The 72,089-nt window shown below is 33.7% G+C and overlaps 3 protein-coding genes and 1 long non-coding RNA gene across 5 annotated transcripts; 2 read left to right on the top strand and 2 right to left on the bottom strand.

Moving 5' to 3' along the window:
• The first annotated feature begins 12,233 nt into the window (after window positions 1-12,233).
• LOC101255331 (probable LRR receptor-like serine/threonine-protein kinase At5g48740) lies at window positions 12,234-17,019 on the top strand. The gene is made up of 16 exons (XM_004247035.5): window positions 12,234-12,527; window positions 12,833-13,370; window positions 13,463-13,914; window positions 14,004-14,121; window positions 14,223-14,291; window positions 14,373-14,441; window positions 14,532-14,600; window positions 14,698-14,769; window positions 14,859-14,927; window positions 15,020-15,255; window positions 15,338-15,543; window positions 15,624-15,750; window positions 15,843-15,911; window positions 16,164-16,353; window positions 16,439-16,571; window positions 16,666-17,019. The coding sequence occupies exons 1-16, from the start codon at window positions 12,449-12,451 to the stop codon at window positions 16,882-16,884; spliced, it is 2,715 nt and encodes a 904-aa protein (XP_004247083.1). The 5' UTR covers window positions 12,234-12,448; the 3' UTR covers window positions 16,885-17,019.
• Window positions 16,916-22,515, bottom strand: LOC101255624 (uncharacterized). Its single transcript, XM_004247036.5, has 10 exons — window positions 22,150-22,515; window positions 20,111-20,452; window positions 19,839-19,911; window positions 19,238-19,350; window positions 18,953-19,037; window positions 18,769-18,841; window positions 18,038-18,093; window positions 17,483-17,548; window positions 17,327-17,392; window positions 16,916-17,246 (listed from the first exon to the last, which is right to left on the bottom strand). The coding sequence occupies exons 1-10, from the start codon at window positions 22,293-22,295 to the stop codon at window positions 17,166-17,168; spliced, it is 1,101 nt and encodes a 366-aa protein (XP_004247084.1). The 5' UTR covers window positions 22,296-22,515; the 3' UTR covers window positions 16,916-17,165.
• A 14,007-nt stretch (window positions 22,516-36,522) lies between these two features.
• LOC112942195 (uncharacterized) lies at window positions 36,523-42,586 on the bottom strand. Its single transcript, XR_003248278.2, has 2 exons — window positions 40,802-42,586; window positions 36,523-36,767 (listed from the first exon to the last, which is right to left on the bottom strand). It is a non-coding gene; the product is annotated as an uncharacterized lncRNA (long non-coding RNA).
• A 5,515-nt stretch (window positions 42,587-48,101) lies between these two features.
• On the top strand, window positions 48,102-56,784 carry LOC101255028 (phosphatidylinositol/phosphatidylcholine transfer protein SFH9). 2 transcript variants are annotated; one of them, XM_019215769.3, is made up of 16 exons: window positions 48,102-48,554; window positions 48,656-48,737; window positions 48,858-49,155; window positions 51,018-51,117; window positions 52,704-52,970; window positions 53,055-53,132; window positions 53,221-53,322; window positions 53,405-53,454; window positions 53,557-53,656; window positions 53,748-53,840; window positions 53,928-54,020; window positions 54,839-54,926; window positions 55,639-56,018; window positions 56,108-56,182; window positions 56,262-56,407; window positions 56,536-56,784. In XM_019215769.3, exons 2-15 carry the CDS (start codon window positions 48,731-48,733, stop codon window positions 56,310-56,312), a joined length of 1,782 nt encoding a protein of 593 aa, XP_019071314.1. In that variant the 5' UTR covers window positions 48,102-48,554; window positions 48,656-48,730; the 3' UTR covers window positions 56,313-56,407; window positions 56,536-56,784. The 2 variants fall into 2 exon arrangements, with proteins under 2 accessions (XP_019071314.1, XP_019071313.1); XM_019215768.3 differs by having other exon boundaries at window positions 48,137-48,554; window positions 56,262-56,440.
• The last annotated feature ends 15,305 nt before the right edge of the window (window positions 56,785-72,089 follow it).

The following is a 72,089-nucleotide window of genomic DNA, read 5'->3' as shown; positions in this document are numbered from 1 at the left end:
AACCTCTGGGATATTTCAACTCGTTTTCCACCATTCTTGAATGTAGAAGTAAGTTTTTTACTCGTTGAATTTACTTTTCGATCGGATAACATTTTAGAATGCAGAAGGATTTCTTGAAGAATTTTATGGTGGAATTAACCCTAAATTGACTAGTTGGGGTCATGGGTTTGAACTAGGGTTCATAGTTTGTTAGTACCCCGGAAATTTGGTGGTTCTTTATTGATTCTCGTATATAAATTATTGTTTGTAGACCACGAACAAGCAGAATGAAGTTGATTGTGTGCTATATACTTGCTTTGCTTCATTATGATAATACGTATGCATGTTTCAATATTGATCATAGATGTTGAAATAAGATTAAAAAATATCGATACCATGAAATCATGACATAAGTGTGTGATCTTGGTGTGTTACTGTAATATGTCATTTGAATCAGCTGCCACATTCTGGCACACTACCTTGGATCATATTGCAACATTTTGGCATGCTAACTGGGATCGGTTTCCACATTTTGGCATAAAGTTGAATTGAATTACCATGTTTCGGCATGATAATAGTTTGACTTCAAGTTTCGTGAGAGGACCAACTATGTGATGAAGTATATGAATTGTGATGTTGATTCTTATGATAGTATTGAATATGTTAATATTTATGCATGTGTTACAATGTTGTAATTTCTTGTTTATGTTATGTTTCACTAGTGGGATAGTTGCGTAATCCTATCAGTATATGGTGGTTGTGTATTGATTTGCACTTGCTTTTATATTTGTTGAGTACAATGCATCTTCACGCAACTATTGAAAAACTTCACATAGGAGATCGGTGATTGCTTCGAGTTTCAAGGGTGAGCCACATCGTTCGAGCTGCCACGAAATTCTCAGCTTTAGTATATGTCCACCATTTTTCGACCTAGACCTTGTTTTAGTTAGTTAGATAGTTCACTAGAAATTCTTGTTAGATTTGGCTCTCATTTCTAGTTTTGGTATATTGACTTTCAGATTCTAGATTTATCTTCTACATTGTTAGTTAGTTATTAGATCTTTATTTAAGAAAGAAACCTTGTCTTTTGTTATTTAACTTGCTTCCGTAACTTAAGTGCCTTAGTTTTTTAGATCTTTTGCTTGGATTGGTTGCTAGTAACGGTTCTCCCATCGAGTTGTAGTGTGGGTGCCAATCACGATGGTCTGGGTCATGACAAACTTCCACCATTGGTTCCTCTAGGGATAAGACAAATCATTCAGATTTTTCAAATTTCCATCATTAGAAGTACTTGGTACATTTTTCTATCTACAAGAAAAAGAACTCACACAAGGTACATTGTGATCACCCAAATGTTTATCACCTGTAGTGAGGACTGTCACACCTTTCAATTGGTCCTTAATATATCGACAATCGTGTCCTTCATTTCATCTTATATGACTTAAATATTTATGTAATTCTATCTCATCTCACGGACAGTAAGAATGAGGTATGGTGCACAATCTAACAAAAATATAAATATTAAATAATATTCACTAATTTAAAAATATTCTTTGATGTGTACCACCTTAAAAAACGGATAATGAGCAGTTGAGTATCCAATGACTTCCCAACATACTTTTCTAGATACAGAAAAACCTCATATATTCAAACCTCAAATTTATATATAGAACAACAAAAAATATAGGCTATGAAGTACTACACAAATAAATAAGTGTATATCATCAATAGACAAAATAGTTGATAATAATTACCAGAAATACTCAGAAAAAATCATAAAGAGCATAACATGCATTCTTTTTTTGATTATGTATTTCTCCCTGCTTCCTCAAATTAATTCTATTCTTCAGATAGGTCAATGTTAAATCAAATGACTGTTTTTTTCATGGATGACTTTTGAATAAATCTGAATCATCTGTCATTTTGATATGATTTGAATCCACAATCTTAGACCGATCATGGACAAGAAATATCGAGTGAACGAACCAAACTAAAAAATACTTTAATTTTTGTCCTTATTTAATTTCTTACTACTTATTAATCTTATCAACTTTGCACCAGTGATGTTCTTGTTCCTTGTCACCTTGAAATGAAAATTCTCATCTATTTAAAAACATTGTTCAATTTTGATTCACGGGCTTATGCTGAGCAATTCAGCTTCATAATCAATGCAAATTTTTGTAAGCCAAAACATGCTGGGTTGTAATTCACACGAAACTACATTTCACGCAACTTTTTTTTTTTATCATTTTTGACACGTCACAACAACATATAATGGACAATTTTTTCATTGAACATAAAATAATTCGAAATGTGTTTCAAATGTCCAAAGAAGCATTCTTAAATTCATTACACATGTAAACTGTCATTCTTGATCATACAGAGATCTTACCTGGAAATGATCCTAATTTATCTAACCGCGTTGCTAGGCCATACAACTCACCTGAGATATCTCTTGCACAATTTGGCAAGGATAGAGGATCATCCTCTTCTCGACTAGTGTCTTTACTACTCTCCTCACTATCAGTGTCTCCTTCATTACTCTCAACATTATCACTAGCATCAACACTACTATCCTAGTAGTTGTCAATCTCCACCATTGTTTCAGAAACTGAATCAGGGTACGATTCTTCGACTAAATTTTTTTTTACAAATTTTTAAAACAATCTATCTTTCCTTTCTTACTTCTGAGAGCAACAGGAGCAGATTGTTTAGTGTTTCCAAAAATATATTTATCGACCCTAGTTATTAACATAACCAGAGTAAACCTTAAATAAAACATGCAAAATAAATAACAAACAGGAAGCAACAATGCGATTGACAAAAACGTCACTCAATAGGTGAAATAGATATTTTTTTTAAAAAAATAAACAATCAAATAGGGTTAAATATTTATATCTAAACAAAAAGGTCAGTAGCGATCACAAATTTTCATGGAATACGGTGAAGAAATTCATCCTAAACAAGAAAATGAAGAAAAACAGTCCGTAAAAAAGAGTCGTTAAATCATTACACTACTATAACCAAATAAACAATCAAATACGGCTAAAATTTATCAAAAAACACCACTACCGAAAATTCAACTTACCAAAGATGAAAGCTTTGAACTTAGAGAAGAAGATTGAAAAAATCAGATAACGATTTGAGAAGGGTTTAGGACGATGACAAGTGAGAAAATTTTGTGTAAGTTGATGGAAGAGAAGTGTATAAAAAAGAGTTGTGTATGATTACAGTGAAAGAGAAGTGTATGGGGAAGATGAAAATGAAAAGCGGCACATTGTACTTGAAAAAGAAGAAATGTCACCTCGATTTTCATAAATAAAGGATATCTTTTCAGAATATAATATTTTTAAAAATGTATTGGAACTATAATATATTTTTGTAATGTTATATCTTTCCTCCAAGTTTTAAAAACAATAAAGAAGCTCATGATCCCACATTTACAAATATACCTCAAGTTTTAAAAAAAGTCAAAGAGACACATGACCCCACAATTTTTCCTTTTTAAAAAGTTCAATCCTAAAAAATAAAACAAAATAAATTAATGGATATAGAGTGAATTAATTTTTGAAAGTATTTTCAATGCCAATTCTTCTCGAGTTACTTTGTGCCATTTTTTGAGGGATCTCAAAAACTGATAGTTTGTTGTCTTTCTTTTATTTGTTTTTAGTTCTTGAATAAGCAAGAATGTAATTTTTTTTTTAATAACATAAGGCAAATTTAGAAGAAACAGATTGATACCACTGGCAAGCATTGGAGTACAGATCTTTTTCAAAAATAATTTATTACCTTATTATCATTCATCGTTAATTGATCTTTTCTTCAGAGCGTTAGGCTTCAAACTTTTAAGGGCAACTTTCACATATAGCAAACAAAAAATTCATATTCGTATGCTATAGCAAACTTTGCATAATTGCGTTCCATAGCAAACATAAAACTGTATAATTTGCTATACATATACAATTGTATAATTCGCTGGCCTAAATTATATAATTCGCTAGCGTATTTCGCTGCAATTGTATACTTTGTTTTGCATACAGTTGAATCGAATTAAAATGTATGTATATTGCATAATTATAAGTGTATAGCAAGAAGATACATGTTTTTCTCGCTTTATACAAAAACAGAAACACAATATATACACTTCTGTTGTATAAAGCTAGAGAAAATTGTATTTCACTGCAATTGTATAATTCGCAATTGTATAATTCGTTGGCCTTTTTCTCTGCAATATTTGAAGTAAAATGTTTGTAAATTGTATAATTAAGTGTATAGAACGAAGATATACATTTTTGCATGTGTATATATAATTTTTCTCTCGCTTTATACAAAACAGAAACAGAATTATACACTTCTGTGTATAAAGTGAGAGAGGCGAGCGAGAATGCAGAGTGGCGAGCGAGATTTTTGGGAGAGAGACGCTGGCAAATTTTAGCTAATGTTTGCTATGGAGCACAATTAAATCAAACCCTAGCTATTCCATTTAATTTAGGTTATTAGTTTGCTATTATATACAATTTTTCCAACTTTTAAAGCATAATAATGAGGCGTAATGATCTGGTAGACCCTCGTACTTGTATCAGTTTGTATTTTGAACCCTTCTACTTACCCCTTTATCATTTGGACCCTTAATCTAAATAAAACACAATATTTCAAACCCCTTTCTCATCATTTGTGTGTTCATGTATTACACTCAAATTACACATGAAATTTCACGTCATTTTTAATGACACATCAGTATTATTATTATTTTTTAATGACACATCAGAAATGAAATATTTAAAACAAATATATATTTTAAAAAGGTGAAAAAAAATTTCTCTCTCTATGCTCATTTTCCATATTCTCACTTCATCTTCTTACTCCCCACTCTCTACCCTTCACCCCAGTAAGTAAAAATCACCATCTGTCCCTATTCATTTTCCTTTCTTTTCTTTTCTTATTGGTAAAACACATATTCTTTTGTATACCGCCGATAATATGAAAATTCGATCATGGATTTCATCTTCCTCTTCCATCAATACCGCCGCCGACCGCCCCGTTCCTCCGCCAAAAGGGGTATTTTCCAATGATGCAAGCAATTCTCTAAATCCCAGAAATGCCCATGTCACTTTCCTTGCGATGCATAACAATCTGTTATATGCAGCTTCCTCAAATAAAATCAACATTTTCGAACTCATAAATTTCACACTTATCGATACTTTCAACAACAAAGACCCATCTTCTGGTTCTGCAAAATCTGTTATTTTCCTCGACGGTAAAATCTTCGCTGCCCATCAGGATTGTAAAATTCGGGTGTGGAAACTATCACCCAATAAGCAGCATAAACTAATCGCAACTCTTTCTGGGTTAGCTATGAATAAGAATTTGATGTGCTCTGTTTTGTGAAATCGGTGTTTGAAAATTTAGGGAGGTTCAAAATTACGTATATTGAATCGACTAAAGCCCGTGATGATGCAATTAACGTTGTTGTAGTAGGGAAGGACGGAACAATTTTCACAGATTCGGCTGATTAATGGATCGGATTTAGGGGAAATCATATGCAGAGAAGAAAGGTAAAATTGGTTTAGTTGCGACGTTGGAGAAGCATAAATTGGTGGTGAATGTATTGGCGTTAAGCTCCGATAATTCTGTGTTATTTTCCAGTTTGAAGAAGTTTTTGATTATTTTTTGAAAAAGTTATGTGGGGAAGATGATAGATTCTTTTTTTTAATTTTTTTTTATTATATAATTTTAATAATTTAAAATTTAAAATTTAAAATTTTAAAAAATGATGCCCACTCACCTTAAATGCGTGTGGTCAAACTCTCTCGCCAAGTCAGCTATTTTAATGTCACATAAGCATGGTCAACGGTCAGAGGGGTTCAAGATATTGTGTTTTATTTAGTTTAGGGATCCGGATGACAAGGGGGTAAGTAGAAGGATTCAAAATACAAACTAATACAAGTACGAGGGTCCACCAGATCATTCCACCTAATAATGAATTAATGATAACTTAAATATGACTTGTTACAAATTAACCTTCTTTGATGTCCAATAAATAAATTTACATAACTCCTGTTGATAAGTGTTATGAAAATATATAGAGAAAACACATAATTACTCATTAAAGTAAGATTTATTTTTAAAAAAAAAGACACTTAAACTTTGTGAGTTTTTATATTACCTCCTTGTTCTTATTTATAATGGATTTATTATCCCATTATGTGCCTAGGTGAGCTAAGCCAATAAATAAATAAGTAAATATTTATTTTAACATTTATTTAAGATTAGAAATATTGTTTTCTTTTCTTTACTTGTATTTATTTAGTTAAACTTTTTTAAACATTCTCTTTCATCATCTTCTTCATTCAAATTCAAAAACTCAATTATCTTTTTTCTTTGATCTTTTTTAATTTACAAGAGTCATTTACTTCACTCATTTTTATCACTTTTTTTTCTTGTCTTCTTGCTTCTCGTTGTTCCTTTTTCTTCTTTTATCTCCATTTTCAAAAATAAAAATATATGAACTCCATTATTAGATCCAATAGAAAGTATTAAGAAACTTCATTTTTATTTCTATTTTTGTTATGAATATAGAACTCCATTACCTTGCTTTAGTGACTTGAGAGCTTAGTTGATTTGATTGTAGTTATTTACTTAAACTCTATTACCTTGTTTTAGTAACTTAAGAGTTGAATTGATTTGATCGTATTTATGTACTTATAATTTTTCATTAATGTTTAATGTTAAAAAAAATCTAGAGGGAGTTTTGTTGCATCACTATTGGAATATTGCTAGAAAGAAGATGGTAGATTTGAGGTGATTATTATTTTTAATTTAATAGTGATTTTAACAATTTTAATTTAGGGCCCGTTTGGCCATAAATTTTCCAAATAATATTTGGGAAAAATTTGGCAAATAATGTTTGTTCATACAATTTGTCATTATTTGGCAAATATTTTTGGCAAATATCCCAAATTTTCAAATACTAGTTTTTTCTAGTATTTGGGCCAAATATCATTATTTGAGATATTTTAAAAATTAAAATTTTATCCCAATCTTTTATCTTTTACAAAAACACCCTCTCTAGTATTTGCTTGCGTTGTATTACATCATTTTTTACGTGAACACCAAAATAGTGATGAAATATTTAGTGAATATTAAATAATGATATGATTGTTGATAATTGGCTTTAGGTAACAAAGTCATGTACTTTATCTACTTCACGATGTATGAAATAATTCTTGTTGCACTCACTCCAAATTACCACATTGCTTTAGTGTCATGGACATTATTTGCTATTGTTGTAACTAACATTCAATTGACTTGTAATACAAACTTTTAGTTAGTTTTGATAGTTTTTAAAACTTGTGTGTATAAATCATATTTTTCTAAAAAGGTGAAATATATTTCCCAAATTTTATGGCCAAACACATGGTGAAATTTCACTCAAATTTTCACTCAAATAATATTTGCCAAGAATATTTGGAAATCTATGGCCAAACGCTAGCTTAGATTGCAATGATTTGGTGTTTAGTGGCAGAAATAGTCATAACAGTGAAATATCACAGACACTATGTTGAAGGCAGCAATAGCTACTACATTAGAGGATTTATTGCAAAGAACAAAGGGTTTGAGTAATGAAGGCCGAAGAAGAAAGAGGAAAAATTTAAAATAAAGTGAAATAAATAAGAAAAAACACTGAAAATGAAACTAATTAAGAATTAAAAAAATTTAATATGTAGCAGATAACAATTGGTGCGTGATTGCACTTTTTTTTCTTGCAATTGAGGTTTGATGAAAAGTGAGATATTTATATTACTCTTAAATTGTTTAAAGTTTACTAGGACCCCGCAAAGCAGGTGTCTCTTTGAAAACATGTCTTACTTTAATGGAGTAATTATGTATTTTCTCAATTATAAAATAATAACAAAAAAGAGAAAAACTGGGCATCGCCAATCCTACGCTCTATTTTACTCTCCAAATATAGAGTTCTCTATTTTTTCAGATAATCAACTCCAACTCAATTCTCTATTTTACTCTCTAAAAAAGTCTTTTTCTATCTCCTCAAGATTATATTATTATTTCTTTCTCATTCTTATTTTCTTATTTCATAATATATCATTTATTTCTTTTTTTCCATTAATTACTTTGTATAATTCTCATGTCATACAAAATTCTATTTTTTCAATTTTTTTATTTAATAAAATTATATTTTAGTTTGAATTTTAAATACCATAAATTGCACGAAAATATTGTTTGATATATAAATTAATGAACAGATTCAAATAAAAGTGAAATACGATTACATCAACACATAATTTTCGAAATTATTTGTTGCTCCCATAAATGCTCTATTAGTGCATTATGGAGTTCAAAGTGAGCATTTTTATCCTTAATTTTATTATGTCTAGCTAAAAATTATTCGAACCAGAGATTTTCATCTATCACCATTTTTGTCGTTGGAGTAGGAGCCTATACGACATCTTGAATTAGTGCATTAAGGTCACGTTAGTCCTCAATTATCACGTTGTGTAGTATAATATATGTAGTCATTATATCATGTAGCACTTCCTTTCTCCGAAAATGTGACGGTCTTGCAATAATTGCAAAACTCTGAATGCGCATTCCATATCTTTTCGATATGATTCTTGTTTCATCGCAAATTAATTATTATGTTATGTATTATATTTTATCTTTTATTAAATTATTATGTTATGTATTGCATTGTTATCTTGTATTTACATTAAATTTTTAATCTTACCATTTTAACTTTGTGTATTCTTTATAATGAAAATTAATAATAAAATAAAATTTTATTTTTGATGAAAATTATACAAAATATATTAATTTGAAATTAAAGTAGTATATATTAAATAATATATTTTTTAAAATATTATATTACATTTTAAAAGAATTATGAATATTAGATATTTAATTAATGAAACTAAATGTAAAATAATATGATAATTGGAAAGTAATGAAAATAATAATAAAATATTAAAAAAGTAAAATAGAGAGTACTATTCAACTCTCTAAATTTGAAGAATAGAGAGTTATTTGGAGGTGAGTTGGAGTATCCATTCTTGATTTTACTCTCCAAATATAGAGAATGAAGAGTAAAATAGAGGTGAGTTGGAGATGACCTTATTATTTCTCTTGAGCATAATTTTACAATGAAAAGAATTCACTATTTATAGAAAAAAATTGACTTGATATAAAGTTAGAGTTCCTAAATTTCACGATATGTTTATAACACAAAAAACATTTAAATTCAATTTCCAAACAAAATTAAAGAAGTAGTATTCTCAAGACTTTTTATTTTTAGATAAGTACTAAAATGTAAATTGATAAAAATAATTATTTATTTTTTCTTTTTAAATAGTATTATTTGTAAAGTGAATATGTACGTATTCTTTCGGTAATTGAAACTAACTCACTTCTTGAAAAAATTGACCAAACAATAATTATTTTCGAACGCTAACAACAATGATTTGATTTTCAAATGATTTTTCCAAATATAAATTGTAAAAACTCCTAAGCACTTCATTGGAAAAAAAAAAGAAATAAAAACTTTTAGAAATAAGTTGTTTTTTTGTTTGATCACGTGAGACAAAATTATAATACGAATTCATATGAGTTTAAATTAAAGTTTTATTTGGACATATAATTTAATTTTTAAGTTAGGATTGTTACTCATAAATATAAACATTCCATAAAATTATGAAAGCTATTAAAATTTTCCGATATACACGATCTTACCAAGTAAATAAATGTATAAGTACAATAAAACAAAGCTATTTTTTTAAAAATAGAATATTTATTGATCAAACTTTAGTTCAATAAAAAAGAAAAATAACATGAATTATAGTGTATATTCGTTAATATAATTTCCTCACATAGTACAAACAATCTCCTCACATTGAAAGTGCATTTCTCAATATAAATGATTTAAAGCTTAATAAAAAGTAATAATATCAATTTAAAATTTTGTTTACCATGAAGAAAATGATTGATAACTATAAAACAGTGATTTTGTAAAATACAAAATACAAACTTATAGGTAAATTTTTGTATTTAAAGATGTAAAATCTATCCTGAAATTTTCAAATCAAGCTTTTTAGATTATTTGAGATTTCATCTCATGATTTCAGAGATGTTATAGCACATTCAAACGCTCAAATTTCATCTCATAATATCAAATCACGAAATAAAAGCATATGCCAAAAACATCTACATAAAGCTTCACCAAAAAGTCTCAAGCTTTAGTGGTGAGGAGAAACAACTTTATTGTGCTCTTTTTTCCCCCGCTGATTGTGCTGTAAATTAAATTAGCCGTTAAAATATTCAAGGTCGATGGATAATCTATGATTAGCTTTATATAGTTACCTTTATGTTTTTAAGTTCATTGAAATATATTGACTAATCTATGCTTATTAGTCCATGAGATTTTGATTTTCCTTGATGACGAAGACAACAAGATGGAGATTGATTTGAAAGCTAAGCTATTGAATATATAAATATAGAAAAAGCAAAAAGCCTAAAAACAATCATATAAGAGAATGCTGGAATTCTAAGCATGAAGTATCCTATGCATTATTGTTTGTGGTCATAAATAGGAAAAAAGTTGAAATAAAGTTGGGAGAAAAATGATTGAATAACAGTTCATTAATTCCCTAAATTGCAGCCAAGAATGTTGGGGGGAAAAAATAAGTTGATGCAGTTTTCGTATAGAATTCTCCAAAGAAATATTATTTTTGAAAAATCTAATACGTACCTATTGATACTTTTGAAATATCAAATCTAACATAGAAAAAAAAATATACTTGCAATACTGGTTAAAAAGTGATGTTATGGTAATTTTCAATAGTTAAAGGTAATATACTATACATACTACTTAATTATCTACGTCGAATATTTGCACCTAATTAAAATAATTAAGTTTTACAATCAATAAAGCTAAATCAAAATACACATCACTTGTCCATAGTTAAGTGCTAAAAAATGTATATCAAAAAATATGTATTTGACATTTATTTATTTGATGTAAATATTTGTCGCAAGTTTTTACTGTAAATGATATTTTTTAACTTGAAAATTAACATTAAAGGAAATTACAATTAAATAAAAGTTAATTTAAATCTTTATGATAGGTTAAGAGTATTTTTGACCAATGAGAATTTGGGGCAACGGTTATGATTGAGTATACTAAGAACAACAACTATCATGTATGGACTGCATGAAATTAGACACTATTTCACGTATTGTCTCTCATTTTTCTTTGTATAATAATAAAAGACGTGCTTATCAATGGAGACAACAGCTATCATCATTAATCATTGCTCTCTACTCTCTACTACTCATTTCCATGTGGTATCAACCACGACCTCTCCCTTTGCTTTGATATCATATTAAAATGTGTAATTATTTTATTTAAAAATTTACTCTACTAGAAAGAACTTACATTTTTTATTATGCAATTATATTCTCAACAATTCTGACCACTCTAGTAGTTGATCCTTGTAGAGTCACACCACCAACCGGTGCATGGACAATAACTTAAGTACGAATAATATAACGTGGTATCCAAATAAGGAAAAAATTGATTTTGATATCATATACATAGAGGCGGAGCTAGGTGGAGGTTTATGAGTTCGGATAAACTCATTAGTTTTTCCGCAGATTCTATATTTGTATTAAAAAATTAAATAACTATATGTATAGTAACATGTGAAAACTCACCAACATGGGTTCTGATACACTGGTGAGAGTGATTCACCCTTAACGAGAGTTCTCGTGTTAGAGCCCTGAGTATGAAGAAAATCTTGTTGGGAGAGCCACCCCCGCATGAGCCCTATAATGCTCGATCCGAATTTAGTCGAAGCTCCAACGTGGGCTCCGAACACCGGATGGCAAAAAAAAATGTGAACCCCAAAAAAAATTGGTTTTAGAACCCCAAACTCCTCACCTTGGTTCCACCTTTGCATATGGAAAATGTTCACATATGTTATTAAACTTTGAGAAAAAGAAGGTTTATGTTATTAATTAGTAGTTGGGGTACCATTATCTTTTAACTGTCAGATTTTGTGGTTTTGTAAAATCATTTTTCTACGTGGTCCCTTACTAGAGGTTCACACCACCAAAATTAAGAAAAATATGTCATCAAACTTTAAGAAAGATTGATCGATGTCATTCATTAATAATTGAGTTCAACTGTGATAACTCAAACACTAAAACTAGCTCTTGCAAAAAGGATTTCCAAAATTCATTCCGTCTTTCCTTAGTCAATATGAGACTCTAACTGTCCCTATGATCATTTTCCCGTTAACACATTTTCAAAGACTATCAAAATCACATCTTAACCTTTACTCAACTCTGTCAACAAAGCAACAGAAAAAGAAAGTAGAAAAGGACTTCTTGTCTTCTCTTTTTTCCCTACTCACTTCCTCTCTTCTTTTCCTCCCCTGCAACTTCTTCCTCTGCTTCAATGGAGCTGCATTGGTGGTACTATTCTTGGTTCCTTCTATCTTCTATCTTCATCAAAGTTGCTTTTTGTGATCCTGAAGGTACGCTTCAGAGGCAGATACAAGATTTAAACTTACGAATTCAACCTTTAAACATTCTTATATTGTACTTCTAAAATTATGACTACAAAATGTACTATTCCATTTTATCTCTTGATTTTACTTCTTCAAACTCTTTTTTTCTCCCTTATGTAAATTTGAAATTATATTTACATGTATGTCTGTGTTCAACACATGTGAACTCATAAACTTTAAATCATGAATCTGCCATTGTCAGTATGCATTACATTGAAAGAAAATAGAAGAGGTTTTAAGATGATAGGTTGCTTATGTTGTGAAATGTGCAGGATTCTTGAGCTTGTCTTGTGGTGGAAATACTACTTATGTTGATTCCTCCAACATTACATGGACACCAGATGGTGCCTATATCTCAGCTGGTAACATGACCACTGTTGATTTTATAGAGGGTTCCTCTTCGTCTACTCTCCCAATTAGGTTCTTTCCTGATTCGCCACGTAGAAAATGTTACAAGATTCCAGTGAAGAATGTGTCATCCCTTGTCCTTGTCAGGACACAGTTTGTATATAAGAATTATGATGGACATAATAAGCCACCTGCATTCTCTGTTTCTCTTGGGAGGGCTATCACAACAAATGTCAATCTTACGCATACTGATCCGTGGATCGAAGAGTTCATATGGCGAGTTGATAAAGACATTCTGTCTTTATGTTTTCACTCTCTTCAAGGTGGTGGATTTCCAGTCATTTCATCCCTTGAACTTAGGCCACTTCCTCAAGAAGCTTACAGCAATGCCTTGGGAGATTTTCCCGATAAGTTGCTGAGGAAATGTTATCGTATCAACTGTGGTTATAATTGGCCTTTGAGGTCTGAACTAACTCTCACTTGTCAATGATGTTATGTATGACTTATCGCTTGTTTAGTCCTTAGTTTCTGTTGTTTTTTGTGCTATGTAAAAGGTATCCGATTGATCAGTATGATAGAATTTGGGATGGTGATGAGGATTTCAGCCCATTTCATGTGTCTTCTGGTTTTGATATTCAAGCCAATTTCAATGTGTCGGTTCTGAAAGAGGGCCCTCCTGTAGCTGTTCTTCAAACCGGAAGAGTTTTGGCACGGTGGAATGATATGACATATAAATTTCCTATTGATCACCAAGGAGATTACCATATTGTTCTCTACTTTGCTGGGATTCTGCCTGTCTCCCCTTCATTCGATGTATTGATAAATGAGGATATCGTTCAATCAAACTACACAGTTAATCGATGGGAAGTCAGTAGTCTGTTCTTTACAATGAAAGGAATCGAGAGCTTGAACATCACATTGAAGACTGTCCACTACTATCCATATATCAATGCTCTTGAGGTTTATGAGATCCTAGACATTCCCTTAGAAACTTCTTCAACAACAGGTTCTAATACAGTTTTATTGATTTTTCGACCTTTAAACGAGTCTGTTAGAACCAGTCAGACCAACTTTTGACATTTTTTATGCTTGCAGTTTCAGCCCTACAGGTTATTCAGCAGTCAACTGGTCTAGATCTTGATTGGGAAGATGATCCATGCTCTCCTAAATCATGGGAACACATAGAATGTGAAGCAAATCTCGTAACTTCATTGTATGTCAGTTGACCCGAGAACAACGTTTTCCTTTTCTTTTCTTTCTCTTGGTCTTATTTTTGTTAAGAGCAGAACATAATAAAATTAAGACTTTATATAGGGAGTTTTTTGATGTAAACTTGAGGTCAATCAGCCCAACATTTGGTGACCTACTGGATCTCAAATCACTGTAAGATCAGTCTTAACAACTTACTTAAGAGCCACTGTTTGGCTATCTTGGCTTACTTATTTGAGGTTCCACTTGTTGCAGGGATTTGCATAATACTTCACTTGCTGGAGAGATACAAAACATCGGCAGCCTGCAACATCTTAAGAAGCTGTAATACTTGATCTCGAGGAATTACCATGTTAAGTTAAAGTACTTGAGAGAGCATCGTCTAAAATAAGTTGTGTTCTCTCACCTTTGCAGGAACTTGAGCTTTAATCAACTTACAGCTTTTGGTTCAGAGTTAGAGGACTTGATAAACCTTCAAATTTTGTAAGCCTCACTGTTTGCATTTAGATAGTGACTTCCTTCATTCTTCCTAGCTAGTCCTGTTCAACAAATTTTAAAATTAATGTGTTTACTGTTGAAGGGACTTGCATAACAATAGTTTTCAAGGAACAGTACCCGAAAGCGTTGGAGAACTGAAGGACCTCCACTTGCTGTGAGTGAGGAAAATATATCTGGCATTTTGAACTTCTTAAAGTACTTCAGCTGATGAATTGTTCTAATTTACCCCTCTGCAACATTCAGGAACCTAGAAAACAACAAGCTGCAAGGTCCCCTGCCACAATCTTTGAACAGAGAGAGCTTACAAGTCCTGTATGAAATCAGAAAGCCTTTTTTGTTTTTTGTTTTTTGTTTTTTGCTTCTCATGTCAGTTTCTCGGCTTATAGTTTTCCCCCTTTTTGCAGATCATCAGGAAATCTGTGTCTTTCCTTCACTATGTCTTTATGCAATGAATTCTCAAGAAATCCTACGATTGAGACACCACAAGTCACTGTCTTTGCACCCACAAAGCACAAGCGCCATAATAGATTCATAGTTATAGTTGGTGCAGTTGGAGGAGCTGTGTTTGTTCTATTCATTGTCTTCATATCAGTATTATTGTACATGAGGCGAAGAAAAAGTGGAGATACATATGCATCAAGTATGAAAAAAGTCAACTTTTCTTTAACATTTCAGGATATTGATCAATCTAGTTCTAAACATGCACATTTTTCTAATTATAGGAACTGCAGCAGAAATGAAAAACTGGAATGCTGCAAAAGTATTTTCATACAAAGAGATCAAAGCTGCTACAAACAACTTCAAAGAGGTTATTGGGCGTGGTAGTTTTGGATCTGTTTATCTTGGGAAGCTTCCTGATGGTAAACAAGTTGCTGTCGAAGTTCGATTCGATAAAACTCAATTAGGTGCTGATTCTTTTATCAATGAGGTTCGTCACTATACCCATGCTAGTTCAGTTCCAGTCTACAAAGAAAAAAGAGATTTAAGAGCTCTCTTTGTTATCTGTAGGTATCCCTTCTATCACAAATCAGTCATCCAAGTCTTGTTTCGTTAGAAGGATTCTGCCATGAATCAAAGCAACAAATTCTAGTTTATGAGTATTTACCTGGAGGATCACTGGCTGATAACCTTTATGGTACATCACACATGATTCACCCATATTCACACTTTAAATCCATCATCCTCTTCTTTCACATATTGTTTTCTAACTCTTAATAACTGCCTTAGGAGCAATGAGCAAGAAATTGACACTAAGCTGGGTGCGCAGACTGAAAATTGCAGTTGATGCTGCAAAAGGTATGTGTAAAGAGAGACATTATCATTACTCTAACTCATGTTCAATTGGAGTTCTACCATGGACAACAAATCTTCTGTCCAACATCGGTTGCCTATGTTTTTTTCGAGTTAATTCCTAGGTTATTCAACTTATGGAATATCCTACTAAAGTCATTTTTGTGGATTCTGTTTCCTCCCAGATACTTGAAAGTTTTATGATGTAGCATTAAGTTTAAGATAGTTTTCAATGTTTTGATTATATAACTTGTTAAGGTTTGGATTACTTGCACAATGGAAGTGAGCCAAGAATCATACACCGTGATGTGAAGAGCAGCAATATACTTCTGGATGCAGACATTAATGCTAAGGTATCTGATTTTGGCCTTTCTAAGCAAGTAACTCAATCAGATGCAACTCATGTTAGCACTGTTGTCAAAGGCACTGCTGGCTATCTTGACCCTGAGTAAGCTTCAAGTCACTCATCATCCAGTTTAATATTTGGTCCTTCCTATCCTTATTCTTAAACCTCTCTTACTACTTGTCCTCAGATACTATTCCACTCGACAGCTCACAGAAAAGAGTGACATATACAGTTTTGGAGTCGTTCTTCTTGAGCTTATTTGTGGCCGAGAACCACTTAGCCATTCAGGGTCTCCAGATTCCTTCAATTTAGTTCTATGGGTAAAAAACAAGTCTTATAATGTTTTACACAGCAAAGCACTTAATTGACTTCCAATAATCCTCATATGTTGTAAACTAATTGTGAAAATTTCAGGCAAAGCCGTACTTGCAGGCTGGTGCATTTGAGATAGTAGATGAGAGCATAAAAGGAACATTTGACACAGAAAGCATGAGAAGGGCGGCTTTAATCGCCTCAAGGTCAGTGGAGAGGGATGCATTGCGAAGGCCGAGTATTGCAGAAGTATTAGCTGAGCTCAAAGATGCATACAGCATTCAACTTTCCTATTTAGCATCTGAAGGACTAGCCAATTGATAAATTAGACCTTCACTACTGCAGATTACAATTTGCAAATATAAGCTTTCTCTATTTGAATTAAATGTTAATGTAACTCTATGACAACTTCTAAATTTGAGTCGGGAATATTTTAAATTATTGATATATATCACATATAAAGGTCTCCTTTCACCTTGGAAGATAGGGGAAGTCATGGATGATTGTTAACAAATAATAACAATGTCCATCCAGGCTTGCATCAGTGCCCACCTCTACATTCTTTACGACTTGTGAACCAATCATAAAAGTAATGAGTAGGCCTAACCAGAAAACTGGTGCCGTAGATATAGGAATAATGCTGTAGAAGCAGCCACTGCATAGGGGAATACAGTCCAGATTCCCTGCACATTGCATAGGAACCATAATTGGATTCTTTGGTAATAAATGCAAATTTGGACAGAGAAAAAGAATAATGTTGTACCACTACAGTAGCAACTGTTGCAACGGCAAATACTGGACGCTCTCTTAGTAAAAATCCAATTGTCAACTGCATTTTGGAGTAAATGAAAAGGAGATAATGCATGAAAACCAGGTAAACTTAAAACTGGTAATCTGTTTCAAACACAAGACTAGTAACCTGAATTGGAAGAGTTATCAAGCCACCACAACAGACACCAGCAAAGAAACAATCTGGTGATATATCCTGCAATATTTATGAGCAGAGAAATGATTGAAACAGTTATAAATATCTGTTTAGCACGGAAGAATGCATTGAGTTGCTAACAATTTCTACATGGGGTAATAGCTACAACATAACACCATCATAAGATTTATGCATATAGACTTAGGGAAATTGGTTGCATTGCATTCTCAGTGATTGAATTTGTAGTCTGAGTAGGCTCAGAAATAGCAAAAGGAAAGTTGTAACTGAGGGTCGCTGGGTCTGTCCATCTTCTGTTCATACAGGACTTTTACACTTAATATATCAATCATTTCTACGATGAAATGAAATCATCAAAACTTCTAAGCATTGTATCATCCCTACATATCTGACACCTTTTGTTCTCTAGGTAATAGTATCATGCCTCAAAGCTTGTAGTACCCAAAAAAGGGAACAAGAAAGTAGCAGAAGATGGTTTAGCTGATCTAACCCTCAGCATGTTAAGAAGGAAAACAGAAAAAAATCACGCACCAGAGTCCCTGCAAGGAAAGCAGTGGGATTTCTTACTCCAAGAGAAAACCGTTCCACTGCATCAGCATAGGAAAAACCACCAGTAAGCAATTATCAAGGTCCAGGAACAAGAAGATCATATTAGTTAGAACAAGTATTTTCCAGAAATATGATAGCTCAACAAGAAACATCAGTTGTTTTAGAATGTGAAGAGAAGTTCAGAGCTTTAGGCATACGGACATAAGGATTAAGACCAGAAGTCCAGAATTATGCAAACACTTGTGATAGCGGATAAATTTTGAGGTAGATCACTAATTTCAGTCTGATATTTCCAGGAAATAGAGAATCTTAACAAATAATTAAATCGTACTCCTCGTGTACCAACATACATATGTGATCATACTGATACTACATTATGATCATAGTAATAAGTGTACACGTATCCAATGGGTTAAAAACCATGAGGTTTCAGGTTCAAATCCCAAAGAAACCAAACACACTAGGTGATTGCACCCCATCTGTCCAGGCCCTGGTGGACAGAGTTACCCAGTACTTGTGCTGGTGGGTGGTGGGAGGTAGCAGATACCCGTGGAATTTAGTCAAGGTTCGTGCAAGCTACCTCAAACACCACAGTTATGTAAAAAAGAAAGAAAAGTGTGAGCATATCAGTGGAAGCAAGGGTTCACAATGATTAAAAGTTCCCACAATGCAAGAGACATTGGATTAAATTCAGCATCTTTGTTGCAACTCACCAAAACCAATGAGATTCCCATGTTTTTGTACAGCGTTTGTAATATCTTTTGCCTTCTGATTTCCGATCCCTAACTACAACCAAATTGACTCTGAATTTCCAAAATCAAGTTCATATACTTTTTAACTAAGGCAAGGAGGCTGAATATTTTAACACGAATAATATGCTTGGTAGCCAAAACAAACCTTTGAGCAAATATCATCGGATGCACCAGATTGCTTAAAAAGCATCCCAAGGTAAAAAGGTATCATATCACTGATGCAAACTCCCCTGAATATTCAGGATCCACAACAATATTAGCATTGTGGAAATCACTGTTTCTACATAATCAATTTTTACTGGCACTGAAGGTGCATAAAATCTTTTAATACAATAGAAGAAAAAGAAGGTTGTGTGTACTGCAGAATCATGAAAGGTTGGTCTGCACATGCATTCATCGAAATTACTCAGAGGACACAGTTTTAACTAACCAGTACACCCAGAGAATAGTGGATGTTATATATGGAGAATTCCTGGAAAAGGAGTTCACTAGTGATTGCCACGTCCCATCTAGAACAAGCATCCGTGCTATAGAGATTCCAACCTACACCATTCGTCAATGAATTTGACTATAATAGTGAACATCATGAAGAAGGATAACAAGCCATTCTAGTGCCTATTCAAATGAATATAATAGTGAACATCATGAATAAGGATAACAAGCCAACTTAGCGCCTATTAAAATCACTATAATAGTGAACATAATGAAGAAGGATAACAAGCCAACTTAGTGCCTATTCATAGACACTAAATAACAGCATAGTTCTAGCTTTTAACTGTTTTTTAGGCAGGGTTCTAGCTTTTTAACTTAATAAACTTTTGAAGCTTCTTTACAACTCTTTTCTCCAGTTGGCCTCTCACTTTTTCCTCACGTCACTAAAGAGAAACTCTGAAGTCTCTAATTTTAAAAGCAATGTCAAATCAAAAGAAAAATAATCGCAGAAAAACTATACTATTTGTAACGTGGCCATGAATCAGAAGACTTGTCAGCAGGGAAGTTCATGAACAGAAGTACCAGCATAGGAGACGGACCCATATATTCAAAGCCTCCTCACTGATAAAAAGTCCAAAACCAGCTGCCATCAGAAGCCAAAAGTAGATCCATCTGAAGAATGAGTAGTACAAGGGCTTAATATCACATCCGCGTATGCTAATAGATAAGAGATCCAGGATATCAATTATATTGAGCATCTATCATAGTAGTCGAATAAAGTATAATAAACATAAGGTTGATCTTGTTTTCTTCTTATATCATGGTGAAAATCCTGATGAATGAAAAGTCGCAAGGATAATTAGTTGCTTACCCTGGAGCATATTCTGGCAGCATGACTCTATAGCCAAAAGCTTTGAAAGAAAAACCAGGAGCAGGTGTAGAAATTGTGGAAGATGATGATCCATCAACCAGAAATTGAATTCCAAAATTTGATCCTTGATTAGGCTGCTTAAGGCCTATAGATAGAAATGTAATAGTAGCAGCTATACCTAATGCAATTGCCAGTTTTGCCAAAAATGAACTTCCTGTGCGAACAGTTTTATCTTCCAGACTACCAGTTAATTCATCAGAAGCCTTGTGCACTATCTCCTCAGCATCCTCCGAATGTCCGGCATCATAATTTTTAGCACTCACAAGCTGAAATTTTTTGATCCTACACTTTGAATAGAGAATTTGCCATCACTTATACAAGGCCCCTTACAGTGTATAGATAAGCTCGGTACACTGAATGTGTTCATTAGCTGTTTAAGGAGAGACCTCTTGAATTTCTAGGTGATACATAAATAAGAATATAATCAAATTACAAATAGCATTAGATAAAACATCTCCATGTACATTCAATTCACAAAATGTACAGGCATTTATGATGTTGTATACACTAGCACTAAGTTGGAAGCGAACATAAAAGGGGCTTACGATTCTACTCTAAGAGTTTAAAGAGTATATATCAACTGCCCCTAGGACGTCAGTCAAGTGGTAAGTGCAGCATGTAACGTGTAGGTTAGGCGCACATCACAGGTTTGACCTGCCGCATACAAAAGTCTGATGATTAAGTGGAAAAGGATAAAGGGAGGACTCTTTAGTTATCTAACGAATTTCAAACCGTGTTCCCCTCAAGGATCTCTCGGTTATTAAAAGAAGTAATATAGATCTGCCTTCTTTCATCAGATCTGCCACTGCTTTTTAGCACAGGTTTATTTTACATAGTCATAGATGTTTTCAACATCTTTATGTTGGTGAACAAAGACGTGGGGACATTTCTATGATTTTACATAGCCTCGAGGTAGTGGTAAGGTCTGCGTATATTCTACCCTCCCCAGACCTCACTTGTGAGATTTCACTGAGTATGTTGTCATTGTTGCTGGTTCCATGCTACTAAATTAGTGATGTCCAATATGACAAAAAAAAAAAAATTGCACCGCATATTACAAATATAGATTTTAGAGATATCCAAGCAACCACCTACCCTACCTTACCTTCCCTCCCTTTGGAGTGATGACCAAAAAAATCAAATAACAGTTCATCAAATCCAAATTTGTAGGGTTCCATCCAGAATTTCCGAACTAACAGTAACATAGCCAGTATAGTCCCACAAGTGTATTTGAGGAGGATTGGTTGTACGAAGACCTTATCCCTATCTTTCTAGAGTAGAGAGGTTGTTTCTGAGACCCTTGACTCAGGAAAATTGTTTTTCAGAACACGTTCCAAAGAAATGGAAATAAAAAACACTACTTCCTTTTCCCAATTTATGCAAGACCTTTTTGACTTATAGTACTTTCTACCTAGTTTTCAATATATAAATTAATTCAAAAAATTTGAAGATCCCTGGCCCGAATTCAGGCTCAAAATTAAATTATTTGACTCTCGATATCTTGAATCGTGACACATAAATTGAGAAAAAGAGAGTATGATGAAAATATGGGATATAGTACAAGTAATGCCTAGACTGTAACCGAAATCTCAGACACACACCTTAACTAAACTAAGGTCTTATTACCCCTTGAACTCGTTCTTTTTTTGTAATTTTATACACAAAAAAAAGGGGTTCAAGATAATAAAACATTACTTTAGTTACGTAGTATTTCTTAAATTTCTATTGCAGATTAGGGGATAGTTGTCCCTCAAAATATTGAATAGAGAAAAGTACTCATAGTAAAGATAAACGATAACCAAATTAATGAAACAACAAGTAAACTTCAAAAGACTGAATGAATCCATTTGTATCTATTCCGCTCTGTTAAGGCATTTAGTATTCAATATCATCATATTTAAACCATACTTACACATACAGCAACCATTCTCCTTTATAGGAAGTTAGAAATTGAGTATATTTTAAACTTACAGCAATACCTAGAGTATGAGGAGTAATTGTACTGCCGGAGTTTCCAGTGTCTCCGAGTAAAACGGGCGAGGTGATTAAATTGTGGTAGAGCTGCAGATTGAGATGAAGATAATGAAAGAGAAAGCAATATCTGATTATTACATAAAGTCACCATTATCTCTTCTCTTGTGTAGCGGGTTGTGATTGTGGTGGTAGTTGTTTGTTTACCGGGCGGGAATAAGGAGTATATGCTCTTCGGGATGAGAAAATCTTCAAGTCCTGAAAAATTGACACGTGTTAGATCTGATTAGATGTTTGTGGACCCAATGAATTGATAGTCTCATATGCGTTTGAGATACTCCAAATCACCAATCTCCACTCTTCTGGGAAAAACCAATTTAGATGGTCCACAGCATACTAAGGTCTAGACTTTGACTAGATAGTTTAAAATCGAATCGAAATTGATAAGTTGAATTAATAAAAAATTTATTGATTTATAGTAATTGGATTATTAATTTAGCAATTTTGATAACGGTTTTGATTTTTTTATTATTTGATTATCGATTTTTAATGATTTGAAGTTTTTTCTTAATAGGTTAACTGATAACCCGAAAGTAAATTAAATAATTATATTTATATTATTTTGTATAATAAGTCATCGACTTAGAGTTTAATTCCCTACTTATTTTTTGTTGTCTCAGAGACTTGGTTATTTAACAATGTAAAAGTGTTCTCTTTTGAGCAAGATGTAACTTGTGATCTCAAGTGCATGGTTTATTTGGTTTATCACCTTGTTTCTAAGTGATTTTCAATATTTTTTTTGTGTCAAATCTTAACGATTAAATCGATAACGATCAAAAACCACCAATAACGAATAAGCCAATATGTTAAAGGTTCTATAACGATTTAGCATCTCTACAAACCGATAACCAATAAGTCCACCCAATAAACTTCAAAATCGAACCGAACCGACCGATACATAGGACTACTTGCCAAGGTCTAAAAAGTAGGCAAAATAGTCGGATGAATCATTATATTTGTATGTGTTTATATTTTGAATTCTTCTATTTATTATTTTGTCAACAAAATTTATAAACTTGTTAATACACTATATTTTAAACTCTTTTCTGATAAGATGTTTGTGTGTAATCCAACCTCTTATACATGTCAGAAATTTTTAAAAAAAATATTTAACTTTTGTAAATATGAGAATTTTTTTAAATAATCATGTTCTTCAATCTTCATACATGTTTACAATTTGAGCATCAATTCATGTCAAATCAATGAAATTCTTTATTATTTGACTTGAATTTTCAACTTCTAGCTAGTTCACTAACACAAATCCAACGAGCCACAATCAGAATTTTAAAATTTAAAAAATTAATAAAACTCATTTATTGTTCTTCAAGCTTGAAAATTTCAACTTTTTCAATATTCATCATTACTCTTTAGATTAATGCATATCATACCTTCTCTTTGAATCAAACTAACACAAACAACCATATCAACTTTTGAAATAAAAAAGAACAAGAAATTGAAAAAAATGAGTTTGAAAAAAGAAATTAATGGCAGAATTTTTATTTGTTGCAAAGAGGAGAGTGGATTGAAGAAGAAAAAGAAAGTGTATGACGGGTTATTTTGAAGAAAAGAAAAGAATAGACATGGTGGGTGATCTTGTTGAAGAAGAAAAGAAAAAAACTTAGGTTTCGGGATGGGAAGAGTGGTGTAGAAGAAGAGAAATTGGAGTGGAGTAAATGAAGAAATAAGTTTCTTTTTGTGTAAAAAAATTTATTTTTAAATAAAATATAATGTATTTACGTGCTTCAAAGCGAGTATAGTCACACATTTTTCCAATTCAACAATATTTATGTCACATAGATCCATGGTCAGAGGGTTTCAAAAATCATGTTTTAATAAGTTTAATAATCTAGTTGATAAAGTATAGAGTAAAAAAGTTCAGAATATAAATTCATACAAGTAGAAGAGTGAGTTTATGATATACCATTTCTTCAAAATTTTATGTTGGTATTACTTTTTAATAAAAAATATGTGGATCCTACTTTTTTATTTGCATTGTTATTTCTTTCTCCTACCTTACTTACTTTTTGAATGATATGTGGAGTTTTACTCTCTCATACTTTGTTTCTCATACTTCTTTTTCTCAATTTCTTCTCTTTTAATTTTTTTTTCCTTTCTAATTCTTTGTTGATTTAGATTAGTGTTTTTCAATCATGAATTTAATTTACTCAATTTTTCTTATATTATGTATATCTTTCCTCATTAGATAATTGGCTTGTAGATTTATTTACTTTTAAGAAAAAAACATCAATAATATGTAAAGGAAAAATCTGGGTGAAAATTATAAAGTGAATACTGAAATTTTAGCCTACGAGATGAACATCTAGATAGTCAATTAACTAAGCTATGAAAATTTCTCATTTAATACATATATATACGGCGGCGGCGGCGGATTGATTAGTTTTTTCACTTATCCAACTAACCGAATCAATAAATTAAGTTTTTCGATTTTCTCAATCTTTTAAAAAGTTAGATTACGTTTTACACTAAAATTAATTTCATTTTTACAAAATATGATATAAACGAAAAACTTTCATACAATTATATCTAATTCAATTTATAAAATAGAAAAGGGTCTAAAATACCCTCGAAGTATTGAAAATGATACAAAATTACCCTTCATCCACCTATTGGCTCCAAAATGTCCTTCTCATCCACTTATTGGCTCCAAAATACCCTTGTCATCCACCTATGGGTTCAAAATTGACCACTTATTTAATTGTTTTAAAATTAAACTGTTTAAATATTTTTCAGAATACTTGGAGCTCAATTATTGGTTATAATTTAATTAATTAATATAATTTATAAATCAACCCACTACCCAATCATTAGTAACTAAACACCACCTAATTAATAAACCAATTATAATATCAGAATCGCCATAAACAATACTAAAACAAGACAAAATTATAGAATCCTGAAAATGACATCCAAAATCATTTGAGTCAGAATCAAAGGCCCAATTAAATTTAGGTTGAGCCGCTTATTTAGGAGGAAACTTTCAATAGGATTCTCTTTCAAGCTTTAATTAAAAATTTATGATCACTTTCAATAGAATTCTCTTTCAAGTTTTAATTACAAATTTATGATTAAAGGTAAAGAAATATTACATCCGAATTAATTCATGCACTTTTTTAAATATAATTATATAAATATTTATGATTTATTTTAAAATCTTTAATATATTATTTTGAAGAAAAAACATATCTATGAAGTAACATCACACAATTGAGAGAAAAGAATAAGGAAGATGAACATAGTTAGAGTTTTAAGTTTATCGGTAATTTTTATTTAGACACTTGAAGTCTTGAATGTATGATAATTACTTCAATAGATATTTTCGCTTCAAAATTTTAAGTACACTCATTGCCAGTAGCTTTCCTGTTGTTGCATTAGCAATGTGACAGGTTTAATAATTTGGAGGGGTTTAATTAGTCACAGGTGGGTAGTGGATTGATTAATAAATTATACTAATTAGTTAAATTATAATAAATAGTTGAATGTCACATATTTTTTTAAAAAAATAAATAGTTTAAATTTAAAACCGTTAAATAAGTGGTCAATTTTGAACTCAAAGGTGGATGACAATGGTATTTTGGAGCCAATAGGTGGGTGGGAAGGATATTTTGGAGCCAATAAGCGAATGGGGGGTAATTTTATACCATTTCCAATACTTCGAGCGCATTTTAGGCCCTTTTTGTTTATTAACAAAGGAAAAAAATAATTTGTATATAGAAATATTTATCATATAATGTATTTTTTTCTTCTTTTTTTGCGCATTATCGTTCATATTTTTGTATAAATATAATTGTTTACCAACAAGGGTTCTGGTGGAGTGGTAAATATTCCTTCATCCTTAACCAAGAGGTCTCACGTTTGAGCCTCTGTAGGTATGGAGTCACCTTTGTTCGTGAGAGCTTTATCCCTCCCCTCCTCCAATGTGAGACTTTCCAACACGAATTCAAATTTAGTCAGGCTCTAATGTGGATATCAAACACTGTCTACGCGCATGCGTGTGTTGAATAAAATAATTGTACAAAATAGTGTAGGTATTTACACCATATGTCATAAAAAATCAAATACACTTTATTATAATATTATAATATGATTCAAATCAAAGAAAAAAATGGAGAAAACAAAAAAAATTAAAAATATTATTTTGTGTGGTTTATTAATATACAAATTGATAAAATAGTTCAATTTAATAAGTGAAAAAAATGATCAATCAGACTTGAATACTTATACCAAATGAGGATATTAATAATATAGTTGATTGTTTATCTAAATTTTATTTAGTCCGTCAGTAAAAATTTTATTCTCATTTTCTTCTATATTATCAATATAATTTGAAAAATAAAAATAATATACCTGCTAATTATCAAATGAAAAGATAAATATATTAATAAAGTTCATCTAAAAATTTAGAGTAAAGAAGAATTTTTATTTTTTATAAAGGGAAAAAATGGAGAATAGAACAATTGTGGAGTAAAATGTAAGGGAAAGAGAATACCTATGTAAAATAAGAATAACAGGCCTGACACAACTTTTTATTCATAAAAATTAAGTAAAGATAAGAAAGAGAAATAATAATGAAATAAAAAGTAGGATCCACACATTTTTTATTAAAAAGTAATCCTTCATCCACTATGTTTGTGCCTCTACCACCATATAAGATTCAATCAAAGGAAATGCAACTTTTGAGTTAGATTTTAAATTTGAAAAAAAAAAACTAACAATCTTTTTTAATCGCTTGTTTTTGGATATGCGTGTTCCGTGAGAATTTTCATAGATTTGTTGGAAGAGTTAAAATTCTATGAAAATATGTAATGAGTAATAAAATGCAATAATTACTAATCCAGTAAATCTTTAAAATATGGCAAAAAGAACCAAATAAAGAGCGTATATTAATGTTTAAAATCAACTTCTTTTAAGCAATCACTTGTAAGTTTTGCATTTTGGTTAGTGGTCAGGAAACATTCAATAAAGCCACAAATGACGTATCAATCAGAAGTTCATAGGAAATTAAATTTAACAAGTCTTACAGATAGAAAACACAAAAAAATATTATGTACTAATCCTTCTTAAGACTTTAATCATACATTATAGATATAAATAGAAATACAGAAATAGTACATAATTTTTGAGTTTTTGCCGCCTCCTTTTATCATAGCCAATCAAAATTTAAGATCCTTCTTTGTCGAGTCAAACTAAAAAATGAATCAATAAAACAAAAATTATATAAATGGTTCACTACTTTAACTTTAGACTAAAAAGGATACCAAAGGATCTCATGAAACAAAGAAGTCAATTTATATAAATAAAATTGAGGAAAACTAAAAATTATCTTAAAATTTTAAATTAAATATTTAGAGGTTGTGAATATGAAAAGTGGTAATAATAAATAAATGAAAGGGTATAAGTTTCATAAAACAAAACTAAAAAAATAACAAATATATAATATATGACGTACAAAAAAATTGAAAAAATATTCAAATGTGTTAATTAAGCTTAAGAAATATTTCACGAAGAAAATAAAAATATTTATGCAATAACCATCACAAATGTATATATAACTACCATTAGGTATGCAATAATTGAGAAATGTGCAATCAAGAAATGTGGTTTTGGTTATTAAAATTTTGTAGGTTGTAGTTATTAGAAAATGTTCTATTAATGAAGCTAAGAAATTAGGGGGCTGTAGTTATTAGAATTTGGGGGTTGTAGTTATTTCTTTAGTGTTAATGCAATCAAGAAATGAGGGGTATTTAGGACTTGTGTATATTCCAGCACGCATAGTTAATCTAAATTTGTAATCTATTTAATGCATTAAGATGAATATATATTACTTCATGAAATCGTTAATGTCTTTCTAATTCATCGTCCTTTACGATGATGTGGAAGTTATGAAATTGAAAAGGTATGAATTATGGAGTTAATCTTTTAAATAAATTAGAACTAAAACCCTACCACCGCCGACAACCTATTTTGTCGTTCCGATAGCTGCCACGACCAGTGGTCAACCTCGTCCTGGAGCAGGTCTCCTTGTAGTCCATAAAGACCTTCTTATGCACGTTCAGTGAGGCAGCCTCAGAGTGTCATTAAACCTATTCCTTTGAAATCATTAAACTACCTACTTGGTGAACCACAAGTAATATGGAAGCACAAAGAAGTAAATCAGATGATTATCAATGAGAACCTAGAGTATGTGGTGATTGATAAGTTTTCTTATGGCTGGCCCGATATCTTGAATCACAGAGAACTTACAAAAGAATGTGAACTAACGGGAGAATGCAGTATAAGCCTATTGAGCAATAGACATGTACTAATAAGAGCTAATTTATTGAAGGACTATGCGCACCTTCTATTGAAGCCAACCTTTTACATAACATAGAGAAGTTGGTCTTACCGAATCAGAATCTTAAAGTGGAACCCAATGTTTAATTCGAAAGAGGAAACATCGACAACGATTACATGAATTTCTTTTCCATCTTTACATTTTTCAGGGAATGAGCTAGGCAACAAGGAATCATACGTGACCAAGCTGTGCAAGAGTTAAATTGGAGGTTGATCTTTTGAAGAATTCCCAAAGCGAATTAAAATTGAAATGATGAGAAAAAATGAGGTGGTGATGAAAAAATGAAACAGAATCATGTATGACTATGTCTCAAAGTATTGTCAACGTGTATGATCAAATGACACAATAAGGAACAATTTTATGTGGTACACTAAAAAGTATATCCAAAGGAGAAAACTTGTCAGGAGAATGATATAAGGAGGGAAATAATAATAACATTAATGAAGGAAACATGGTTAAGGGGAGTAAAGGAATAGAAAGGTGACAGACAAAAGCATAAAAAAGAAGAATTTGTGGAACAAAGAAATAAAAATGATGGGTTATCAAGAAATATACAACAAGAAAAGGTCTAGAACAAAGTAGGAATCTGGAAACAAATTCAATATGCTAATACAAGGTAGTCAAGAGCTAAATGAGGTGTTAGAGAAAGGAAATGAGGCAGAAAAAAAGATCAATGAGGTGAACAAAGAAGATACCCTTGGGGTGCAAATGGGTGAACACAAGGAAAAGAAACACAAAGCATAGTTGAGTAACAAAAAAGCCGACACAATTGAAGTGAGTAGCAATACAAAAGGAGATAACCATTCTACGGATAGACGAGGCACTCGGAAGGAAAGAAAGAAGAAAGAATTGGATTTGGGGAGAAAGTATGGAAGAGATGTCAACAAATAATAACAAATGGAAGGCTAGTCAAGCTAGTGAAGAGGAACATAGTGAAAATGCTAATAGAAACTTATTTTGAATGATTAAAGGGGCACCAGGCGAGAAGATTTAAACAACATTGATGAGTCGGATCTAGTTGCAAGGCAGGTCCAGATTTACTAGAAGGGAGGAAATTCTGTGATTTCAAAAGGAGACAGAGGAAGATGAGGACATGGAGTTTAACATCAGGCAGATTAATAAAGCAAGATATTTTTCACCAAGACATATCAATAATATTTAAAATGGTACAAAAAAAGGCAGGCAAATAATACTTTGTCAAGGTGCTGAGAGAGGGCGATCAGTTCTTCTATTAAACATTAGATCTATTAATACTCAAAAATCTTTTGAGAGATTAGTGGATCTAAATAGAAGACATCATTACTCATTCATAATTTTGATGGAACTATCTCAAAATCCATTAAAGTTAGAACAATACAAAAGGAAGCTTTGGTTTTGAAAATGCGGGGATTGGAGAAAGGAGAGAGAAGTAACATTATTGTGGACACTATGCAGTAGGTATGTTACGACCTGAGAGTATACCCTAGAAAAATGGTATTCTCAAATTGTGGCACGGCGTACAAGCCCTTTGACATCATTCATTGCATATATATATGAAAAGCAATGCGGAATTAAAACTTTTCACAACAATCAAATAATACTTCAAAAATCTATTTTATAGAAAATCATAGGAAAAGGCTAAGTCTCTTGTAGCCATCTTAGACATACGAATATCTTGGGTCACGGCCCATACATCAACATAATAGAAATAACAAATTCTAATACAATGTCTTTAACAAGAAAATCTAAACATAGTTATGTCCTCGAATCAATTAAGGACATACCACAACTTGCTTGCATGAATGCTAAAATCCATGCTTCACTTCAAACGCCTCCTCTCAATTGCCACTTACACCTTTAGAGATAAGATAAAATATATGAAATTATTACATTAGAATGCACTAAGTATGGTGTAATGCAATAAAATCATGCTAAAAGGACATTTGACATATAATATGTTTTCACGCTTTTTTTTGGAGTAAACCTCATAACATAAGTATAAGAAACCACTTCAAGTCAACATATACACATATAAGTCACATTCCCAAGTAATCCAAATTATAGCATTAACATCACTTCAAAATATATAAGCATGAGACCCCACTACCAAAGGTTATCCTAAGACTCACTTGAGTGAGATATGAAGCGGCCGCCCATACAACCCCTTCACACAAACCTAAGTGATCCTTAAAGACTACATAAGGCAAGATTATTCCCATTTCATCAATTAAACTCCATACCTAGATTTACTCTAAGAGCCACCTAAGTAAGACATGAAGAGACCATCCATACACCCTCTTCAAGCTTAACTAAGCGATCCTTAAAGCTACTCTAGATAAGTACATTTTCATTCACATGCATTTAAATTAAGTCATTATGTTCATTAATCCATTTAAAAGAAGTTCAACAATTAAGGACTTTCATATAATGGTCTTGGAGAAGACCTAGGGAACCTACATACTAACATCTTCAAAGTCAACTCGTGCAATGTCTATATAGCATCACATTCCACTACCTAAACTTTGTACAACTTATCCAATACTAGAATGTATCCCACATGATGAGTATATGCATTAACCTAAATAGACCATACTAGCTAGGCATGGAGTCCGGAGTTTTACCTACTCCGATGGAGGGTGTTCTACTTGCCAAGGGTAAAACTAGGATACATCTCATATAGGCACATGGTTAAGGAATATCAAGGGTTTCTACACTCTAGTCTCATCTTAAGTAGAGTCATTCCCTAAGCATACTCAGTCGGTGCTACCCTTTGTTCTCATAGAGTAGTTCAATCACAAGGACATATGAAGAGTTATCATATAGTAGTCATAACCAAATCGTAATACACCTTAACAAAGATGGGTCCATTAGGACTGACACACAATGGTTATTAGGATAGCTTCATGACTTTCTTAAGGATGGTTTCATGACGTTCCAACCAACCTACCCCTAAGTCCATCATTCACACAAGAAAGATATCACTACAATTTTCAACTTCAAGGATATCATAACCTTCTATCTAGTTTGAAGGTTCCACATTAATGACATTCTTAACCATATTCAAGGTCATATTTCAATCATACATACACATACATGACAAATGTGTTTTAACCTACTAAGTCAAGAGTCATATTCATATTCTTCAAGTATCAAGTAGACGGACTTAGGTCTACCACAACAAGGCACACATATCATTATCTCAGCACATACAATATCATTCAAGTAGCACATAGGGAAAACCAAGTATACTACAAGTCACCCTACACACTTCTATAGAAACATTAACATAACTCATCATAGGGCTCATATAGTCAACTAGGAAGAATCACACTTCAACATAAAGTATACACATACAAGGCATCATTTTAGCTTATCATGATCGCTCATAATCATTTAGAAGAAGACATGCTTTGACTTACCATATACAGATAAACCATATAAGCTTTCACAATGATCATCTATACAAGTTATATAACATGATAACATCAAAACTTATAAAGTAATGCTGATTAGACCACATTTTCACAATTATAGCACATAAGCACCGCCAACATAAATGGATCATACCAATCAACACAAATCAATACCTATACTACACAATATAGAAGAGATTAGATCATTTTATCACAATTCCATCAAAAACATGTCCAATCCTTAGCCAATCCAACCAATTTAATCCATAAAGGCTCGTACCAATAGTCATACACACCAATCCAATCCAATAATCAAACCATACAATGATCCAACATGATACAATATGGAAATCATCAAATAAAGACACCCTATATATAATTCAAACTTGAATATTACATAATTCAATAGCCTAAAGTAATCTACACAATAAATCAATACAATAGAGCTATGATCAAACCACTCATATCATAGCCAAAATTAAAATTTCATGATTTGCATGGGTTCATAGGAATTTTGATATAAAATCATTCAATTAAGATCAATTATAACATAAATCATTGATTCAAATCGTTTTACGCAAGAACCCATGGCTAGATATCAAAATAGAAAGATTCATCTTTTGAGAAGTCATAGAAAAGTCTTTGAAGTTTGTCTCCTTGAAGAAAAAGAGTTCAAGTATGAAACACCATACCTTGATTGATGATTAGCCACGAAATTGATGAAAATTTGATGGAGAAATCAAGCTCTAAGCTCTCACCTTGCTTCAAGCTCCAATGGAGTTCAAGAGAATTCTATTTGGGGTCTTAGGGTTTTTATTTGAAGAATGAACTTAACTTGAGGTTATAGACATATAAAACCACTTAAAATACCCAAAAAGCCCTTAAGTAACCACCCATTTTTTAGAACACTGGGTGAAATTCCCAAAACACCCTTGTCGTGGCCGAGACATCTATAGAAAACTTGCATGTGCCAATCGATGGCAGCACCTACGGAGCATCGACCTACCTACGGACCATCCTGCAGGTCCGTGGTTTGGTTCAGAGACTCCTCAAAGAGGGTTAATATCCCACACTAAGAATGGGGCTACGCCTATAGTCGACGGGGTTTCGATGGACCTACTGTCAGTCGATTGGCTTCGTTGGTTTAGACTGCTTTTTGGCAGTTTTGAATCACAAGATGGGTCCTCCTCAAGGACCCCTAGGGTGGTCCTTAGGGAGTTGTGACCATATGTTTCCAACCCAATTACACTCATATAAACGTAGGAACCTCTCACATCAATTTGAACCAAAACGAACACGTAAAACATGCAAAGACACACGTTTAACATACAAGTACTCTCAAGGCAAAACTTTCAAATGTCTTGGACATTTGACCTCCAAACGCTTCCAAACTTTAAACATTGCCTATAAATACTATAATTAAACATTTTAGGACTTTATAACCTCATGAAACACATGTTTGTCTCTAGATTCACCTAGTTGATTTTTAGAGGTGTTATGAGGTAACCATAAATTTCAAAATCAAGAACAAGTCTTTCCTCATTTCGATTGTTTATGCGAGATGTAATGTGATAGAAAGATTAGAATTATAGGAAAAATTAGCAGGATTTGATGAGAGTGATATTTTCCTTGAATTCTTGGGGTGATTTCAATGTGATTTTAAATTAAGAGGAGAAACTATGAGGAATCACTATCACTTAAAATGAGGCTATGGATTTGCATCTTTTATTAGCAATAGTTCCCTAGTAGAAGTACGGTGTATAGGAAAGAAATATACATTATGTAATAGGAGAATTGAAGAAAAATGTATATTTAAAATGTTGGAAAGAATACTGGTGAATTAAGAATTTATGGATTTGTTTCTTTCATTAGAGGTACTTAATCTGATTATACTCGTGCACATTTACACATAATTTGCAACTTGATAGAAGATTCTTTTTTTGGACCATTAAGATTCTTGAATATTTGGAGTAAACCCAAAAACATAAAGAAGATGGTGACTGAGAATTGGTAGGTAGATTTTGCTGAAAATTCCATTTATAAAGTTTCAAGCAAAAATGAAGAAGGTTAAACAAGCATTGACAGTCTAGAGCAAGGAGGTATTTGGCAATGTTTTTCAACAAATTGTCACTATAAAGGACATCATCAGAATAAAGTAGACCTAATTAGAGATACAACCCGCAACAAGATATAGGGCATAGTTGAGCAAAGTGGGAGTGGAACTCAAGAAATACCTGAGAATAGAGGAAGAATTTTGGAGGCAAAAGGCAGAAATGAAATGGGTTTTAAAAAGGGCAAAACCCCCAAAATTTTCCACTCTTATGTGAAAGGAATACAAAATACGTTTCACTTTAGGAAAGTTATAACGGAGTAGGGGAGTATTTTACAACTGAATTCTCAAAGAGGACAAGGAGCAACGGATTCATTTTCTAGATCAATTTCAAGAGGATAGTGTGCTAATTAACTATGACATGCTATATCATATTCCACGATGTATCATAGATGAGGAGAATGATTATATGACTAGGCTACAAGAAAAGGAGGAAGTAGAGACTTTAATTTTTGTATTTAATGGGAATAGTGTGTGGGGGACGGATGAATTCACAAGATATTTTTTCAACGTTGTTGGGATATTAGAGGTGGAGATATTACTAAAATGGCCAAAGACTTTTTTTGGGTTAGGAGCTTACCAAATACATCACCCATACGAATTTGATGTTGATATTCAAAACAGAACTAGTCAAGAGGTTTTCCAATCTAAGGCCTATAAGTCTTAGTAATTTTATGAATAAGATCATTTTTAGGGTGATTTATGTGAGGATGAGTATGGTTTTACACAAGATTATATCCATTACTCAGTCTGGTTTTGTGAAGGGCATGAGTATCACTCAAAATGTCCTATTGGCACATGAAATAATCAAAGACATTCATATGAGGAGTAAAAATGTTAATATAGTGGCATAACTAGATACGGACAAGGCATACGATATAGTGTCGTGGGTTTTCCTAACTAAAGTGCTCAAGAGATTTGGGATATCTTAGGTGATCATTGATATGATATGGAGAATTGTATCAAACAATTAATATTCAGTTTTTATAAATGAAAAATACATTATTTTTTCATTTATCTAGGGGTTTGAAACAAGGAAACCCTTTATCTCCAACTCTATTTATTATTATTACGCAAGTCCTAGCTGGGTGTCTAAACAATTTACATAGAGATGCAGAATTTAAGGATATGGATTACCGAAATGGAGCTCGGAGATAAATCACCTATCATATGCAAATATACTATTTTATTTTGTTTAAGCGATAGACGTTCAGTCATCAAGATGATGATAGTGTTGAAAGGCTATGAAAATGTCTCCTAAAAAATGATCAATAAATGAAAGAATTATTTTTATCTACATGATAAGACTCCTTTCGTTATGACGATTAGGATGAGAATATAACGGGAATAAGATAAGGAAATTCCCTCTCATTTATTTGGAAAGTTAAGTCTTTAATGGGAGGGAAAATTCCAATTATTTTGAGGAACTGATTAGGAAAATTGCTAAGAAGATATTTTCTTGGCATAAAAAATATTTTTCATTTAAGGGGGGGGGGGGACGAGTTCTCGTGAGTAGCGTTCTCCAGTCTATGCTGATATACATGTTATTGATTCTAAATACACCCAAGAAAGTAACAGAGCAAATTCATCAACTTATTTCAAAATTCTTTTGGGGAACCGTGGAAGGAGTGGTTGTGGCACGGGGACATGCGCTTCCCAAAGAATCTTTTATGATGGATGATCTCTTTACATTGGAGAAAATCATATGTTTCTTTATTAGTAAACTCTAGCCCGTTATTTGTTCTAATAAACTTGACTCTAGTTTGAAATTGAGTTTCTATTAGACATATAAAGTCTTTAATGGTATGGAGAGCATTTCTTTCATACTTAAATATTTAAGTCCATGTTAATCTGTTGAAGTGATCAAACATGGTTAGGAAGTATTTTTCTTATTTTCATGTGTTGGTGTGTGAATATGGGCCTCATTGATCAATATGAAACAGATTCAAATGTTTTGGTGAGCAGTGGTGTTGATTTAGTTGGAAATGACATCCTTATTTGTTTAGGGCAGACAGAGTGCGAGTGAAGGGTTAATTGGGGCAAGGAAAATGGTAATGTAAGGATTTCTTTCATTTTACCAAAAGATATGTGGCCTAACATTATATGTCGATTCACACTTTCATTAGATGTGTAGGACACATGTTAATAAGAAAAACATACACTATTAACAGGATTTTGAAAACTATAACGAATTTTTTTTATTACTTTCATGAATCAATCTTACAAAAGGAATACAAGATGAGTGAGTTTGCTTATTTGATACAAAAGGTAAGGTAGAAACCTAAGATATTAGAACATGAGATTCAGAATGTCACGACCCGTACCTATACCCTAGAAGTTAGGGCATTTCTTAGGTCGTAGACCGGAGTACTTGACCTCTCGGAGGTCTTGTACAAGCCCTTCCGTATCATTCATCGCATATATAAGTATGAAAAGAAGTGCGAAATTAAAACTTTTCAAACGAATATCTTAAAACATATTTTCATATTATTATCATAGAAATGCGAAGTCTCAACATATGTCATTCTTAGACTCAAGAATACTTGGGACACGACCCATACAATACGAATATAGAAATACTTAGTCTATTACAACACTTTAAAATAAAAGACATATATGCCCTCGAGTCAATTGAGGACATACTTCAACTTTGCTTGAACAACACTAGAATCCAAGCTGTCCTTCATGATCCTTTTCATCTTCCACCTACACCTTTAGATATAACAAAATGTATAGAATTAGTACAAACACTTGTACTAAGTATGGCTTAATGCATAAAATCATGAAAATGAACATTTATTAGAAACATGCTTTTTTTGATTAAAACATCATATCATAAGCATAAGAATAACATTTAACACCTTAGAAACACATAAGAAATTATTCCCATATTTAGGAAAACCTTACAGTAAGATCATGTCACATTAAAGTGACTATTTTTCATGTTATAGTGAACTCCTTCACCGTTACAGTGAAGCCTATCAACTTCACATAGAACACTTTCTAGCATGTAATCTTCTCACCAAAAGTTATACTAAGAATCACTTAAGTATGATAAAGAGAGACCACCCATACACCCTTTCTAGGCACACCTAAATGATCCTTAAGACCACCCATAATGAGATACACATACACCCTTTCTAGGCACACCTAAATGATCCTTAAGACTACCCATAATGAGATACACACTTACAATACACCAAACACATAAACATGATATCCTCCTACCAAAGGTGATTCTAAGTTTCACTTGAGTGAGTTGTGAAGCGACCGTCGATACAATTCCTTCATACACACTTAAGGTATCCTTTGGACTACCTAAGATAGAATCATTCTCACTTAATACAAAGGTTATCAAAAGACTTACTTAAGTAAATCAAGAAGATAACATCCATGATTGACCTCTTCAAGATTACCTAAATAATCCTTAAGACTACCAAAGGCTTAGATCATGTCTACTTAATCAACCAACCTCCCTAACTAGAGTCATTCTTAAAATTTATCTAGGTAAGATGCGAAGTGACCATTCCTATGCTCCCTTCACACCTTAACTGGAAAACCTTTAACTACTCTAGATAAGTGCTTATTCATTTAACATGTTTTTCTAACTTAAATCATTACATTCATTAGTTCATTTAGGAGACCTCCATGACATAAAGGGCATTCAAGTAATGGTCTTGGAGAAGACCTATGGACTCTCACTAACATCTTTAAAGCCTATTGTGCAATGTCTAGATAGCATCTCATACCACCACCTAAACTTCATAGAACTTCTCCAACACTAGTTAGTATCCCATATGATGAGAATAAGCAATAACCGACATAGATCATGGTATCAAAGCATGGAATCCGGAGTTGTAACCTACTCCGATGGAGGGTGTTCTACTTGACAATGGTAGAACTTGGACACATCCCATGTAGGCACATGGTTTGGGAATATGAAGGGTTCACTTTGCACTCTAGCCTCATCCTTTAACTAGAGATACTTCCTTTACCATACTCACTCGGTGATAGCCTTTGTTCTCATAGAGTAATTGACATTGAAGGTTCATACAAACGGTTTCATATCTATAACCTAATCACATTCACCCTACCAAAAAGGTCCCCTAGGGCTGCCTTACAATAGCGACAAAAGATAGCTCATTATGACTTTCCTAAGAATCATATGATGATGCCATTCCATCTAACCAAACTTTTCATTACAAGAAGGATACCATTACCACTTTCGACTTCAAGGTTCATTACCTTACCACTAGGTTCAAGTTTCCACATAAATGACCCTCTTAGCATCATTCAAGGTCTCATGTCATTCATACATAAAGACTAAGAGGCTTTATCATTCTAAGTCAAGACATCTCATATTAACATTCATATATGTATCAAGTAAGGGACTCAAGTCTACCAAAACAAGACACAACATTACTTCACTTTAGCACATATTGCATATCATTCTAGAAGCACATAGGAATAACCATTATCATCTATAAGTCATCCTATACACTAATATAACATCATCAATATAACCATCATAGACTCATATAGTCAATTAGGAAGAATCATGCATCAATTCTAAGACTACACACATAATGACATAGTCATAGTCTAACATGATCACCTAACAACATCAGTAGAAGAACACATACTTTCACTTCAATAATATGTAGATATATATGATCATACTTCACATAATCACTACACAAATCATCATAATACTTCAAGTAAGTTGCCGACAAGGCCATGATCATCATAATACATAATGTAACGCCGACAAGGCCACATCAATTGCAAGTAAAACACATACCACCGCCACCATAAGTGGACCATACCAATCACAATATAATTTAAGTCTAATTAACATAAAATAAAGATAATTAGGGCAACGCCTAATCATCCAATTCAATATCATAAGGCCCTTACCCATGACCATGAACATCAATTCAATACATAATCTATAATACTCAATGAATCTAAGTCAATTCAATATAGATTTAACAATATAATACCAATTAGACATCAATTGAATACAATTCTTACATTATTCAATAGCCCATAGAAAACTACACTAGAATTCATAAGCATTAAGTCAATATCACTTAACCCATAAAGTAGTCAAAAACTAGGGTTCATCAATTACATGGGTTCATAGGTTAATTATGTTAAAATCATCTAATTAAAAATGATTCAATCAATATTAAATGATTTAAAACCCTTAATGCAAGAACCCATGGATAGATTTCAATTTAGAAAACTCATATTTTAAGAAGTCTTTAAAAATCACTTTGAAGATTGACTCCCTGAAGAAAAGAGTTCGAAGGATCAAAAATCATACCTTAATAATGTTAATCCACCAATTTTATGAAGAATAACCACTCAAATCTCCAATCCAAGTACTTCCTTGAGTTTTGGCTTCAATGGAGTTCTAGAGAATTTTTTAGGACTTTGGGTTTTGATTTTGAAGAATGAATTCTCCTAAGTGTTTAAGGCTTATAAACATGTTTAAAATACCTAAAGTACCCCTAAGTAAACTCCCAAATTATTATTTGAATGTGGGGTGAAATTACCATTTCACCCCTTTCACTTAACAGTAACTGCGCAGGAAACAACACCATCGACGACTACCCTGTTGACGGACCGTTTGTCAATCAACGGACCGTCCTGGCTGGTCGTTGTTTCATCAGAGCCTGTCCATTGGGATATCAGGCTCCGACGCCTAAGTACTGACCAAAGACTCCCATTGACTGGCCAACGAGCCGTCTACTGCCTCCATCGTTTGTGACAGTTTTGGGCAGTCTTGGATCTTGAGAAAGGTCCTTTCTCAAGGACCCTTGGATGGTCCTTGGGGACTTTTACTTGGACGTTTCCAATCCAAATATTCTCGTATATGAGTTTAAGACATTCCATATAAATTTCATCCAAAACGAATGCATAGAACTCGACAAAAGATTCTAAGACACACGAGGTCATTTCAAAGCAAACCTTTAAAACGTCATGGACGTTCTTGAACGTTTGACCTCCAAACTTCATGAAACTCAACACGCTGCCTATAAACACTATTATAACTCATGTAAAAACCTCATAAGCTCATTAAACGCACATATAGGAACATAATCACACATGAGGCACATAGGTGACTTAGTCGTCGAACGTCTTAGTCATCCCCTAAAACTCTAGACACTACCTCAATACCACATTATAAACCATTTTAGGACCTTAGACCCTCATGACAAACATTTTAGGATCTAGCTTCACCTAAGTTATTTTTGAAGTATTACAAAAACTAGGCAAAATGTTGCAATTAAGACACTTTGAAGAAGTAAAGTACAAGTTATATCTTGCTCTACCAATCTTCGGAGGGCGCTTCAATGAAGGGCTCTGCATAAGACATGAAGAACTATTGAAACTGATAACGCATTTATGTTGTGAAGTTAGACAAATAGACAAAAATTAAGTTGAACTTGAAACTAGGTATAATCTAACACTTCATGCAAAGTTAATGTTGGATTTACGTAAGCATCACTAATTTTTGTCACCTTAACTCTATTCCATTTGGTAAAGTAACAAAAATGAGTAAGGTAGGGGTTTAATTTTAGTGAGTAACGCTCTATTGTAAGTCATGTGATTTGTGACTCTGAAATCTATTATTTATGCATTCAACTAACAAATTAACACAGTCACATAACAAAATACTTGTCTTAATAACGTAGGACTGGAAAGCTAAGATATCTACAAGGTTCCAAATTGCATACCATTGAAGAGCTTGTCTACAGGTTCATCTGGCCATCACTAGCGCGTACCTTACGAACATGAATGCTTCCTAAAAGAGTGAGCAACTTGTTGTACTAATCGTGTGTGAGACTGTTATAAAACCGTGATCTGATCATGGAAAATGAGCACTCTCACAATTCTCAGGTAGCAAGCCTCTGTGTTTCCAAGTATAGTTGATGGTGACCTTGAGTTCCTTTTTTGGTGAATTTAAAATCCTTACGGAAGCCATATAGTCTATAACATTTGTCTTTAGTGACCTAACTTCTTACATTAGTTACAAAACACGTGTTCTTTTCCATGATTTGATGGATATGTCCTAAAAGAACATTCAAATTGCCTGAGTGGATGGGTGATCCTGTGGATTATCTAGAAGAACAATTGTTGGTGAAATATGGCTTGGAAGCAGCTATGGAAAATAGTTTGTCCTAAAATTGAAATTATTGTTACTATTGGATACATTAGAGTGGATGAAATTTGTGCTACATCTTGTTGTCACACTCGGTGAGGTTGAATCTAAGTGAATATGACTGTGATGTCTGACCTCGTGATGTTTTTCTTCCTGGACTAAGATGGAGAATGCCTGAAGCATAGTAGTTAGGAGATGCATCATCAAAATGCTCCCTCGGATAACTATGTAGACTTCATTCAAGTCTATTAGTAATTGAATAAGTCACCCATCATGCTCTGCCTTGTGAAATTTAGTTTTCCCACCACAAGTGAACAAACAAGTATATTGTGTGTTTGTATCCAAGATGTTCAGTTCTTCCAATAGCCTTTTGATGTTAGTGTGTAGTAACATGTGGCATCAAGGTTTTCTTGAGTGAGATTATTCATATCCTATGTAAAGTTGGTATAACTTCGCACCATTGGTCTGGTTGTACCTATCTGTCAATTCGGCCCATAACTCCTTAGCATTGTTCACATATTGTAAGCTATCAACTAAATCTTTTGAAAGCAAGTTTAACAGCCAAGAAGTTATCATGTCATCCCATTATTCCTATTGGTCAAATCTAAGTGAAGTAAGAGTTGGCTTTGGGATCTTATCATTGATAAATCCAGTCTTGTTCTTTACAAAAAGTGCTCGATGTATGCCTCACCTCCATGATCGGTACCCAGTTCCATTGAAAATGACTAGAGTGATTGAAGAACCAACCTTTTTTGATGGATTTATGTACATACCATTGTTGGAATCCTGATATTCAAGAATTGGTTGATCTTTGGTTGGTGCCATGGATAATAAGCAAGCAATCAAGGTGAGCATGAATGCATTAAGAGAGCAAGCAAAAATGAGATCGCAAAATCACGAATAGAAGTTGCGTGAGGATAAGAAGTGAAATTGTGAATTTGGAAATTAAATTAGTGTGGGCTAAGGATTCTTAGCTATGATACAATGTTGAATTGATGACTCTATTTGAAATCAATTATCTAAGAACTCCATGAAAGGAGCTCTGAGCTCACAATCGAATTTGAAAAAAAATCATGAAGCAGGATTGAATTTTTGAAACTGAAAAACTGATTATCATTAAGCTGAACATCTTTATTTATGCCCATGTAACTAACTAATAGAATAAAATGCAATTAACTGACTGACTAACCCATGACTGAACAACTTAACATTAAGTTGCACTGATTTACATCATAATCTCAACACATATAAAATTCAGACAAAAAGTCACCTTTTAGGAAGTAACCAAAATAGGGTTAGTGTATTTTTCTTTTCCATTTAATCAAAAAAGTTAAAGAACAGACGTCAATCTCCTAACATTAAATTTTAATATAATTTTTCCCACTTTATAGAATGGAATAATGCAAGTTTTTTCTTATACTTTTTTCAGACTCTCATGAAGCAGTTGTCAAATAAAGAAGCATAATATTCTTTTGAAACAAATTTTTTTAAAAATATATTATATAAATTGAAGATAAAAATAATTCTAATAACCAAACAAAAAGAAATAAGCAAATGATAAAAGTACGAAGTCTTTGGTAACGTTGCCTCTTGGTTAATGTATCTACAGTCCCTGTTTTTATTTATTATATTATACATGAAAAGACATAAAATTAGTTTATAAAACCTGAATGTTGGTTTGACCATATTAAGTGCCAGAATTAGGGGAAGAAAATCTGGCATGCCCGACAAATAAACAATCCTTCTAAAATAACTTTCTTTTAAAATTCAATAGGCTACTACGTTCCGTTGCAATAACAAGTAGAGACGGAACTTATATTAAGTAGCATATTTTTATTAAGAAACTTAAACATGTATAGTCGTAAGTTTAAGATTCAGTTATTAACACTTGAAATTAATATTATAAAATTTAAAATTCTTACGTCGTTTTTTAATAATAAGCCTAGCAATTTTTGGATTATCGTTGCACCGCTCTTTTGTCCCATGTACTTAGAAATTTGACTTTAGGATCATCAAGTGGCTGGTGACTCTACAACAAATGGAAGCATCTTTGGACTTTGAATCTATTTGGCTTTTAAGAACTAAAATAATTAATTGATTGCCTTTCAATTATTCTAAATGTTTTGATGATGATTGCTCATAATTCATACATTTATCCTCTAACCTTAAACTAATGATGCTAATTATTGACACTAGTCTTTTCAAAACGTTATCGGAACAAGTCTTAAGGCAAAACGTACTAAAAATGCTTTGGATATAGATTGAAGATATAAATTCATAAGACATAATTCTTAAAATTTGAGACGTAATCCTCAAGCGTAAAGACACGAGGCTAATAGAGAAAGTTGAGTGTAACAACCTTCAAGACTATACAAACTAAGTTTAAGATTCAACTGTCTATGCATTTTTATGCTAAACTTCAACAAGATAAAACAATAAGGTTGAAATATCTTGACGTAAGCCAAAGCAATTGAGTCAAAAGGGCAATATTGAATAAAAATGCCCTAAGATAGTAGTTTGGTTACCCTTCAAGGTGGCCCAGTGATTTGGGCTTGAGACTTCTATGTTAGAGGTCTCATGTTCGAAATTTTTGTCAACGAAAGCAAATGATTTGACTTCTTGTTATTTAAAAAAGGATGGTAGTTTGGTTCAAAATGTTTGTCATATAAACAGTTTCAAAAATATTTGTATTATTAAAAGTTTAGTCTAAAATTGTGTTTATTATGACTTAATGGGTCAAAATGTATTTTCCTAATAAATCTATTAGTCCGTGTTTTTTCTTTTTAAACATATTTTTTCCTAGTAAAAATGTTACTATTAAAGAACTTGTTCTTGTTTCTTTCAATTCAAAATTATTTTAGCTTAATAAATAAGGAGAAAATAATCCTTTCATTTTCTCAATCTAATTTTATCAATTAAGAATAAAAAAAATTTACTTTATCATTTAAATTGATAAAATAGATCATATACATAAGATTATAATAACTCATCATTAATTTTATTTAGATAAATTAAAATTTTCTTTAATTTTTAAAAAACTATCATTTGGAAAAGAACGTGTTTGAAAAGGAATATATATTTATATGAAAAAAAGAATTATTTTGAAGAATTACATAAAAATATGGATATTTTAAAACTAAATATTAACGATAAAATATATTTTAGATCAAACTATTAATTTTAAATATTGTTATTTAATTTAATATAATTTAAAAATATTTTTAACTCTTTTATATTTTAAATATCTGAATGATAATATTATGAATAAAATACTAGAGTATGTACTATATAAATATCCAATATTTAGTTGATGTGAATGCATGCAGGAAAAGCAAAATATACTTATTGATTAAGGACCGTTTGATAAAAAAATATTAATTAAAATAGTTCCTGAATTAAATTTAGTCCAATTATAAATGTTTTTGAGTAGCTGGAGGGGACCAAATCCAGGATATTCGAGTACCATTTCACATTGCACGAGTCAAGAAAAAGCAAAAATTATAATTACAATCATATGATTTATATTTCATTGTTTTTTCAAATATAAAGGAGTATATAAACTATCATTCTTCAAGTTGAACAACACTATTAAGATACGTAAATTTTTTTATATGTATTTGCAAGTGTAATATTTAAATCATAAATATTTTTTATAAGATTTTTAAGCGAATTTGTAAAAATCATGACTTGCGTTATTAATTGTCAGAAATTTTCACAAAGTAGATAAACTTTCTTTGTCCACAATATAGATATCTTTTAAAGACAAAAAATGTTTTAGTATTTTACGAAACTTATCTGTCACCTAATGCGGAAAAAAATATTTTTCTACACCCTAAATAATATATTTATTCATAAGGATTAGGGTTAAGAATGAGAAAAAGCTAATGAACAAACAAACTGATTATTACTTTTTATGGACGTGATTCAATATGAGAAGGTCAATTGATTTCAACAATGTAGAATATTGAGTTATGAAACTTATTTTTTTTTTTGAGAAAAACAAATCATTGCACGAACTATTTCTCAAATAAATGTCACATACATATAGAAGATTTGCTTGTATGCAAACTGTGAATTTAATTTCAACTCTATACGTATGCTAAATGATTAAAATAAAATTATAAACGTCATGACCTACCATAGAAAAAAGAGCCAATTGCCTTTCATTTAGAGATATAAATTGAATAATATTAAAGAATCCAACCCACATACCATAATTAGAGTGACACCTACCCCATGTGCACAAAAGTATAATCCATCAATTTTTTTAATTTCAATATATGATTATATAAGTTTCTAGAAAAGAAAAGGCTTCGATAAGATAACAAGTACTAATTTTCAATCATTTGTTTAATTTTAATATTTAATACTCCTAACTCCTATATATTAGTAGTATATAATATAATTAACAGATGTTATAATGCAATAATGTTATCTTGCATCACAAAGTTTATTACATGTATGATTCCACTCACTAAACTAACAATTAAAATTAAGGTCAAGAGAGTACTAATTATTATTTATTAAAGAAAGAGCCAGCCTAACTTTAATATATGTTTTATAAAAAAGTTACAAGACTGAAAATGACATGTTTTTGTCTAAAAACAGTGTATTTCTCTATATTAGAACATGATTTTTTTTTCAACTTTCACCAACATTAACCAAAATAGGTTCTTCCAATAAATTGTCCAAACACTAAAATATTTCCTAAGAATGTTTAACCTTTTTTTTTTGCTTTCTAAAACACCTTTTTCTTTTCATTTATGTGAGGGTTTAAAAAAGAATTTGAAAGTGTGATTCTAAACCTACCATGAAATTGATGTGGCTATATAAAAATCATGTAATTAAGAATAAAATACAAGATTTAAAATTAATAATTCTTTATTATACATATGAAGGTATCATTTATTTTTAATTATAAAAGAGATTGTGAAGGGAAATAATACTACATACATGAGAGAAAAGAATTAAATCCAGAAACCTAACAAATGCAAGTGGAATTTACAAAAAACAAAGCATAATTTAGGTATGAGACTGGCCCCTACGCCATATATATGCTTGAATCTAGCATGGGATCATACTTTATTTATTATTTTTTTATTTTAAAAAAGTAATTGGGGTAGGGGTAGGGGATTTTGGGAGAATCAAATCTGTTATTGACGAGGTGAAAATTCAGATAGTTAGCTGGTTGAGTTAATTGTTAAGGATAACATTATTTTTGGATGAATAAAAGTTTTTTTGGGGTGATTTAAAGAAATTCTATTAGTTTAGAAGTCAATTACTTGGATTCACATTAACATGTAATATTATGAATTTTATCAGATTTTGAACTCTGAATAGATATGCATTTGCTCGTCTAGATACATATATCTTTGAGTCATGGATTAAAATTAAGTGTAATATGTTTTAGATATATTGTATCCAAGTGGATTCACATGTATTTGACTTTCTCGCACGTCACTCTTTGTGTATCCAATATTCCAATTACATGTTTTTGTAATTCACATGTAATCAAGATATATGTTCTATGTTGCTTGCCTCTCTCCCTATTTTAATAGATCTTGTCAAAATATGTGTATTAAAATAAATTTAATTTGAAATTTGATGTGAAATAATTAATGAGATAATATAGAATTATTTTAACTATAAAGTGAAATAATAATAATAAATATAATTGAAATGATATTTTATTTTTATTTTGAAAAAGTTCGTCTTCTTAACGGAACGGCACAAACGGAAATATGCCCAAAAAAAAAAAGTCAGCCTCTGGGAGTGGGACCCCTTTGCTTGCCAACGATGTATTACCTAAAGCCGTACTACTACGTTACGCACTGCAACTTTTTTTTCCCTAAAAAATAGAAATTCAAATAATTAGTAAGAAAAAAATGCTCTATTATACCATTTTTGTGACATTATATCTATTTTGAAGTCAAATATTATTTTTTGTTTATATATTTTAAATATATTTGACTATAATTTTATATGCAGTAATACTTCTTATTAAATTTCAACAGTAAGTTTTTTTATTTGGGAAAGGCTAAGAAATATATTTTAGAATCTAGACAAAAATTGATTTATTTGATTCTGGTATTTTGAATTCTTTTGTATATAATGAAGTAAATATAGTAAATCATATTTATGATAGTTATATAATTATACTACTTTAGGGAAGAAAATTATTTCTAGTACTATTGAGACAGAATAAATTACTATAATCCTATTAAAACATAAAAACATTTGGACAGAAAAAGAACAGTCAAATCTAACCTACTAAAAAGGTGACATCGTGAGTATTGAATAACAAAATGAGCGAAGAAATTTCTCCAAAAAAGTATGTCTCTTGCTCTTCCATCTTCACTTTTATTTTGATACTTTTTTTAATCACATACTTTAAATTTAAATATTAGTTAAATAAAATTACGCTATTATGACCTCGATCAAACCATTTGTTACAAGATATAGTAAGTAATTACTAATTAGCTAATGAAGAATATTCAAATAAGAATATTTTGATTATAAAAAAAATAATCTCTTTCTTTTTTTATAACATTTTTTCACTTGACATATTTAAGATAATAAGATTAAAAAATAATTTTGTATATCTAAAATAACTTTAATTTAGAATTACATCATTAAAAATCTTCTTTATTTTCTTGAACTTCATACCAAGTCAAACTAAACTACTCTTTGTGAAATGGAGGGAGTAATAATTTTTTCTTAAACTTCATGCTTCACCAAATATGTTAGGGTATATTAAAAACAACACGTCCTTTTATCGACATGAGATATGATGCACAAATTTAACCTTCACTCTTAACTAGATGTCTCGAATTCAAGTCATGAATATAGATCTATTGAAAACGTCACATCTAAATGGACATTATGATGCACAATTCAAATTTAATCGATTGGATCGATCTGAAAATTTGACAAGTGCCAAAAAAGCAGGCGCCAAAAGGCAAAATGTGGCGGAACTCAGAGCAATCGTTCCACCACCACCGACGCGGCCGTTTTACGCAACTTCCATCTTTAAATGACAATTCCAATGCCCTTATACCCATCTCTCTGTAGAGAGAGAAACACAAGAAATCCTAGTGAGAGAAACACTCCCCTTCCTCCTCGTCGAAATAAAAAAGTAACGCTTTCACGAGATTTGTACTTTGCCCACAACACACAAATATATATATATACTTTGAAGAGAGAAGAAGTAAACACAAAGCAAAGTTAAGCTTTGGCTAATATATATTTATATACACGTACGTACACTGTATACAAGCAAAAGGCTAGAGAGAGAATTCAATTGATCATCTACATTCCGTGTTCCTAAGGTATACATACACATGAAATGGATGAATTCATATAAAAAACGTTTCGGTTTTATGATTTTAATCCCGATTGTTAATCCTGTTTTTCAATGATTTTGTTGAAGATCTGAAATTTTGTATTGATTTCTGCTGGATTGGTTTATGCAAAATCACGGATTAATTTGGATTTGACAAACATAATGCCAGGTTTTTTTTTTTGAATTTTATGTCAAATTTGGATTCAGCTGCACGTAATTTTGATTCGGATTTTAACGAATTGGAGAATTGAATTGATTCCTTTTCCTTTTTTTTTTTGGTTGTATATAGAAATTGTTGGGATTCACGATCACGAAAGAACAAAAAGATATTATTTTGAGGCATCTGAGGATGAGAAGAGAAGAACTCGAATCAGATCTTTGAAAAAAAAGGCAATGAGTGCTTCTACAAAGTTAACGCATTCACTCAAAAGACGTAGTAAACGAGTCGCTCATTGCCGATTTGCTTCCATTTCAACGGAAGATTTTCGAGACGAGAAAGAAGAGGAGGCAGTGAATTCATTTCGCCAGGCCTTGATAGAAAAGGATCTCCTTCCGGTTCGACATGATGATTATCATACTATGTTGAGGTAACTTGCAGATCAGCTGAAAAAATTTAACCATATTTTATGCTCTGTTGCATAAAATCAAAATTAAACATCAATACACAAAACTATGTAAAACAAAAGATGGAGGAAACATCAATACACAAGTTTTCTTTTGGAGGTGCTGTCTGTAAACAAAGTCTCAAATGTGATTGCAATGCAAGGTCATGCCTTTCATAAAGTTCTGCAATCGAATCCAGTTGGGGAAATAGTCACTAGCGTTACTTTATTGTAGTTAGTAGATGTAGTTTTGTAACTCAAGTTGTTGATATTAATCTACAGTACACATGTTTGAGGGGCTCTTAAATATATTGCTAAGGAAGTTTCGAAATGCAGTTGCACAGGAAGCTTGGGCAGATTCATGGAACAATTCTCCCTTTGTTAATTAAATTCGTGTTCTTTGAGACTCCGCCCTCCAATGCTGTGGGTGAATCAGTTGATCTTGGGGGATTCATTTGGATGCCATCGGTCACTATACCTTTTTTGGATACTTGATCTGAGCTTAATCTTCCTGAAAGTAAATTTAGAGGTTTAAAGAAAATAAAGACCTTAATATGTTTTGGTTGTTTCCAATGTGAAGGGTCATTTCTCTTGAGAAAGTAAGACAGTAAAGAGCTTAAGAACAAGCAGTTTAGTCTATCTCTCTTTTCTTTTGACTGCTGATAGAAATTTGAGGGAGAAGAATTGTCTAACTTACTGCCATTGAGGTAAGGAAAAGAAGAGGAAAGAGTACCGAAGTTTTTTATTCATTAGTGTTATAGAAGCATCTCGTCTCTTCCTAAGATTATCAGGTACAGATGGTGGAAGGGTCTTGAAGTTGGGTAATAGAAACCTTTTAATGAGCTTTTTGTCCATATATAAGATTGTTTCTATGAATTAGCATACTACTTCAGATATCACACCTAAGGTGTGGGCACATGTTTTTATCTATTTAAGGAACACAGATGCTCGACCTTAGTTGTTTTCTTGTCTAGATCAGTATATCTCCTTGTCTATCCATTTCCAAACAGAATTCATCTGTTGATTATCCAAATCCTAGTGGGCTATATAACTTTAAATCCTCTAGCTGCAAATATTTAACTTTACTTCCTGAATATAATCCATGTAACTTGTGAATAATTTGAGATAGCGTTTTTGAGGATTAGAAATGGACTTCTCTGAGCTTTTTAGACTAATTAAAACTTTTCCTAGGGTCTCTTGTCTAAATGCAAGCATAAGGCAATACTCATGGAATACAATGGTTAATTTATTTTCAAAATTCTTGCATTCATCTCAACAAAAAGACTAAAGAGTTTGGCAAGCTTGATACTGAGTTTTCATGTTTACAGCCTTTTATTTGGTGAAATCCTATCAATTACCAATAGGAGGTTTCTTTATGGCGACCATGGGTTTTAGACCATTATATTTGGTACAGACCTATTCTTTGTGTACCAATGTGGAACTTGAATTCTGAAACTTAAACAATAGCAAAAGAAATAGGTCTCAATATTTTCTCATGGCAGCATATTTTGATGCCAGACAAGATAAATTAAATGTTGCTCCAGATATTTTATCTACTGGAAGTATCTCTACATAATTCTTTCTCCTCTTGATTATCAAATCTTATATCTCTAACAATTGTTCTTCAAACGTATATATTTGCTTAATTTCCTGTCTACTCTTTTTTCACAATACTCTCACTTGTGGAATTTCAGTGGGTATATTGTTGTTGTTCCTTCACAATAGTTTGAAATATAGATGTTTTCAGTAAGAGAATTGTTCTTTTTTCATTCACGGTAAGACAATATGATTCAGTTTCTCTAGTCAAGCTGTTTCTTTTTCATGCTGAGAGCATCTTTCCGTTTCAGGTTCCTAAAAGCAAGGAAATTTGACCTTGATAAGGCCATGCTAATGTGGTCTGAAATGCTCAACTGGAGGAAAGAACAAGGAGTAGACACAATTATAGAGGTAGGTTCTGTTGCACTTGTGTGCATGTTGCTCTATTTTGCTTTTTCTAGAAAACAGCAAGCTTTGTTGCTCACCAACTGTACACTAAATGATGATGGTTGGTATAAAGGTTATCAAAGCCCCCTGCTAAACATTTCTGGACATCTTTTTATAGCTTAGTTTTTCAAGTATTTGACATCTTTAGAACAATAGCAACATCTTGAAGGACCCAATGTACCCAAGTATTCCAATTTTTAGTGCTTCTTTGTATGTAATACTAGTTGAAATCTATCATATCTTGATGCAGCATAAAAATTTTTATTTGCTGACCCTTTCCTATCTTGTTTTTATTATATTTGTTCCTTCCCACCTTTTACCCAAAGTTGCGAGTAAATTGTCTGGAGCTTTGACATTGTTATAATTTGATTTCAACAATTGATATTAAACTATGAACTTTTCTATATGGAAGACAATCATCTATAGGGTATAATATATCTTGAAATCTAGACAGCTTTAGCAATAGAAAGAATAATGGAAGTTGAAAATCTGTATAGGTGATATCAACTTGAAGAGTACTGTTAACTAGAGTACTCTTAGTATATAATCACTAGAGCATATTAGAGAATTCGTAGTGTTAGATAAGTATTAAGTATGGAATATTGTAATATTATGGATTCAAATGAAGCATATGATAATGAGGATTCATGACCTCAACTAGCTTGGGATTGAGTTATAGCTGATATTGTTGGAAAATTTGTGGCTACATTGTCATTGCTGTGATAAATTTACATATGTGCAAACCATTGTTGGCCCCAATTCCGGTAAAGAAGGAAGGCTGTGTAGGTTGATGGTGCCTGATATTATGATGAATTCCCTCGACATGACAGGTGGGATGATAGATTCATATACTCAACCCTAATTTGGGATTTAGGTGTGTTGTATCAACTTTTTCATATTTGTTACAAGGTGGTTACCCAAATTTGTATTTCTGCAATTCAGGTTTCAATTGATACTTCTCGAGAAAACTGCATGACACCATTCATTCTATTTCACTATTTCTTGTGGAACTTGAGCTGTTATTTTATTGTTGGCCATGCCTTTTTTTAAAAAAAGAACTTTTGGTACTTGGATTTGCTTTCGGAAATAGCCTCTCTTCCTCCACGAGGTAGTGGTAAGGTCTGTGTACACTCTACCCCATACCCCACTTGTGGAAACTGCACTTGGCATGTTGTTGTTGCTTTAAGGCTTCAGAGTCAAATGCTATTATATATGTTCTTCACAAAATAAAAGTACTTCCATCATTAATGCTATGATTTGTAAAGTTTGTCAAACTATAGTGAGGTTGTCCTTCTTCTACCCTGCCATATTTTTATGTTTCTTGAATGAATTACAACAATCTTTTGTTTAAAATCCTAAGTCAGTCTTAAGCAGTATCAGATATCAGATATGTACATCTATGCTCATCTCTCTGTGCATCTTCTTTTAGTGTTCCTGCTGTCCCAAATTTTAAACGCATTCATGACAAACAGCTTTTGATAATTCAATGTTAGGCACATGTTCTTGTCTTTAGATGTCTAAATTCTAATTTATATTCTGGAAATGTTTAGGATTTTGCCTATGAGGAATATGAGGAAGTTCAGAGTTATTACCCTCATGGTTACCATGGTGTAGACAGAGGGGGACGACCCGTCTATATTGAAAGACTTGGCAAGATTGAACCTACTAAACTTATGAACGTTACCACAATAGAAAGGTTCTTAAAGTATCACATCCAAGGGTTTGAAAGGACTTTTGCTGAAAAATTTCCAGCATGTTCGATCGCAGCTAGGAGGCATATAGATTCATCTACTACAATCTTGGATGTTCAAGGACTGGTCAGTATTGAGTTACTTGATATTCAACCTAAATTTCATTAGTTTCCATATTTGATATACAACATCTTTTCTGTGATAATGTAGAATTGGAGGAGTTTTGGGAAACTTGCCCATGATTTGGTCATGCGCATGCAAAAGATAGATGGCGACAACTATCCAGAGGTTACTTTCAGTTTGGAAGAGTAAATGATTTTTTTTAAATATTCCTTTTAATTATTTGATCCTTCGCTAATAACTTTTTATTCTGCAGACATTGCACCAGATGTTTATTGTCAATGCTGGAAATGGATTTAGATTTCTATGGAATACTGCAAAAGGATTTCTTGATCCAAAGACAACAGCAAAAATTCATGTAAAGGAACACTTCTATTATCTGCATGGTTGTCTTTAAGGGTCATGTGAACTCACAATGATTGACTCTGTTTAATTGTCAGGTATTGGGAAACAAATTCCAGAGCAACTTAGCAGAAGTCATAGACCCCAGGTATATGAATGGTTGATAAAATGTCATTTTCTATATTGTCAAAGTATGGTTATTGAGTAAACTGTGTTAATTCCTTCATTATGTACATTGGTTTGTGATCAGCCAATTGCCAGATTTTCTTGGAGGAACCTGCTCATGCCCAAATCCAGATGGGTGTCTTAGGTCTGATAAAGGACCCTGGAATGATCCAGAGCTGATGAAGGTGTGATTTATCTGTAGAAATGATATTTAGGATTTTGTGTAATGATCTGTTGCAAGACATTTCTTACTTATGATGCCAAAAACTCTTGCAGCTGGTCCATGCATTACATGGTGAAGCACTTTATCCCAGGAGAATTACAAGCTACTCCGATAGTGATATCGAAATTAAACCAGTTTCTCCACAGGTATTATAGTGGCTTAGCTGCACCATGTTCTGCCTTTCCAGTTATCTTCTAGATGCATTGTGTTTGAGACCATTATTCTCTGCTCAGTTACTACGCAATGAGATTGGTTCGGCAGAATCTGATGTGGAAGTGGGGGTCTCAGCTTACAGTATCATGCAATCAAAACAACTTTCAGACAAAGTGAGTAACAAGTCTCTGTTTGCCCTTTTTATGGTACCAGCTTCTGATCTATGCTTATGCCAAGTTAAGAACACATCTACATTCGAGTTACCTCAATTTGCTAAGCCATTTCATCATCATTTGCAATATACATTGGGAATTTGACCGGAAAGTTATCTAGGGTGTGATATTAACTTTCCTGTATTATTGAAGGGAAGGTAGTGAGAAAACTGAATGAACACTCATTAACAACAAAAAATAGCACAGAAGGGGTTATTGTTTAATCGTGCATAAAACTGATCCCCTGCAAAGAAAGATATGACAGATGCATCATCCTTGTGAATTTGTAAAAATGTTTTTGCATTTTCCAGAGGAGTATCCCCTAGGAATGTACTTCCTCCAGCCCCAACAAAAAATTACCAGTTTCGCTCTGTCCCAAAATTTGACCTTTTCACTTGAAACAAAATTTCTCCTCCAAGAATTTAGTTCAATATAAAACAATAGTGTAACTTCTTATTATTTTACTGATCGTTTATAGAAAAGAAAAAAAAGCTTTGACTTGATGTGATGTCTAACCAAATAACTATACTTCATTTTTTGTTAAACTGAGAAATCTGATTTTTTTTTTTTGAGATAAGAGAAATCATTAGCCCTATATGCTGGAGGATGGATATAATCAGATTTGTAGAATCTGGTTCTCCATTAATTGGTTATCAATTGTGATCTACAACACTAAACAAAACTTGTTTAATAATTTCCACCTCGAATTTGATATGCTCAATGTTCTGTCTTTCTGCGATATATTTCTATATTCATATCGCTCCTGTTGATTGCTTTAGGTACCAACTAGGAGATCTGTTTCATTTGGCAGCTTAGTTCAAGAAGATTATGGGCCTATGCTTACAGATGAACATTTGAATTCTCCAAGTAAGAATTTTGATTTCTATGGTCAATCAGCGAATTTCATTTTGTATTATACTTGTAGGGTATGGGTAATTTCTCAAGTTTTATTCAACTGATTACATTTTTCTATACTTGTATGGTATGGGTAATTTCTCAAGTTTTACTTTGGACATTGTTGCCTTGTTTCTGTAGCATATGCCCTAGACACCATATTCAATCTTGATCCTGTGATTCTGGTTCATCCCTGTGAACTGATTGTGAGTGTGTTATATGAAATTCCACAAATCTGGCAACCTCCAAATCATTCAAATTCTCCTAAAACTTAGATCTATCACTGTGTAGTCCACATTTCATCAATAGTGGTCATCCATTGTTGGTTTGAAGTGTAAATATGTGGGAATAATAACTTTAGAGTACCTTGCCCCAACTAATTATCTTCCCAAAAGGCTGTATTCCACCCATTTTCAACTCTGCAGTTAGATTTTATTGCTGAAATTGGCCATAGAGCTCTGATGTCTTCCAAACGCTTGCACCATAGGCAGTTTTGTTTCCCCAGCCTTTCACAATCTTCCTTGTGCATCCTTTCGTTTTTACTTTCAAAAGGAAAGGGAGCTTGTCTACACTAATTTGTTTGTTCACCATTTTTACGTGAGAAGTTCTACAGGATTTTGGTTTGTTTTGGAAAGAAGCATTACTAAGGGCTCATAAACTAATCATTTTATTCTCTTTGCAACAGATAGAGCTACTGTATCAGTACAAAGAAGGTCGCCTGAGAAATCCATCTTTAGCTTGATGATTAATATGATGGTCAAATCACTTGCATGGATTTGCTTCTTGTTTCATGGTGTGGGTAGGTTATTTGTGAAGAATAGTGATGCAAACAGATCGAGAAATGGACGGGTATCAGTGAATGCAAGTTCAGTCGAGCAAAATGTTTCTTCCCCAAAAAAGGAGGATCTCCTCCATCCATGCTGTCAGAGGTTGCAACATTTAGAGAACGTCGTAGCTGATTTGTTGAAGAAACCTACCAAAATTCCTCCAGAAAAAGAGCACATGCTGCTTGATTCAATGGACCGCATAAAGTTCATAGAGTATGACTTGCAGAGGACGAAGAAAGTAATGGTCTATGCACTGTTTCCAGATACGTTCATTTTGTTCAATTGTAGAGTTATTTAATTGTCATTGAACAAATATTTTTGTTTTAGGCACTACTTGCAACAGCATCGCAACAAGTAGAGCTTGCTGAATCCATGGAATCTTTGAAGGAGAACAAATTGAAAGTACGCTTTCTTCTATGCCTTACTGAAACCTCTGCTCACAGGTTAGAAAGTGCAGATTACTGAATATTATTTCAAACAGGTGACAAACTCATGTTGGCGGAGAGGCAGGCCTTCACAATACAAAACTTGATTTGGGTGGGAACTGCATTGATGCCTTAGGTTGATCTTTAGGTGTGTCAACAATTTGGATTCAATCCTGGTATATACTCGAGACGAAGTTTGCAGGTAAAAGGACCATGCTGGAAATATACACAATGGGTAATGTCCATCAGTTTCCACATTCAGTGTCTAAATTAACATTACCATCTCCCTTCCCTCCCTCTGAAGTATCATGTCTTTCCTGTTTCTTCCAGGCTTTCGAGTTGGTGATTGAGTAAGCTTTGCTAGAGTGTTGCACTCTGCCTCATTTTTCTTTAGAGGCGGGAGTGTGATGTTATAGTTGGATTACATTCATATTTGTACATATTTGACGTGTGAACAACTAGTTCTGGACGTAACTCACACATTTTCTGTACAGAAGGACCGCGAATTTAATGCATAGCTAACAAATTTGTTATCGGACTTTTTTTTATGAAAATATTGCTTAGCAGCTTCCACTTAAACCTATTGTTAAACAATATATTGAAATAATGATTTGAAATTTGTGCATGCTGCCCCAGTGGGAAGTGGTGCAAAGCGGCATGATTGTTTTCACATAATGTTGCTAGGGTCTCTCCTTTTAAAGTAAAGTCACATGTTTTCTGGATGTGTTGGATTATTGATCTCAATCACACACATTTTTGATTTGCTTCATCAGTAACTATTATTTCTGCATGATTTGAAGTAGCGATTATATTTTGTTTTGTTGAACGTTGTGATATAGTTGTAATTCCACATGTAAAAAATAACCTGTCTGATATTGATCTTTAAGTGGGTCAACATATATATCATGCAACTGCATAACCAATTAATTGTGAATCAAATTCTTTGAATACAAGAGTCTCATATCAATAGTCCGTCGGAGGTATCAAAATACATGTTTAATATTATCCCGGTGTTTTCGGGTAGGGGGAAGTATTAAATTTTGCTAAAATTTTTTTAGAAAAAAGATATATCTGATCGAGAATTACTCGCAAGGTACATCAATGCATCAATTGTACTATAATATGACATTTTAATACCAACCAATTCTTCTGTCATTCTCATAAGATTGGAATGAATTTTTATTAATACCAAGTGATCTCACAATGAGCGGGCATTTAGTTGATGTGATTTATCCGTGTAGAATATCTTTTAAATATTTTTAATATATGTTGATTAATGAATAAATACTTCATTTGTCAAATGCTCAATTTATAGATCAAAACAAAATTGTTTTCCCAAAGTCTTTCATTTCAAATTCTTTTTTTCAAACATTATATTTTCTTTTGAAAGTTTTCACGAGTTCCAATGTTATGAAAGTCACCAACATATATAGCTATTAGGAAAAATTTAGATTCAAATTTTCTAATAAATACAGAAGGACAAATTGTGTCATTCTTATACTATTCTTTAATAGATATTCGCTAAGGCGTTACCACATGCGTTTTGATTGTTTCAATCTGCATAAAGATTTTTGAAATTTTATCAAACAAGAATATTTATACATTTTAGACATTTTTAATCCTTCAGAAATTTTCATAAAAATGTCGTCTATTGAACCATATATAGACAAACCATATAAATAGAATGTAACGACATTCATCAGATATATGTCAAGTTTTTTATGAACTATCAAATTTATAAGATACCTGAAATTGATTACATCTACCACAAGATAATTTGTCTCAATATAATCAATATTAGGTCTTTACGGAAACTCTTGTGTCGTAAATCGTGTTTTATATCTTATGACTTCATTTTTCTCATTTCGTTTTCCCACAAAGACTCACTCCATTTATATCCACTAGATTTATTTCTTCAGGTGTGCCCCACCATCAGTCCGTAAACTTTGCGCTTTTCAGGTGAAGTTAATTCAACTTGAATTATATATTCCTCGACAGATTTTGATTCAAAATTCTCATTTTATTGCATTATTTCAACAACATTAGAAGCAAAAATATTATATTATTCCGATTTCATATTTTTCCTGATGAGACATAGTTTATTGAGATCTCATTATTATTTTTAGGCGCCTAAACCTCTTCCAAGATTTCATCAATTATTGTGTCACGTTGCTTTTGTTGAAAAGGTTCTTTCATATTATAACAATCATGATCATTTGCTCTCTTTTTCTTGAGGATTTTTATTCTTGAAATTGATTGACTTGTATTAATTAACTAGTTCTCGACATGTGCTTTGCACGTTAGTATAATATATATATACACACACACACACACACACACACACATATGAGTTATATTAAAATCATTATTATTTTTCCTAACATCACTATTATGTATTTATTTAAATTACTTCAATTTAAACTTATTTTGCATAAACTATTCAAGTATTATCAAACTCATCATGTATTAATAGAAGTTTTGTCAATTAAATAACACTTAAAAGCATAATAACACAAAAACAAAGAATTTTTTTTCCATAATAATGCAAGTACATAATTACATAAAAACATGGGTCACATGTCAAGTTCATTTGGACAACCATACCTGAACTCCAAAATTAAAAAGAACAAACTTAAAATCATAATTTAACATAAAAATGATCTAAAGAAATATATAAGTCATATCTTATACTGTTAAGTTTAACCGTTGAACTATATTGTAAGAAAGATTCTCTTGCTTCTCTTTTAATTTCTATTTGTTCTTTTCCCCAGTTAATTCTTAATGACATATATTCATATCATAATCTAGGAAGAATAAAAGAGAATAATGGATGATAGAAAAGAAAAGAATGTGATGATTTAGGAAGCAATTAAGTGAAATTTATAGTGATATTTGATTGTCTTTTCACCTACCAAAATTTTTAATGGGGCACATTGAATCATGATAGATACATTGATTTTAGTTTCTAAATTCAAAGAATCACAAACTTTGAATAGTTTCATACATTATTGTTGGTAGATAAATTTATGTTAATTTAAAAATTCAAAGAATCACATAATTCGAAGAGTTCCATACATTATTGTTTTCTACTATAATTTAAATTTAACATATTTAATTATAATTATAATGTCATAACTAAAAAATTAAATTGTAGTTGTTGGATTTCATATTCTACCATTATGTAATTAAATGTTAGTATTTAAAATATAAATTAATTTATTTTGATTTAGTGAAGGGGAAAAATGGTAATCCAACTTTGAAGGTTGGAGCTTACCACTTATTATAATATATGATTATCCTATCGGGACGTCAACCCAAATTGCCGAGACATAGTTTATTGAGATTTCTTCATTAATTTTTAGGCGTCTGAACCTCTTTTAAGGTTTCATCAATTATTATGTCACGTTGCTCTTCTTGAGAATGTTTTTTCATATTATAACCATTTTGATCGTTTGCTCATTTTTTCCGACGATTTTTGTTCTTGAAAGCGATTGATTTACTAGGTTTTAAGTGTGGTTTAGACTCATTTATATATATATATATATATATATATATATATATGCTTGCGTGCGTATGTGTGTGACAAATCGTATATAGAATACATCTGCCACCTAGTGAAGCATATGTTGAATGACGCAACTGGTGGTGCACCTTTCCGACAGAAAACAACAATAATTTTATTTTATCCTTTGTTTGCGAGGGGCTCTTAGCTCTTCCTCTTTATTTTCCTCTTTTTTTTTCGGTCTGTGCTTCAGTTTCTCGCTCCCCTCAATTAGTTTTTTTATTTTCTACTTCTTACTTATTTACCTATATTTAATTGATGCGAGTGTTGCATGATATTCTATATTAATTATAGATTCATATTAAATTTTTAACGTCACATAGGATATTAATAAAAATATATTTAAATAGCTTTTTTTTAAGAAAAGTTTTTAAATGATGTATATAATCATATTAAAGCTTTTGAATTTAAAGATTCTTTCGATTTTTAACGTCACACTAAGTGGAGATAATTTGACTGAAACTATAATTTTTATTTTTTTTCTCAACTATATGATATTAGATGATGTATACAAATTTATATTTTAAGGTGAAAAATCTCTTGTTTTCTAAAAGTTATAGAGAATAAGATCTCGTATTTCTAAAAAAAATATCAAAAAACAGACTATATAAGTGTACATCTTTAATATTAGAATATTTAAAAGAAAAAGAAACATTACTAAAGATGTATATTTGATCAATATATTCATAAATATCGAGAAAACTAAATAACCCGAATCATAACCTAAAATGAAGAACCGACCTGTCTACCATTTAAATGATATGACATCTCTAGCCTCCGAATCGTGGATCCGCCTCTATTTTTAGGTGTGTATGAACCTCTTCCAAGGTTCAATCAATTATTATGTCTTGTTGCTCTTTTTCAGAACATTCTTTCATATTGTAATAATCTTGATCATTTGCTTTCTTTTTTTCTAGGATTTGATTTTTGGAATCGATTGATATACTACGTTTTAAGTGTTAATTAGACTCATTTGTATTAGTTAATTATCCTACTGGGACATCAACTCAAATTGAATCATTAGCAGTTAGAGTATAAAATTTAGTAACTATTAATATGCTAGTAAATACATTTGGCAGTTGATTTACAATATTTTGCAAATGGATTATCTTTCAACCTCTAGTTAACATTTATTCGTATGAGTATCTAAAATGATGATGCATTTCAATGTATCTTACTCACCTCCAATGCTGGATCCCCCCCCCCCCCCCCCCCAAATACTGGATATAATGATTCATCAACATTAAATCATAATGAAAAACAAAAAACTATAAAGGGGACAAAAGTGATTAACTCCAACTTAATATGTATGTATGTAAATTATTAATTTAAAACCAAATAAGAAAATCAAAAAATTAGAATTCGGTTCGGTCCTCCAAATTAATCCATAATTCAAGAGAACCTTTCATAATTGAATATTCAATTTGATATCCTTCATGAAGATGATGACGGAGAAAATCATGACCTTCACTTTATTTTCTTGTTTAATAGTATTACCAAAATCTTTTACATCAAAGTGAATTTCAGCATTAAGAATCCAGGTTAAATAATCTTTTCAACAGTGTCAAGTACCACAAACTCAAATATTAATAAATATAACATGATAAAAACTAAAACAAATGAGATGAACTAAAAATAACAAAGTTAACTGAGATTAAAGTTCTGAAACAAATAAATATAAATAGATCCTTAAGATATGTCCATATAAATATAAATTGATTATTAATTAATGTAGCCATAAAAACAACGATAACACGTAATACTTAAAATTTGATGAGAAATTGCAAGGGATTAATTCGCCGTATGTAGCTAGTTAGTTTTCCTTTTATTGTATAACAATATTTATTTATTTTAAATCTATTACTTTTTCAAAAATAAAATTTTCAATTAAGAATACATTAAGTAATATTCTGTTGCAAACTGTATATATATATAGAGAGAGAATAACCAAGAGTCCTAGATTACTTAGGTACATCAAGACCAAAAGCCTATACAGAATAGCATACAAGAAACCAAGACAGTAATAGAACTTATCAATATTCTCCTTCGTCATTCCCCCTCAAGTTGAGCAGGATGCTGAACCACTGTCAACTTGAACTTTAATTCATGAAATCGTGATTTCGACAATGACTTAGTCAATTAATCAGCTATTTGATCATGTGAGCTAATATAGCAAACCGAAAGAGATTTAGCACGAACCTTGTCTCGAACAAAATGGAAATCAATCTATATGTGCTTTGTACGAGAATGAAAAATGGGATTGACAATCAAGTGTGTAGAACTCAGATTACACACTAAATAAATAGGAGTAGAAGAGGTGAAACAACCAATCACGAAGAAGGAACTCAACCCAAGTGAGTTTTGAAGTCGCAGCTGTCAGGGCCCTATATTCTGCCTCAGTTTTTTGATCTGGAGACAACACGTTGCTTCTGTGAAGACCATGAGATCAAGTGGTTGCCAAGATATATCGCAAAACCAGTGGTAGATTTCAATCATCCACACCGCCGTCCCAACCAGAATCTGTAACCATTAAGTAGGGTGGTCGAGGTACGTGATAAGAATAGACCATGAACAAATGTAGATTTGATGTATCTCAAAATACGCTTCACTGCCACCCAATAAGTGTCCATAGGACAGTGCATAAATTATGAAACTTTATTTACTGTGTAAGCTATGTCGGGACGATTGAATGTCAAGTACTGTAGGGCACCAGCTATGCTACGATACATAGTAGGATCACTCAACGAAATTCCACTAGAAGAGGAAAGCTTCAAAGCAGGGGAAATTGGAGTGGTAACAGGACTGCATGAGTCCATTTCTGCTCGGCGAAGAAGCTCAGTGACATACTTGTGTTGCGATAGAAATAATCCTTCTTTCGTTCAAGTTGATGCAATACCCAAAAAATAGGACAACATCCCTAAATCGCAGAGAGCAAACTGAGATTGAAGTTGAGAGACCAAAACCTTGATACGTACAGGATTATTACCCATTATTAAAATATCATCCACATATATCAAGCAAAAAAGCTTGTCACCTGGAGTGGACATATAAAATAGAGAATTATCATTCTTCGAACCCATGAACCCAAGAGAAAGAAGAGCATCAGTGAGTCATTTATTCCACATTTGAGAGGCCTGTTTTGTTGGAATTAATCATGGGAACGATCCCAACCTCACTAGTTGGGTTATTTACTTGACACAACCGCTTTACTTCTTATTTGAGAAGTAAGTTTGAGCGTATCAAATTTTGGCGCCATTGCCGGGGAAAGTAGCTTTTAGATTAACTCAAACCTATTACTATAGTTTAGTTGATATTTTCTTGATTTTACTTTGTTTTATTGTTTTTGATTTGTGCAAAACCAACCTCCTTGTATGCCAAATACACGGAGAGGAAGAGAACCCCTGTTTCCCTACGATCACGAATTAGAGCGTACACTACACAACATGAATAGTAACTTGGGAATTAATCATAATGATCCAAACCAGAACATCCTAGCTCCGGTTCATGTTCATGGTCAATTGTTACCCGATGCTCCGGGTGAACACCAACAGAGGGGACAAAATCCCGCTCCACGGCCCCAAGCATACTACAGAGGCTATGACAACATAGCAGACTCTGATGGACCACTTGTTTTGCCGCCTTTACCACTAGGTCATACTTTTGTGGTAACTAGTAGCCTGATGCAAATTCTCACTGCCAGAGGTTTGTTTTCAGGCTACCTTCTGAGGATCCACATGCATATATAGCAAAGGTAAGGGCAGTGTGTACAAGTTGTGTAGGGAGGCCTGACTTGGACTTAGATGTAATAGGGCTTAGAGTGTTTCCTCTCTCACTGATGGGAGAGGCTGCTATATGGTTCACTGTGCTCCCTTATAACTCAATTTTCACTTGGAACCAACTAAGGGATGTCTTCTTAGCACGCTACTATACGGTCTCCAAGAAACTAAACCACAAAGACAGAGTGAACAACTTTGTGGCACTACCAGGAGAGTCAGTTAGTAGTTCTTGGGATAGATTCACCTCGTTCTTGAGAAGTGTCCCAAATCACCATATAGATGATGAGTCACTGAAGGAATACTTCTATTGGGCACAGGATAATAATAATAAAGCGGTGTTGGATACTATAGCAAGTGGATCTTATGGGGAGTGTCCTTATGCTGAGATTGCTGAAAAATTAGAGAAAATCTCCCGGAATAATAAAGCTTGGAGTACTAGGAAGTCAGATACCGGGAGAAACACCTTCGTAGTGCAGTCCACTCACAACCCAGCCACAGACGAGATTCGTGAAGAAATGGCTCAGATGAGAACTGAGCTTGGGTTGGTACTAAAACATATCACTGGGGGTGCAGAAAAGATAAATGCAGTTAACTACTTGCCTAAACCACCACCTCCTAATGATGAATGTTATTATGCGGAGGAGTTCTATGCAGTAAATGAGCAGACGGGGGGTTTTCGACCGAGAGCCCAAGGCTCTAATTAGGAAAATTGGCGCCAAGGTCAAGGGAACCAAGGTCGGATCTATGGTAGCTACAACCGTGAGGGTCATTATGTCCGAGATGGAAACTACAACCGCGACAACAACTTCAACAGGGGTAACTACGGTAACAAAAATGATAGGAATGGGCCCTATGTCCCTCTTCAAAATCGTGAAGTTACTCCTAGGGATGGTGGAGATAGTATGGCGCGAGTTGAGGATATGTTGCACAAAATGATGAGGAGGTTCAATGCTAGTGATGAGCACATTAAAGAGTTAAGGTGTGATTTAGCAAGTATTGGGCAAAAAGTTGATACACATGCAATATCGATTAAGCAGATCGAGTTGCAAATGGCCCAATTATCTACGATAGTGAACACACGGCAACCGGGCACTCTTCCTAGCAACACTGTCCAAAATCCAAAAAATGATGTACTGTATGGCAATCACTACTCGGGGTGGTAAGCAAACCATTGACCCACCTATGCCATCTAATGAGGAAAATGTGAGAAAGGATGATGATAAGGTGATAAAAGGTAGTGGTGAAGCAGAGGAAAGTAATGGAAATGATGCAGAAGTCCCTATGAAGGTAATTCTCATGCCTAGGCCACCACCACCCTTCCCTCAGAGATTAGTGAAAAAGACCGAGGATGGTAAATATTGGCATTTCATAACAATGCTGAAGCAGCTTTCTATCAATGTCCCTTTGGTAGAAGCTCTAGAACAAATGCCCGATTATGCCAAGTTTATGAAAGATCTGGTCACAAAGAAAGATCGATCACTTTCAATGATGATGATAGACTATAGCATTGTAGTGCTATTGCTACAAGATCCCTCATACAAAAGAAAGAAGATCCGGGTGTGTTCACTATTCCTTGTACAGTTGGGTCATTACATTTTGCGAAAGCATTATGTGATCCGGGGGCAAGCATAAATCTCATGCCCTTCTCGATTTACAAGAAGTTGGGTTTGGGGGATCCAAAACCCACTGCGGTGCGGCTACTGATGGCTGATCGGACACTGAAAAGACCTATAGGGATACTCCATGATGTGCTAGTAAAAGTGGAGTCATTCATCTTCCCGGCTGATTTTGTTATTCTTGATTGTGAAGTCGATTTTAAAGTGCCTATTATTCTTGGGAGGCCATTCCTTGCTACAGGTAGAGCCTTAGTTGATATGGAAAAGGGACAGATGAAATTTCGGTTGAACAATGAAGAAGCAACCTTCAACATTTGTAGGTTCATAAGGCAGAGTGGTGAGCTCCAATCGGTATCCGCCATATCCCACAAAGAAAAGATGAAGAAGGAAAATGAACAAAAAAAATGAAACAAGAGTTTATGATTGGGAATTTAGTTCTTTTAGACAATTCTGGGTCGCCTTGTCTTCCGGGCTAGCTCAAGTCCAAACGGACTGGCCCTTACTTGATTACCCAAGTATTCCCTCATGGAGCAGTTGAGTTAAAAGCCAAGGACGGAGTGTGGTTTAAGGTGAATAGAGAAAGAATAAAACTCTATTTTGGGCATAAAGCATCGGGGAATGAAGTGATAGAGGCATACCATCTTGATGAAGTCTGAGTAATCAAGTGTCCCCAGTCGTGCCGCGACATTAAATCAGGCGCTTGTTGGGAGGCAACCCAATACTTATAGTCTTTTTAGTAATGGTAGCATTTTTCTACTAATGGGTTTTAAATTTGCAGGCACATCACCAGGAAATTCTGCAGAATATTACTCTACAGCAGTCACTGACGGATACAGTGACGGACCGTCGCATGAATCTGTCGTGCCAGGTACATCTTTCTGTTATTTTTCAAACTATAGGGCACACACGATGGAACCAACGATGGATCGTCACAACTAAGATGGAACGTTGTCGGGGAATCGTCGCATCATTAATGAGGCGTACCCGACCCGACCCGACCCGGCTGGAATTGTTTACAAAATCTTACCGTTTAAACTCCCCAACCCCTCATTTCACCCCCATTCCTTCACTAGTTCTCCTATTTCCCTCCCTTTTCAACTTCCGAAATCTCTCCCTCTATCAACCGATCATTGTTCCCCCAAAATTCTCCAAAGCCCTAAAAGTTATCATCTACTAGTCGGAGTTGCTGTTGTGGGTGTCTTCTTGATCACCAAGTACCTTTCCGTCTTGTTTTTCTCCAATTCTCAAGTATGTGTCTCTAATTTCTACTCATTTATCTTGCATTTTTGTTTATCAATTAGTATTAGTCTAGTTCTTCTTGATATGTTCATTTCTTTTCTATAAAATTCTGTCTAACCTAGGTTAAAGATCTTCGAAAGTTCCGTGTTTACAACCCTAGACACAGGTGCTTTGGCATTGCTAGTTTACTAGGTATGTCGGTTAGACAAATGTAGGTCCAAAACACTACAAATTCGATTTGGATCATCGGGGATTAATTGGGTACCCCCAGTTCTGGTTGTTAGAGGCCCTATTTCTAAGGGTCTCTCTCCATTTTTCTAAGTGTCCTCAAACGGACAAGTACGACAGACCGTCATACCTACGGCGGTCCATCCTGCATGACCGTTATGATGGTCAGAGACCCCTCTCCTAAGGGTCCCCATATTTTTTTCAAGTGTCCTCTGACGGACACCTACGACAGACCGTCGTACTTATGATGATCCGTCCTGCACATACCGTCATACTTGTCAGAGACTCTCCTTCAGGGTTCTCCATATATACCTAGTCTAAGTAAGACACGACGGACCCCATGACGGTCCGTCATAGTCACGACGAGCCGTCACCTGGCCCGTCGCGTTTCACTGATACTATAGAAATGTCATTTTATTTTAATTTTTTGTGTGATTTTGATTGTCTTGTTTGCCACTTCTCGTACTAATATTGATCCTTTACATTTACTATCTACTATGGCACCAAAACAAAATCGAGTCTATGCACGCGGGCGATTGAAGTATGTCGCCCCGTCTGCCTGCATGGTCATTGGCTCTGATGATGAGCGTGACCCCGAGTACGTGTCCCCAGGCACTTCCACCCCTTCCTGTGCTGCACGTTCTGCCAGAGCCACAGCCAAAACGGTGGCGTCCGGCGTAGTCACTGCCTCCCAGTCTGATGAGGAGCACACACTGACCGGCACACCTTCTTGGTCAGCCACCAATGAAGAAGGAGTGTCTGGCTCCTTAGGAGTTTCGTGGTCGGAGGAGCCTCCGACTCTGCTGAGGTTCCCGCACCCGCCACCGCTGCAGCGTCGGCCTCGTTTGATGAGGCTGGCAGTTCGGAATCCACACTCGGTTCACAAGCTCATGCCTCCACCCCGGCTATTGACCAGCCCAACCGTGGTGTGTCGACGGGAAATTTCAAGTCTACTCCGACGCAAAGTTCCTGAATGACAAAAGAGTTATGACTCGAACACTCACATTGGAGTGGCGGGTCCTTATAGGGAGTCTCCCGACGATGCCTGAGATCCACAATCTCTTCACCAGACATCGACTGGAGTGGACAGCACGTCCGTTGGGACGTTATAATGAAGAGCTGGTCCGAGAGTTCTATGTATCCTACGTAGCAACTCTCCGATTGTAGATCGATAGGCGGGCTGCCCCCGCTAAATAGGCCCCACTGGAGCAGGTCCGAGTACGGGGCATTCAGGCCGATATTTCCCTGCCTGCCATCCGCCGATTTCTATACGGCGAGGTTGTTGATGCTAATCGGACCCCTCTCACTGCCGAGTTTGACTACCGATGGCAGATTATTAAAGATGGCCAATTCCTGCTTGAGCCATCACTGAGAGAGACCACTAAGAGGTGGATGGCCCTGCACTTGTCCGTTGATGGAGAGGGTGCCGACTGGGTGACCGAACCGAAGAAGGCCATCAAGAAGGCCAACCTGACTTTCACGGCAATGTTTTTGTGGTTGATTGTTTGCCACTTCCTTTTTCCCACAGCCGCCGATAATATCGTCACATGGGATCGAGCAGTACTGATGGTGGCGATGATAGCCGGGTTCGAGGTGGATTTTCTGTGGCTTCTACAGGCAGTCATGCACGAGAGGGCTTTTAAGGTCACAACTACTTACCCTTTCCCGTGCATGATCTTTTCTCTCTGTAGGTCCGCAGGTGTGGCTATATGGCATGTTGATCATCTCAAGACCCTTCTGGGCACTGTTGATGTCGGCCTCATCAGAGATGAGGCCAATGAGTTGGCTCCACGCAGAGGGCCCCATCTAGAGCTGCCCCCACTTGCTGACGATCTGGCTGATACGGTAGCCCAAGCCCGCACGGCTACGCAGGCGGCGTCCACTGACACTACCCCGGTCGAGTCTATCCCGGTAGTAGCACTGCCCCGAGCTCCTCTCGCACAGCCTCTCTACCTGCGCTGGTCCCGCTTGTAGGGTCCAAAAATTAGAGGCGCAAATGGCTACACTTCTGCATCATATCCAGCCATGGATGCAGAGGTCTATTACCGAGGCAGAAGAGCGCTTGGAGCGGAAAATGGTCCAGCATACAGGGAGGAAGATCGCTGAGGTTCACCAGCGCTTGGACGCTTTTGAGTTGCGGGTGCTAGCCCGGCCAGCCCCTCGGGTGGATGTGTCGACTCTTCAGGCTGCGGTCGATAGTCTTCGCACAGATATTGACATGATCTTAGAGGCTAGGGTTCCTGAGTCTGAGGCCCCTTCTGTCGATCCTGCTGAAGACACAGTGTTGGCAGCCCTATTCGCTACCTCAGAGATTCCACCACCTCCCCCTCGAGAGTATGTCAAGAGGTGTAGGGGTCGAGCAGAGGATGAGGCGCGAGCACGGAAGAAGGAGAACCGTGAGATAGAGGCTGTGATGAGAGCCTCGCTTGCTGAGGAGGAGGCGCACCAGATGAGAGCAGGAGAGTTTGCGGCTGGGGCGTCTAGCTCCCGAACTGTGGAGATAGCGGGAGGCACTGCTGATAGTGCTGTTGTTGCTGAGGACACCACTGAAGGTGTCCAGATTACAGAGGAAGAGGGTTCCGGGGAACCGGACCCACCAGCTTGCTGATCGTCGGCTTTTTGCGCCCCAGGTTTGCTTCACCTACCACTCTAGAATTTCAATTTTTTATGCATTGGGGACAATTGCATGTCTTTTTGTTGGGGGTGGGGTAAATGGAAAGTGAGTGCTAGGGTGAAGTCTGAGTAGCCCAATTTACTATCCTCTTTTGGGGTTTTCTTGTCTGTGTTCTTTTTCCCCAAGAGACTAATTACTTTTTCTGTTGAACCAGCATGTCTATATCGTGTGTACACAGTTCAATTCTGGAGCATGATGGCTAAAATGATATCCTGATAAATTGGAAAATGATGCATGACTAGGCATAGTAATTGATAAATGTGTGGCTCTAAGCATGACATAGAGGTACACCACTGCATTACCTTAAGTCTAAAATTCGAACTAGGTGTCTGATAATCTGGTAGAGTGATGAGATGTCAAGTGAGTGTGTGGAAGATTTTAATAGTCCACTATTTGTATTGAGCTAGAACTGGCCTGGTTAAACCTGCTAAAAGTAAGTTGTAATAGACAATTAGGAAAGGATCATAGACCCTTATTCAATATAGCCCATTTTTAGCCTAAATAAAAGAAAACCAAATGAAATTTATCCTTCTTTGATCCAAATGATCTGAGCTTAAATTAGACCTTTCTTTTTCACCCCAACTGATCTTTTATGAGAATAATCTGTTGGCCCTGCTCCCTCCTTGGACATGTGTACCTCAGCTTATGCCAAAAGCATAAGTTTAGGGTGGCTAATGCAGTAAACAACCTTCGTTATGGCCCTGACCCAACTTTGGGTATTGTGTACTTTGAATCATGGCAAAGCCATGAGTTGAGGGTGGCTATTATGAGGAATGCTCTGGAAATTGGGGTTAAAAGAACAAAGAGAGAGAAAGAACAAAAGTAAAGTGACTCAAGAATTAGTTGAAAGAAAAGTAAAGAAAAAGAAAAATATACAAGAAATACAAGCAAGAAAAGAAGAGAGTCACTTAAACAAATGAAGAAAGAAGAGAAAATACCAAGGTGAAAGGATATGAGAAACTTGGCGAGATAAAATGATAGAAAATGGTATGTTTAGCCGATATGTCAAGGAGGGCAAAAAGTCATTAAAGTATATCTAAAATATACCCTACTTGACCCTGAGCCTATGTTACAAGATAAGAAAGTCCTATCGTGATCCTAAGGGTTGTATAGCGAACTTAAGGTAGTGAAAATAAGGGCAAGCTTATGGCAATATGTATGAATGAGCGTGAATTTGTTCTGAGAGCGAGTGTTGAAAAGTAATCCTTATACTCAAACTGAAATCATTGTGTGAAAAAGGAGGATTTTTTTAAAGCGAGGACACTAGTTTGACGATACCGAAAATATTAGCATCTCGGTGATAAATTGAAGAGGATAGGTGTTAGTTCATGGTGAGTCTGTGTCATGCTCTGATCCCACATAATTCAAGCCTAAAGTGATAGCATGCATAAATATGATGAGATTAATTGGGATTGATAGCCAAATGATTGCAAAGGATAAAACATGGATACTATTGTACAAAGATTTTTTATTGAGTCATAGTGCGTCGCTTGAGGAAAAACAACGAATTTTAGTTGAGGGTGTTGATATACCGTGGTTTCACTATATTATTAATACTTTTTCCTTAAGTTTAGTATGTCCAAAATCCTTTTTGTGCTAATTTTTATATAAGTTTCTCCTTATTTGTAGGAAATCTGTCTAAAGATGAATGCGGAGATTTTGAGCGAAGAAATGCAGAAGAGACCACCTACGGAGCTTGTGACGGTCTGTTATGCTTGTGACGGTTCGTAGGTGGCAACGTAGTGCAGCTGCTGAAGGAAAATGGGGAAGTCTGACCAAGTGTGGGGTTACGGAGTCCATGACGGTCCGTCGTGTATATGATGGTCTGTCCTGCAGGTTCGTCATGTAGTTCAGAGAAGTAATCCCAGTACCCATATTCCAAGAGTTTAAGTGTTTTGGAACGAAGACCCTCGACGGACCGTCGTGTCTGTAATGATCCGTCATACTTGTCGTTAAGGGTAATGAAGAGAGTAGCAGAAGAAATTGCCTATAGTTCCCACAACCCTAGTTATGGAGTTTAGTTACCCATAGTCATAATCACAATATTCAAATATATTATATAAGAATTCATGTACTTACTTCAATAAGAAAGAGTAAAATCCGAAAGTTTGCTTGATTAATCAACAAAAATCACCAACAATCACTTGCAAGAATCTCAATGTAATCAAGAATCTCACAAAAAGTCTAATGATAATCAAAAGCCTAACCAAATAATCCAGAGTCTAACTAATAATACCGTGTCTAGCTAATAATACAGAGTCTAACCTCAAAAATGAGGTTTTTCGAACTATTTATAGAAAATAAAAACCTAATTAAACAAGGACTCTATTTGCTGGAAATCTGTGAAAACGCGGCTGGGTCGACGGAACTCGCGACGGATCATCGTGGTCACGACGGACTATCATGGACTCCGTCGTCCCATACTTGTGTAATTTCTTCTGCTGCTCTCTTCATTACCCCCAACGGCAAGTATGACGGATCGTCACAGACACGACGGTCCGTCGAGGGTCTTCGTTCCAAAACACTTAAACTCTTGGAATATGGGTACTGGGATTACTTCTCTGAACTTCATGACGAACCTGCAAGACGGACCGTCATATACACGACGGACCGTCATGGACTCCGTAACCTCACACTTGGTCAGACTTCCCCATTTTCCTTCAGCAGCTGCACTACTCTGCCACTTACGGACCGTCACAAGCATGACGGACCGTCACAAGCTCCGTAGATGGTCTCTTCTGCATTTCTTCGCTCAAAATCTCTGCATTCATCTTTGGACAGATTTCCTG

The sequence above is a fragment of the Solanum lycopersicum genome, chromosome 9, assembly GCF_036512215.1.
Source record: "Solanum lycopersicum chromosome 9, SLM_r2.1".
NCBI classification, from domain to species: Eukaryota; Viridiplantae; Streptophyta; class Magnoliopsida; order Solanales; family Solanaceae; genus Solanum; species Solanum lycopersicum.
Note: the sequence above shows the minus strand (reverse complement) of the source record. Positions and strands in the feature narration are given on the sequence as shown.

Excerpts from the sequence above, each read along its gene's own strand:
- LOC101255624 (XM_004247036.5), bottom strand. The coding sequence starts at position 22,295 with ATGGTGACTTTATGTAATAATCAGATATTGCTTTCTCTTTCATTATCT. Across the intron at positions 19,912-20,110 it reads CTGCCAGAATATGCTCCAGG|ATGGATCTACTTTTGGCTTC; the intron begins GTAAGCAACTAA and ends CTCATTCTTCAG. Across the intron at positions 19,351-19,838 it reads AGGAGGCTTTGAATATATGG|GTTGGAATCTCTATAGCACG; the intron begins GTCCGTCTCCTA and ends CGAATGGTGTAG.
- LOC101255028 (XM_019215769.3), top strand. Across the intron at positions 49,156-51,017 it reads GATTATCATACTATGTTGAG|GTTCCTAAAAGCAAGGAAAT; the intron begins GTAACTTGCAGA and ends TTTCCGTTTCAG. Across the intron at positions 54,021-54,838 it reads CAAAACAACTTTCAGACAAA|GTACCAACTAGGAGATCTGT; the intron begins GTGAGTAACAAG and ends TGATTGCTTTAG.
- LOC101255331 (XM_004247035.5), top strand. The coding sequence starts at position 12,449 with ATGGAGCTGCATTGGTGGTACTATTCTTGGTTCCTTCTATCTTCTATC. Across the intron at positions 13,915-14,003 it reads AGAAACTTCTTCAACAACAG|TTTCAGCCCTACAGGTTATT; the intron begins GTTCTAATACAG and ends TTATGCTTGCAG. Across the intron at positions 15,544-15,623 it reads CTGATTCTTTTATCAATGAG|GTATCCCTTCTATCACAAAT; the intron begins GTTCGTCACTAT and ends TGTTATCTGTAG.